We start from the raw sequence: 64,704 nt of genomic DNA, 5'->3' as shown, positions 1-64,704 counted from the left end.
TGTGCAGAGTACGAGTATAGAGCCAATGAAATGCAGTTTTACGCATATCCCAGCTTGCTAGGAAGCTGGGGTCAGAGCGCAGAGTCAGAAATGATACAGAGTCCCTGAAGCAGATGTGGTTAAGGGCCTTGTTCAAGTGCCCAACAGCAGCAGCTTGACAGTGCTGCTGAACCCCCGACCTTCCGATCAGTAACCCAGAGCCTTAACCGTTCAGCTACCACTACAAATTTCATAAGTTAATTGACCTGGTTTATTTTATACAGACATGTATGCCAAAGACCCTATAGAATAAATGTCATATGTTCAAGCTTTTGTAGCTCTAACAACAGCTAGCTTACAATGTAGCCATGCAATAATAAGAGAATACACATTTATGATTTTATTGCAGTGAATGTGCATTTTTCTGGAGACAGCTCTCTTATTACTAATAACTGTATCAATTATTCAAATTCAACTTTGGGCTGTCAGGAAAAGCCTGGTATGTAAAGAAGAAATTGTGCTTGTGCATAGTGCATAGTGCAGGGTAATGCATAGTGTTGTGCTGAAGCCATGAAATCCACAGAGAGAATATCAGGACCTAAGCAATTAAAAACATTTGAAAAAATTTGGTCTAAGCAATGCTGTTTTCCATTTGCATATAAAAGCTGATCATCAAAAAAGGTCAGGAAAGAAGACGTTGGGTTATAAAGAGAAAGGTGCATCCATTTATTTGTTCATCAGTAACCACTTTATCCTTATTCGTGTTGGATTGTGTTGGATCTTCCTATTCCAGGAGCATTGGTTGTGAGGTGGGAATACACCAGTCCATCGCAGGGCGCCATGCACACACATATTCACACAGTCATTCAAACTAGGAACTATTTTAGCCAATACTATGTAAAAAAAAAATGGCTATAATTCCTAAAGAGTCAAGGCAATATTTTTGTAAAACCCCTTGAATTAAAGCTGAAAGTCTACATTTCAAACACATCTTGATTGCTTCATGTCAAATCCATTGTGGTGGTGTACAGAGGCAAAATTACAAAAATTGTGTCACTGTCCAAATTCTTATGGACCTGTCTGTAAAGCAGTGGTCAGATCAAACAAGAATAAAAGTCATCTGGCAGTAAAGCCAATTCACTGAAGGGGAACGGACACTGGACCTGAAAGGCAAGCATTTGCTTCGGGTAGTGGCTACTTTCACTTCAAACCAGCTTTGTCTAGCTGAACTTGGATCTGTGAAATCATACATCGGTCTTGTGGACAATAGAAAATAAGTGGTCACTTTGGTCTGTTTAAAAAATGGAGATGCTACTAATTATTAAATAGCAGTCACATCGTTTAAGTGCTGTGCTATTTTCTTACTGTTGATTGCCATGTGGGGGAAATGAAACAAATTAGCCAGCTATTGTTACCTCTACAACTCTCCAAAAACATGCTAGAATCAATCTACTGTTCAAAGGAACCTATTAGACTCAGCTGGTTGCTAAAGCCAAACATTTCTGGACATTGCAGTTAAATATCAGTTGTCCCACTACATGCTCTACATGTTTTGTCATTCCTATTGTTAGCATGGAGCTGTCTTGTCCCGTGTCCCACTGAGGTGATTTTGTGGTGAAATTCAGTTTTTTTTCTCCTTGGTTGCTAAGGTTTTTTGTTAGAAAATCCTATTTTCAAAGATAAACACAATCCAGCACCAACAACCAACAACTTTCACTCCAGAAAACAAGCATCTTTAATGAAAGAAATTCCAGCAGACCAAAAGAGCAGTCATTGGAGACATTATCAGGTCAAACCACATGTCCAATTTGGAGCAAATTAACCTCATCTACATGAACACCAGCTCTCAGTCCTCAGCCAAGGCTTTTGAATCAATACAGGTAGTGGGTAGTGGATTAACTACAAGGAAATGGAGTATGTCAATAAAGAGTATTTGGATCAATTCATGGTGTGCTTAATGATTTCACAGACCTCCTCTACTGATTATGGCTTTAGGTTTTTACAAAGGTTTGTCTTTTTTTTTTACTCAGTTATATGTGGTCCCATCATTTGGGCCATGTTCCATATGCATGAATCCTAAAGTGTGATGGGGCTCATTAAACTGTGATCACACATGCCTTAATACCACATGCTGTGATAATCCATGGTTGATGAATTACATTAGTAATTAGCAGCAAACATTACTGGCTGTCAGTGACAGCAAATGCCAAGTCATGCTAGATGTAGATCAGTGGTCCAAAAATCTGCTTCCATGGCAAGTGCATTGAGACATCATGCTGATCTGTTGAGGCTAATGAAATGTATGTGTGTATATTGTATATACTTATCTCAAGCAGAAGGCCTGGGCGTGAGCTGCCACTGGACTGAGAAATTGCATGAAATTAGATTAGTCACATTATATGCTTGCCAAGGAAGCCATGTGCTAACAAATAAATGACAGATGAGATGCAACTGTAATCGACCGGAGAGAAAAATATGCATTAAATGGTATACCACATTACTAATGGATATGAGCATTTCAGCAGCCATTAAAATCAAATTATATTATTGTTTTAACAACTAGATTGGATTGGATAATTAGCTTAACTGAATGAGTCACCTGCCTATTTATTTGTTGGCTCATTTCTCTGAACTGCATTGTTCTGTCAGTTTAAGTGCATTGTTCATCACAGGTTTAATCACATATGTCTAAAATGTGTAGTTGTATTGTAATTGCATGCCAACCGTTTTTATGTGTTCTCTTTTTTTAGCACATTCTAAAAATAGCTGGGTTATTAAGAACCTAATTTGCTCAATTACCCAATTTGGAAATCCAGCACTGCATCCAACCCAGCATGGGTTGTTTTAGCCAGGTTGGTTTAGGATATTGAACCAGCATGCTGAGTTGATTTTTTAACCCAGATTTTGGATAAAAATGACAACATTGCTGGATACAAAAGTTGTTATGGTTACAGTGTGCATGTCACATGAGCAGCTTTTCAGCACAAAAAGCTTCAGACAGCACTTTTTCACTACAGAATATATATAGTGTAAAAACATCCTTACTCAACTAAAACATGATAACCTAATATCATATCATGTACATTTAGAAATAATCAGTGACAAATATCTTATGTGGGAAATCAGGTAATGTATCATTAACTGTAAATATAAATATATAAGAATATTTAAGGTAACACTTTCTCTGAAGCCTGTGCTCATAATGAATTATTGCCCCATTTATAATTATTTATAAGCAAGTATTACTGTTCAGTAATAACAATTATAACAATAATAAAAGTTATAGTTACATTTATATCATTATTATAATTACTTATAAATGATGCACTTGCTTTTTTCAATGCTCATGCTCATAATGCATTATACACCGATTTATAAGTATTAAATAGTCAGTCTTATGGTTTCATGAATGTATTTATGATTTAAATTTAAATTCTTTAAATTTAATCTAATCTTTAAAATTTTCCTACAAAAAAATGCTCATTTGTCTTATTTATTCATTTGTTTATTTGTTTGTTTGGTTGTTTGTTAAGAAGCAAACTTCAGCCATATTTTCCCCATGAATAACATTAATCAAGCCAAATAGTAAAAACACATTTAAAAATATAGTGCATTAACAATAATAAATGTCTAGTTAATACAAAATATCATTTTTAATATATATTTTATAAAAAATAACCCAAACTTTTTAAATTGTAATAATTTGAATCTTTGTATTTGACCAAAACCATATATTATGACAAACTGAACACAAAAACCTTTCCATATTATTTGTAAATGTTTTGGTGTTGTTTTTTTGTTCTCTTGTGCTAGAAGTAGCAGCCATCCAATCAGTTGATGCACGAGGCATGATGACTGAAAAGGCATGTAATCCCACAGTGTAATCCCTCAACCCCCACGGATAACCAGTCACTGGAAATTAGCGATACGTGACCCTTCTCTCTTCATCAACCAGGCACAAAAGCAACGTTGTTTTTCCATTGTGGCTTCAAGGCACGTTCACGGTCAATTTCAGCCCACCTCCAAGGTGCTCCAATGTCATCTCTCTGTCAAATCCAAGTATGAGCTTTGCCCTCTTCACTAACAAGCTTTTATTGGCTTTGTCGTTAGCTAACTGTATTGAATTCACTCTGTCATTTCACCAAACAGCTCGGAGGTCATAGCAAATCGCTCAAAGAAACAGTTCTGGTTTGTGGCCAACCCACCGTTCCTGCCATAAAAGGTTGTTAAGCTTGGATGGATGAATGTTGCAGGCGTGTGGGTGTGTTTCAGTGGAGCGTGACATGGCAAGACTCCATTTCACAGGGACAAAGTCAACCTAGAGGCCAGATGGCCGGCATCCTGTTACTGGCAGCTTGGCGGTGTAATTAATGATGGACGAATGACCTGGACCCAAAAAATAAGTAAGCGTTTCACACTTTGAACCTTTTTAAATTCAACTCAAACACATGGCCAATTCAGTGTTCACCAGGTATTTTCCAATCCAGTACAAGTTCTCTGTAGGAGGTTTTCGGAGCACACAATGCTATATATCTTTATTACAGGCATAGATTATGAGGTAAATCCTGTGTATTATGTTAATATATTATTTCGATGGCTTGCTTAGCTGTTTCATGCAGGTTCACTGGAGAAAGGAAGAGAACGCTGCTAATATTTCAGCAGGAAAGTGGATTATGGCCTTTATTTTTCTTTTTTATCCCCCTTTAATCTTGCATTTATAACAGCAGGAATCTCTTCATTTCCATTTTGTCTGAACACAAGGGGAAATGGCTGATGTGCTAGAGGCAAAGACTATTATTCTACTACTATCATCTCCTTGGTTCTTCCTCAGAAGAGGTTCCTCCTTATAAGCCCAAAGGAATATCCTGCCTCTCTTTCTCAGCAGGAGAGAGAGATTGAGTCATGCAAAAAAAAATCACACTGCTAGGAGGACTCCATGCGATTTCCATTTAGTCGTGTAAATATTCATGCGAACATTCATGTGTATATGGATTGAAGTGCTTATGTGTAGTGACAGCTGATATTAGATGAAAGGGCTAAAATTTAATATCTATCAATAGTGCAATGTTGAAAGTATTAGTGTTGAGCAAGGTCTCAGTGGCGTAATTTCAAATTATTTTACGTCCAAAATGGCATACTTGTTTCATGCCATGTTTCCTCCACATAGCAAAGATAGTAAACAGAAATGCTATAACCTTAACTAAAGTTACAGTTCTGAATGAATCTACAGCCTGACCTAGAAAGAAATCAGCCCCATCCTTGCATTCTGTGTATTTTTCATATGACCGTTGACTGCACTTCTACAAAAATCCAAAATAATCTGACATTTGTTAACAGCAATTTGTTAACCTGAGGTGGACACCAAAAAAGAAAACTTATATTGATGCATTCTTAACTTTGAAAGACAACGGGACTCATCCCTGCTAGTACATATAGGTATGTTTGAGTCCGTTCCCTATTATCCTGTCTCCTAAAACAAATATGTAATTACATGATGTGTATGTGCTTTTCTAGCAAATGTAAGCATGCTGACACATAGAATGAGGCTTCTTCATAATGCAAAGTAAATTGGGAGTGCTTGTTGCATGGTGTCCCCCGAGCAGCAAAGGAGACCTAACCTTTCATTTTTAGACGATCAATTCAGCATCAAGGCATCTGGTAGTCAATGATGTGCTGTCAGGTCCTGTTATGAGAGTAAAAGGTCAGTAGTCATAGCATGTTGGGATTTTAACCACAGACCATAAATAGCTTTTGGTTTCTAAACCTAATTCCAGTAGGTGCAATTAATTCTGATTTGGAAATAACTAGCAATTGACAGTAAGAGTGCAACCTGGCATGAAACTATTAATATGGTGGAATGGTTTTCCTTTTTCACACAATTGTACTATGCTGTCCATTTCTTGCCAGAACCATATATCTACTAGAACCTGTAAAGTCACCAGAGAATTCCATCACAACCAGCTATGAGGAGCCAACTGGAGAGTAATCGCCTCGCAGCTAATCACCCAGGAGCTAGAATTGGCTAGTTCTCCAGTGCAATGCATATCACACTGCTATGCACTCAAATATAACTTTCCTGAAAGCTGAGAGCCCCAAAATTCCAGCCTCCTCTATTTTGCACTCTTGTCAATTAATCTGTCATTTATCACTACAGAAGGCAATTGCCACAGACTTTCGCTTGTTGAAGATTGGTGTATTTTTTTAAACCATTATATTCAGAAAAGTGGGAGAATTTTAAATTGATTGTCCCAAATTCAACCTATATGAGCTGGCTTAAATCATGTTTCTGTTACGTAGATTTTGTTCAGAAATTTTTCAGCGTAAAAGAAGTGTTGATAGGATTTTTTCCATAAAATTTTAAAAGATGGCTTGAACAAATTGTATGTCCATTGGTAAGTAGTAAGCACAACACGGAGGTTAAACATTACAGCTGTGTGTAGGTAGGCCACGTTTACACCTCATTATTTTTTAATAAAATACCACGCACGTTTCCTCAACAGTGCAGTCATACTCAAGCAGATCTATGCAGCAAAACACACCCTTTGTGTAATTAGCATGCTTCTGCTATAGCCTTGATCCATAGGAGTCATTTTGACAGACTATTTACATCTGAACGTATTCATGTTGTTCATGTTGGTCCAACAAAAGCTTTTACATAACTTCACAGCAGAATAATGTAGAATCCAAATACATTTACTAATTCTTAAGTAAATAATAAAACAAAACAGGGTGTGAATGATATGGTACTTGGATACTTTTAGCCGCAGAACCTGCATACTAAAAAGTAGCTAGTTAACTTAGCTAATGTCAGTGATAGCCCATGTCTATCTGTGACAAATTTAAGCTAGATTACTAGCAGTTAACAGCTAATCATAGATCCTATTATTAGAGAATATTCTAGCCAATTTTAGTATTTTCTTGTGTTGTAAAGAAAAAAACCCAGCATATTACACAATTTATTATTAATTTATTAATTTATTATTATGCAAGGATTAAAGTGAGATCCTCAGGAGTATTTATAGACCTACATCTGATGATGGGCAAGACGTTTCGTAGAAATGAAATAAAAACTGTCTAATTCTAGCTCTTTGCTTCACCTGTGGGGATGAAGGAATTCTGTAGGCGTATGTGCTTCAGTGGAGTGTGTCAAAGAAGTCAACCACAGGCCAGATGGCTGGCAACCTATTACTGGTGGCTCTGTGGCATAATTAACAATGAACAAGTGGCCTGGAACCAAAAAAAATGAATAGGCCTTTGTTATAGAAATACTGGAGATTATGGAATACTCAAGGGCATTAAGTGGCTGTATCATTTTGAGTTGGGAATAATGGTGCCCTTTTGTTATCCCAGCCACCTACCATTCAAATATCAATAACTTGACAGGGCTCCCAATGATGCTGCACAACCAATTAAAAATATCAAAAAAAAAAATAATAGCAATGGCAGGTTTTCTGTGCTTTGGAAGAGACATTAGTTGGTGTGGTGTCCTTCTCTATCTCAGACTGCAAACACCACTGGGAGCTGTAAATACGCTTGAAAAAGAACATTAAATGAATTACAAAACTCAAGATAATTGAACAAAAAGTGTACAAGAATATCTTTATTTGAAGAAGCCAATTTGAAGCTCTAAAATATGTATCATCTGACAATACTTCAGGAAGCGCACCAATAATTCAATAAAAATAATAATAATAATCAGTGACAAACGTTTGTCAGAAGTTACTTTAAAATCTGTCATCCCTCTATATCAAAACCAGGAAAAATTACTCGTGGGAAAATCTTGCCCTCCAGTGGGGAAGGGGATGTACAGCTGGTGGCCTGTATGTATCCACTCTACTATGGAGCTAGAATTAGGTGTATTGCATGACGCTGATGAAGATGAAGCTGTAGAAAGCAGTAGAAGTGACATCAGGAAAGTTAATTGTGCTATAAAGTGAGAGGTAGCAGTTCTGAGCTATTCAGCCCGCTGTGTGTAATGATGACTGTCTGTGGGTTGGCTGTTTTTCCATCAACCTCAGGAGTGATGGTGCTCAGAGATAAGGTCTCTGTAAATTAACTACAGTGCAGCTACAGCAGCAAGACACAAAGACTAATCATGCAATGAATAATGATGTTTTTCTCTTGCTAATAAGTTTATCTCCTATCAAAAATTTGAGATCTCTAAGGCACTAAGATTTAGGAGGGTGAGTGTCTGTCAAATCCAATTAATCTCACGTATATTGTCTTGGCATCTGCTCATTATTTACTTAATCCAAAAGATAGCACTGTTCTTTAATGACTTTGACAGCTTTAATTTCAGCTCGTGGTTCTTGAAGATTAATGCAGTCTATAATGACGTTATCTAGCCGAGCTGCCAGCTTGGAGTGAATCAGAGCTCATCCAATACCTCATTTGGGAATATTACATGCTAACTTCAGTCACCAGTATCCTCTGGATAACACCTGAATGTTGGAATTTTTCCCACTGAATTGTCAATTTAGGCTGAAATTAGGTTCTTGGAAAATAATGCAGAATGAAAATCACAAGAGATGTTGGCCATGCTAATCTGTTTAATAAGTAATGAATAAAACAAAATGGGATCTGGTGCTGTATAGGAAAATAATCAACAAGGGGCTGGTTTGATGTGTTTCCATCCCGAAGTTGTTTGTAATCCAATAACAGCAAATCCAGGCCTATTTTTTTATCCATTTGTAGTTATGTTTAATGGTGGGGAACGTCCACAATCACTTATGTTTTAGCAGCTATAAACAGTAGTTCCCTCACCAGCCTCTGTTTTTTTCTCCTTTTGAAATTAATAAGACAAAAAAAACGAAAACTTTCTCATTTCTAAAAACCTATAGCTTTAAGCTGAGACTGGAGACTCCTTCCATAAATCTTAAACAAGCATGTCCTCACAGGAAGCTTCACAATATTGTCACGTATTTCCCCTTCAGGCTACGGCGCATTCTTCCCCTGTCTTGTCATTGGTTGTCCCCCAAGTGTGTTTTGATTACTCTCACCTGTTTTCATTTTGCCCTTTGATTAATCTGTGTATTTAAGCCCTCGTGTTTCTTTGTTCGTTGCAAAGTATACACTCTGTGTTCTTTTGATCCAGTCATTACCAAACCTTGATATTCTGATAGCTATCCTGGTTCTCCATATTGTTTCTGGTTTTCTCGACTTGCTCTTGCCTGCCCTTGTCTATGTTGTTTGTTGATCTCCTGACCATTGCCTGCACCTTGACTCTGTTCCTGGATTACGTCTATGTTTTGATTGCCACGTTTAATAAAGCCTTATATACCTGCACACGCGTCTGTACCCGTCTGCCTGACAGATATCCATAATTACATGCTTTTTAAAATCCATTTATGTGGAGTGTCTGCCATACAAGTCACTATGTATGTTGTTACTATAGCAAAAAATAATGTATTAGTACAAGTGTATTAATATAAACCTGTATAAACTACTTTCTAAATTCTTCTTATGGAAAATTAATCAACACCATCTGACCAATCACAATGTAAAATAAAAAAAACGCTCATTATCAGAGTGCTACTCATTTCAAGTAATATTCTGTGTGTGTGTGTGTGTGTGTGTGTGTATGCTATGACTTCTTTGCCCTTTCACTTTCTACAAAGTGAAAGTTAGACTGCAATATATATGGAGGCACAAGCTGAAGTGAAATCTGTGTGTCAGCAGGGTCTTCCCAGACAAAAGGCGTTAGATGGACTGAGAGAGAGAGAAGGAAAGAGAGAGAAAGAGGGAGAGGTACTTACACACCCTGGTCATGTGAAACAGTCACTGTGAATTTTTAATTTACATATAAGGACATAAATTGGCTGTATCCCTTATTAAATCCCTTATTTCTCATTATATTTCTTATTATAACTGTCTATCCAAGGGCACCCCTATATCCCCAGAGCAAATTCCCCTATGCTTAATGAATTTATGAGTCATATTATAGCAAGCCCATTAAGGAGCATGATTCAGTGAGAATAACCCCAGATCAAATTATGATACACATCCCTCCTGTCAGGGCAGGATCCAGAAACTAAAACTAACGGCCAGATTTGAACTGGACTGTGGTTCTGTATGTGATGGTTTTATAATAAGCTCATTAGCACAGAGAAAATATATGATAAATAGTGAAATCAATAGTGTTTGAGCCATATTTAAGTTTGACAACAGATCACATGGACATGACGGACTTGATGCTGAGAATGATAGTGCTCACTTTTGTGCTCAGAGGTAAGTCTTTGTTTTTTTTTTTTTTTTGCACAGCATAGTACAAATTTGACACACTGAATTTTGTTTGTCTTTAGCTTGTTAACTAAAAAAGAGATGCTGGTGAATTTGTAGCTATTATAATGCAAGGGATAGCAGGAACTAACTTGGATGTTCCAAAATATAACTTTAAATAGATTTTTAAAAATTCTGAAATGTTGTTATGTACTAAATAGAAAATCTTAAAGCTGATAAATTGCAGTAATTTAAATTGGTGATGCTGTTTTACTGTAATTCTACTACTACTACTACTACTAATAATAATAATAATAATAATAATAATAATAATAATAACAATAATAATAATAATTTCTTACCTTGTTTTACCTTGTCCCTAGTCACACTGTGTAAGACTCATCAGAAGTTAAACTACAACAACAACAGCAATAACAGTAACAACATTAATAATTATTGTTGTTGTTGTTGTTGGTGGTGGTGGTGGTGGTGTTACAACAGCAATAATTATTGTTGATGTTGATAATGTTGATGTTTGCTGTTGCTGTTGATGTTATTGTTGTTGATATTGATGTTGAGATTTGATGTTATTGTTGATGTTGCTTCTGTTGTTGTTCTTGATGTTGTTATTGTTGCTGCTGTTGTTGTTAGCGTTGTTATTGTTGCTATTGTTGTTCTTGATGTTATTGTTGCTGCTGTTGTTGTTAGCGTTGTTATTGTTGTTGTTGCTATTGCTGTTGCTGATGTTGTTGATATTGATGTCATGGCTGTTCTTGTCATTTAACTTCTGATGAGCCCTACACAATATGACTGGGGACAATGTAAAAAGTTTTACCATTACCTGTTCAAATTAATCCTAAAAAATAGATGTCAGGTTCTAGTGTTTGTCAGGTTCTAGTGTTTAACTGTCGTCATGCTCATGTTTAACTGTCACAGTGACAGCCCTTCAGCTTCGTTCTCCACTCAGGCAGACAGTCAGTATGCCCTGTGAGTATGACTATGAGGCACATGGGGCCATCGAGCAGCTCTCTCTGCAGTGGAGGAGCCCCAAAAGCCAGCTGCTCTGCCATTTCATCAAGCATAAGGACTACAGGAACTGCACGCAGGGCTACTCAGCACTTTACACACCAGGAAACATCACTCTCATCATCCACAAGGTGAAGGAGGAGGACTTTGGGAAGCATGTGTGCTCTGTGAGCAAGCGTCATGCTTTCTTGGATTATATCATCGAGCTTGTACAGGTGACAGGTATGTAACATGGACATAACAATACATTCATTCATTCATTCATTCATTCATACAGTGGAGTGCATAAGTTTGTCCCCTTCAGACCAAACAAAGAAGAGATTTTGAGCTCCCGAGTGGCATAACAGTAGAGCATTTGTGCTGTCATCTGAAAATTGGCCATACTCTCAGGGTGTCGGAATCTTTCTTCTCTGCCAATCACAGTGACACTAGCCAATCATGGGCATCTGTCAGCTCATGTATGCAGAAGAGGGCAGTTGCATACTCTGAGTATGTTACACTACACTGTGATGCAGCTTTACAGATGGATTTTGCAGATATTTCTTGATCATGGTAATATGTTGGGATGGAAAAAAAATCCAAATATAAGCTCAAAAGTTTCCATCTCCAACCTTTATCATATCCTCTGAACAACTTTTGGATCCTGTCAGTGTCATATTTTCCCCCATTCATCTAGACATATCTAGACATGTATCCCAGTCAGACACTGCCTGATTGAGTCATCTCACAACATCGTTTTAAGCTGACTGATTGTGCCTTAAGTTTGGGGATTGCCATCTTGTTTCAGAATAGAGCCGCACTTCATACTCACCATTGGTGATTTTTTTTTTTTTGTAAATAAATTGAAAAATTCTTCCCATTTTAAACATTATGTGGGCACAAACTTTTGCACAAAAATCTGAATGTACTACCAAAAACGTTGAAAATGAAAAATGTTTTCATTTTATTGCTTATGAAAAAATGAAATCTTTAGTAATTAGGAGTCAAAAAAAAGTCTATTGATATTATATCAATAAGTAAGGAATAAAATATGATGGAGAGTTACATGAAACTTAATCAATAATGAGATGGAGTGATGCTGTTACCACTCTGAATTTGATTATTTTATTATTATTTTTCTCTCATATTATATAGATTAGTGAACTAAGAGATGACAGTTTCCATTACCATTGGAATAACATATACTGTGTCATTATATTAACAAAAGTAGGTAAATGATCTATAGGCATACACGGATTTCCTCAGCAAGGATTAAATGATTAAAAACATTATTCCGTAGTGTACTCAGACATCCCATCTTTATTTTTCCAGAATTTTCTTGCAGGACAAAGCCATATTTCTGTAATCAAAATTCTATTTATCATCTTCTTATGACAATACCTGAGCTATAGTTAATAAATCATATTTATATTCCGTTCAGAGTCTTCCACACCTCTGCCAACAGACAAAGAAGAGCACTCAGGTATGTTTCTATGTTGAGAGACTATCCATTTTTCTAATTCTCATATCATTTGGACATAAAGCAGTGTTTGGTCAGGTATTTTGTGCATGAAATAAGCCATATTGATGGATATATGTAAGAATAGTTTATTTATAAAACGCAAGCTCAAGATCATCTTCTAATGAGCTTTTCAGACATTAAACTGCTTTAGAGCCTTGATGATGACGAGGTAAAATTCCCCAAAATGCCAGTGAGGGGGGGGATGATGCTTCAGCAGATCTTTTCACGACGAACAGTCCACCAGAGTAGTGAGCCAGTCCACCAAAGAGGATAACAGTGAGCATATTGTACACTGTAAACTTTAGGACTGATGTCAAAGTAATGGTCTGGAGGTACATTAAACTACAACCATCTTAAGCTTTGGTCCTGATTTTAAACATATGGTGAAACCAAAATGGAGTCCTTCATGGTCTCATTTCATATCGCTATGATAAATTCATTTCTCTACCATATGTAACGTAAACAATGAGATACATGACGTGCAAAGGGAATTTTGAAAGTGATTTTTATTTTCATTTTATTTTTCCTGAGGCTATGCTCAAGACCATCTTCTCCTTCTTGGATGCAGTCTCTTTGTGTCTCTGTTTGGCTGCTGAGAGGACAAAACACTCTACACCATAAATGAAGCTTAATGAAACTGGTGAACATTTTGAGCCTTGTGCAATATTTCTGATAGAGGTCTTTAAATATTATACTTGGTTTAGGAGCACTTTCTGACCTACTGAAACACTAAATAATTTATTTTGTTGTGAATTTATGTAGTCTAAATCATTTTCATGTCACTGTACTGATGAACACTGAACACTAGATGGTAGCAAATCCATTAACTTGTGTGGTGTGTGTGTGTGTGTGTGTGTGGGTGTGTGTGTGTGTGGGTGTGTGAGCAACAATAATAATAATAATAATAATAATAATAATAATAATAATAATGATGGCTTGAAAGCATAATAAAATTTCATTCTGATGGTTCATTGTGTGTGTTTTTTACCTGTATTTTTCAGAGGGAACTAGATGATAATCCCCACAATGATAGTGTTACAAAATTACAAATACTAAAAGAGCTGAATGCTTACTGATGATATAGTTAGGGTTAGATTTAGGTGTAGGCTCTGCATTAATTAACCGCATTAATTATTATGTCATTATAATCTCTTTGTAGTGACCAAATGTCCTCATAATTATAGGACTATATGGCTTGCAGGGATGTTTGATTGCTCACTATTAAGAAAAATTGTTTTGTTTAGTTGTTTAAAGCAACTTTATATGAAAAATGAAAAAAGAACCTTCCAGTCTGTTTTTCTTACTCTTTGGCTGCTAAACAATTTTGAACAGTTTGATTGCTACACAATGTTTCTGACTGATAGAAATCTTCAAACATAGACTTGGTTTAGGAACACTTTCTAAGCTACTGAAAAAGTATTATTTTAATATTTAATTTAATAAAATTTTATTAGGAATCTTTTTAAGCTATTACTATACTTATAAGTATTGGACAGTATATTGGAAAGAAACATTTTCCTTAAAATATAACTTGATGTTAAGGTTACACTTAGAGTTACAGTCAAGTGTATGTATTGCATTATTTAATTACATTAATACACAAGTGAATGAAATACTAAAGATGTGTGCGTGTGGTATAATGGTATACTATAATAATAATTAGTAGTAGTAGTAGTAGTAGTGGTAGTAGTAGTATTCAAAACAAAATGAAAAAATAATATTTTTTCTACATCATTTAAATACTTGGTAACTAGGATCCTCTTAAAAACTATTCTAGCAGTTGCCCTAAAAAAAAAAAAAAACGACAATACAGTGTATATACACTGCAAATCATGGTATGGGGTGTAAGGTTATGATAGCGTAAATGTTTCATCCTGTTCCACTTCAACCCACATGCAGGCCTTAGGGATTGCTGGCCTATAAACAAAGCAAGTGAAGCCTCTGGAAGAGAATAGCTATGGAAACAAGAGTGTATCCTAGATTTCTGTCCTTTGTTCCTCTAATTATCTCCCATTCTCCACTATTTACCTGGTGTAAATGCTACACACCAGATGAGGACAAGACAGAAGGTGGGAGAAGAAACAAGAAGGTAACAAGATGCAAAGTTGTGGCCATCATTTAAAGCTACTGTGGTAATGACATCGCTGAACGAGGACGCACTCGTAACCTAGATGTTCTCTATGGGATGTAATAAAGTTTTGTTTTTTTAATAAAAGATATTAATATAATGTTGCAGGGAGTATAATTAGGCTGAACTAAAAGTATTAACGTTAAATAAAAGTCTGAATACATAGATCAGAAACTTTATATACATTACAATCACATTATGTATATCTATAATCACTCTTCTTAACCAATGACTGAAATTATACTGTAAAAATATTTCATATATTCATTTAAATTATGTATGGTATGTAATCACCTGTAGACTGTCTGAAGTGTTTGAATTCTTGTTCGTTCACATGGCTTAAAGAGAATTTTGTCAGTAAAGAAATAAATTCTGCACATTTCAGCATTTTAGATTTGTGAAATGCCTTCTTTTACAGTAAGACACTTGTTAAGATGTGTGTGGGAGTCACCTAAGGACACAGTTCTCTTCTACAAAGGATGCACTTGAGTATCCGTCATCACACCCCCGCTGAATGACACGACTGAGGAAAATTTTAGCTTCCTCCACAGCTCTCCTTCTGAAATCTCGGGACCTATCAGCAGGCCAGACTTCCATTCCTCACCCTCATAACTATACTTTTCAAAACAGAAAGCAACCAAATGGGACAGAAAAAAATTCTTTGCCAACCAAGTCAGTTTTTAGGGTCACATGTCTAAAGAGAGACATCTATTCAGCATTTATGGAAAAAGTCTCAAGTGTCAGCATTTTGTAACATACAGTTTGTCTGATAGAGGAAACTATCTTGTCTTATTAACTTCAACAGAAAATAAAAAGAGAAGCTGTTTGTAGCTGTTATAAGTGATTGTAGATGTTGCACAACAATAAAATGTAGCTATAAACGAATAAAAGTATGATGTGGAATGCTTTAATACATAAAAAATTGTTTTAGCGTTAGCAAATTGCTGTGGTATAAGAGGAATAAAACATTGGGACGTGCTGTTTTTGGGAAATAGGGATAGTAACTGATGGTAATTGATCATACCACCCTGTCATTGATTATTTTCCTATAACAGCATACCAAGAATGTGTATGATGAATGAAGTACTTTCACTATACTAGGTAGAAGTATTGATTTCAAATTTGTGGTATTGTGACAACCCTACTGTGACAACAGTCAGGATTTAGTCAGCAAAACATCAACTGAGGGAATATCTTTTGGAAGAATGGTTTTCCATCTCTCCACCACAGTTCCAGAAACTTCTACAATCTATGCCAAGGCACATAGCAGTTGTTTTAGCGGCTCTTTATGTCCAAACACATTGTTAACACGCTTTCTGTTGTTGTTGACTTCAATTTGTCGCGTCTGTATTTACAGAAACAGCCTCTTAGTTAAAAGGTAAGCAATGGGAAAGATGTTATCAGGCTATTATCCTTCGAGATGCTGATTGGTTGCTACCTGAGCTGTCGCGGAAGCCGATTGGCTGATCAGGTGGCATCTCGTCCACGCGCATAATCTGATTGGTCGGCGAGGTTGCCGCGCGGGAGGTGGGATGGAGCGCGAGACGCTATAGATCAGAGAGGAAGCCGCGCAAACAGGAGGCTTCAGCAAGACACTCTTACCTGAGTGCAACTTTATCATTAACGCTCATAAATATCACAAAAAAACTCTCTTTTCTTCGCCATGGACTGTCGAAAAGTAAGTAGAGCTCTTTTTTTGACGAATTTGAGTTTCACGAATAAACTATTTAAAGTCAGTTTCTTTTTTTCTTTTTCTTTTTTTGCAGTTTTTTGTGACACAGCTCCAAGAAGGTTTCCAAAATGTCTCCTAGAGAATGTTAATGGCAGTGTAAATGTAAATGGATAATAATTGACGCCTGCACCTGCTGAGTGGTTACATAAGAATCAGCTGCCTAGTGTGTGTAGGATGTGGATTATTGGCTTGACTGTGACTTTGATCATCTTTAAACACACCCAAAATCTACATCTCAGAGACTTTATTCTTCTTTTACATCCTTCCTCATAGACTATAGTGTGACAGTAGAGCTATAGGAGATGTGGCATCATGTGTAGGTTTGCGTATGCAAAAATTGGGTATGCAAAAATGGCTTTGTGATACTAATGAATCCAAGAAACTCAACTCAGCATGCAATCTGCAAAGAGCAATGAACAATGTAACAAATCAGTCATTTTTTTTCCCATCCCACTTGAGTTCACAGTTCACAGTTTATGTGGGCGTTTTAAAGAGCCATGGCTTCAACACATACTTCATCACACATACACAATTTTGGTCTTATGTATCACATTATGGGTGTGTTTATGATCATTTAGAAACAAGGTGCAATGGTTGTATGCAATTTCGTTTGTGTTCTTGCATCTTGAACTATGATCGATGTGTTTAACATAATACATGATTTAAAATTCTTCAGATTAGGGTTGGGGGTTCGATTCCTGTCTCCGCCCTGTGTGCGTGAAGGTTGCATGCTCTCCCCGTGCTTCGGGGGCTTCCTTCGGGTACTCTGGTTTCCTCCCCCAGTCCAAAGACATGCATTATAGGCAGATTGGCATTTCTAAATTGTCCATTAGTGTGTGAATGGGTGTGTGTGTCCTGTGATGGGTTGGCATGCCATCCAAGGTGTCCCCCACCATGTGCCCGAAGTCCCCTGGGACAGGCTCCAGGCTCCCCGCGACCCTGTGTAGGATAAGCGGTACAGAAAATGGATGGATGAATGGATGGATAAAATCTTATGTGCCACATCATGGGTGTGTTTATGAGTTTTTGATCATTTAGAAACAAGGTGCAATTGTGATATGCAAACTTGTTCATGTTCTTGCATCTTGAAGTATGATCGATGTGTTTAAGTGATCGATAACAATTCTTGATTTAAAATTCTTCAGATTAGGGGTAGGTGTTATGACAAAAATATCATGATTCTCGAAGGCATTTCTACGATGCACACTATGTATCACGATATATAGCCTAGATTTGCTAACAAACTGCCAGCATTAGAGGAGTGTCGCATAAAAAAAAATTGTTACTCATATCATTCCCACTAACTAAATGTATTTAGATCACTACGCTATTGAATTCTAGGTTCTGATTGGTCAGAAGGCTTTGATTAATTTTCTACAACAGCAGCTCGGACAGAAGTGCCAGCTGGAATTCAAATCACCGGTTTATATTAATGCACTCACTCTAAAAGAGTAATAACTAACACAGGGGTTTTTATGAGGGGCGCTCCACATAATCTGATAATAGTCAGATTTTTTAAAATTGTTATTTAACAAAGAGAAACATTCAGTATATCACTGATATGATGACGTTACTGTAAAGAGATATTATTTTAAATATTTATATAAGGAATAGGAGTTCCCAGTGACCATGCTTTGTAGCAGACAGTAAGTAGAAAGAAGTGTTTTTTTTTAAAGGTACTATAACCTAGGATTTGCGTGTGTATACTGTGTGTGTGTGTGTGTGTTTGTGTGTGTTGGATAAAAGGATGAGTAGGTTCAGAGTGAGTCTGCTATGTAAGTAGTAATTAAACAGCCGCATGGGTTGCCGAGGCATGGTGGAAATTGCACTTTTCAGCTGAAGCGCCTTTGCTGAAATGCTGTTGTCTCATTATCTGTCACAATGTTTGCTGGAAACAATGTTCAACATTTTTGACATTTCTGATACCGATTTCTGTAGTCAAAGCCCGCCAACACAAATAATCATCAACACAAGCAGTGAAGGACATTGCATAAGCGTGGGTTCTGACTTGAGGGCTGAGAACTTTCTGGAAACACTAACACTAACTGCATTATCTGAGCAGAATCCAAAGATCGGGCTTGTGAATGATGAGACAGATGGTCATTTGCATGTTCCAAACTGATGGGCCGCTGTTCTAGAAATACGCACTTGCAAGTGCACTTTCACGCAAGATGTTTCTGTGTCGATTGGGCTCTGTAGGCATGCCTAGATTGGTTGCTATGCACATTTTTTATCCAATTCTATTATGAATAAGCACCATTAATATTCAAAGGTGTATGCAAGCCAAAAAAGCATAAAGTCCTGTGCAGGGTCTCAGCTTTGGTTTCTTTGAAAGGCCTTTGAGCAGAAAGAGCAAGGCAGGCCTCTGAGGCCTCGTTTGTCGTACAATAGTTTGCATGTTTATCCCTCCGTAATAGCAGAGCAGCCCCTAAGGAACATCACGCTTCCTTTCTGCTCAACATGGTTCCTTGCAAAGTTCCTTAGTGGATCCGCGAGTCATCGGTCTCTGCAGAGCAACGAACCCCCAGCAGACAAGCTAAATTAGATGCGATGTCGGAAACTCAGGCCTCGATGGGCAATGATGACAAGCACTAGCCATGTGGGAACAATGAAAAAAAGCACTCACAGAAACCCACAGGGAAGGAAGCATGTCTTCAACTACAGCCTGGTTCATTAGAGATAAAGCCAAAGGGAATTGGTGGAATTTCATGGCCCGAGGAAATGCCGTGCTGATTAGTTGGTTGTGCTATAATGATATTAAGTTATGCCAACTTGCTATAACTTGCTGTAATGAGTCTAGGAAGGGTGTTGCATAATTTTGGTGTATAACAGATCATTAGAGTCTCCTGGCCAAATGCAGCTGATGTCATCCCACCTGTTGAATTTGTGCCTAAAAACTGAAAGGAATAACAAATTATGGGGAGAAGAAGGGCTAAGTAACAACTGTTTATAGTTTACAATTTAGACTTTCTGAATAGAGGAAATATTGTTAATACTCTAAGAGTATTGCACTGCCTTCTAAATAATACTGGGTTTGTTTTATTTAGTTTATTTATTTATTTATGTATTCCTTTTGGCTTGTAGCCTATAGCCTTTTTTATTACATCAGCTCTTACAAATATCTACATATCATTAATTTCATTTACTCATAACCAACATGGCTGCCCTCACACTGTTTTCTGCCTGGTAGGAGGTCTGCGGTCAGCCACAAGATGAGGACATCATGGATATTCCACTAGACGACCCTACCGCTAACAAGGCTGCCACTAAGATCCAGGCCGGCTTCCGGGGTCACATGACTAGGAAGAAGATGAAGGATGACAAACCAAGAGAAGAGGTGAGCAAAAACACACTAAATGAAGTTCTGGATACTTGGAAAACAACGTTCCCTCCAAAACAAGATTGCATTCACACTTCGAGCTCACAAACAAGAACCTGAATGTTCTTTTCCTCATGGGTTTATCACATAGGGATTTATCACACCTCTGCCTCAGATGCTGTCCTTTAAATGGAACTTTTCATGGTTAATTGGAGGTTTATCTGTTACCATTTGAGCTAACTTCCTCAAAGTGCTACCCTACCCAGAACAGCTGTATGTTGTTGTTCAGCAACATCTAGTTATGTTCTAGTGGGAATCAGGTGTCTACTGCTTATTGACTCACAAACACCTGTGTCCCCAAAGCCCATGATAGTTATGTTTTTGTCTTGACTTACTGATTAGGATAGGGTAAGGTTTAGACTAAGCAACTGAAATAAGAAATGGGTAGATAATATGACACAATGGCATTTTTTTTTTTCACATCAGTGATACATAGTAAATTATTAGTAGCAGCCTGAAGGGGATTTGCATAACCATGTTTCTGGAAACATTTTCAAACCGATAAGATCACAAAACAGACTCACACCTTCAAACATCTCTTTTCATTCTGCCAGATTTTGTTTCAAAATGACTCAGACTAAAATCCTTTCTGTTCTCAAAAGCAAACAGTATCAGTATAAGCATTATAACATTACTAATCACTATATGACTAATAATTATAACATTACTAATCACTGTAACATTACTAATTAGTATAATAAACTAATTAGTATAATAATAATAACAATAATTCAGTTCAATTCAATTTTATTTGCACAGCACCTCTAACAAATGGACATTTTCAGCTTTACCGAAATAAATACATTCAGGATATAAAATGTAAATGTATGAATATATCCCGAATGGGCAAGCCAGAGGCGACAGTGGCAAGGAAAAACTCCCTGAGACAAGATGAGGAAGAAACCTTGAGAGGAACCAGACTCATCTGCGTGACAACGGATAGTGCAGTTATAAATAAATCTCTTCTATAACTGTGTACTACATGGACAAATAGTGCAATTGATTACAGTTGTCACTTGAAGTCTGTTTTGTTGACCCTATCCACTGTCCACTGATGGGGACCTGAGTGCAAAACTGCTTGCGGCAACAGCATCCCCAAACCATCACAGTACAACTCAGTCCAAAGCCATCTCCATCATACAGATTAGTAAGGTTACACTAATCAATGCAAAACTAATCAGTATAACATCGCTAATCAATCTAACATCACTAATCAGTGTAATATTGCTAATCAGTATAAAATTGCTAATCAGTGTACCATTAGTAATCAGTGTAACATCGCTAATCAGTGTAACATTACTAATCAATGTATGCAACATGTCTAATCAGAGTAACATCACTAATCAGTGTAACATTACTAATCAATGTATGCAACATGTCTAATCAGAGTAACATCACTAATCAGTGTAACATTACTAATCAATGTATGCAACATGTCTAATCAGAGTAACATTACTAATCAATGTAACATCACTAATCGGAATAAAGTGTGTTAGTAAGCTGTCAGAACACCTTCAATCTGCCTTAGCATAAATTCTTCAAATCTCTGGAACGGTACTGGAGTGATGAACCAATTCCAAAAAAAATATTCCCACAGCTGGTGGTTGATTATTGGTGATGGTGGTATCTAACAGAATCTCAGATAGGTGTTCAACTGGGTTGAGATCTGGCGATCTATGATTTATATCATTTTATTCCTCGTCACTGAGCCCCTGTGGCCTGTGCCTATGGGCACGGCCATCCTGGAAGAGACCATACCCATCAGGACAGAAATGTTTCAGCAGAGAATAAAGCTGATCAGTCAGAAGAACCTGTTGATTTGTAGTGCCTCTTCCCTCTAAGGGGACAAGTGGAGCCAAACCATTGCAGCAAAATAAATAAATGCCCCCAGTGCATAAATCACAGGTTTACCCTGTAATGTGTCATTCGTTTGTTTGTATACGGTATATCTGTATATCTGTTTTTGAAATGGATGATGAAAACACAGATCAAACTACTGAATGTACTCTTGTACTCTTGTCACAGCAGGTACGTGATGAGAGAAGCTCTCAGGCATGCATATTATATCTGAACATAGACTCTTTTATAATAGCATTCTGATGCCTATGGTTTTTAGCAAAAACAACATAAAATGGCAAGAAGTGGAAATTAGAACATTATATTCTATTGAGAGCTCCATAGTTTTATGGAGAAAACACACCCTCATGATACTCCATTCTTTTTAATATATAAATCAGTATATTGCACATTGATTCTAAATGTATTCTACATTCTAGATTGTAAAAGTATTGATTTTAGTTTGTACCCAAAACAAAAGGATGCATTACAGGCAAGTTAGGAAAATTTGCACAGAATTTTATTGATGTTCGTAAGCAATCCTCGAGCAATCCTAGGAATCTGTGTTGGCAGAATTGGTGTGGCATAAATGGACAAAATATAAAAAATAATAGAAGCACTATAAATAATACAGTACCACAGTGCAAATGCAAACAATTCAAAATAATAGCAGAAATAAAGATATATAAATAATACAATAAATCCAAAGACAATAAAAGCAATATGTGTGTAAAAAAAAAGGCTAATTTTGCATACGTATTTGCAATTACTCTAATTGTTTTTGATGTTGTCTTTGGATTTATTATTTTAAACTGTATGCATTTCCTAATTTGCTCCATTCATTAAAAATGTTGACAACTGTCTGTGAGAAATTAGGAGAGGGGAAGAAAATGTATGATTTCCTGACAAAATTTCAGTGCAGAATACATCTGATGCGCTTTACATTGTGTAATAAAGTGCTTCATATCTGACATACACACTGCAGTCTCCTGTCACTGCATCATTCCTATAATGAAACCATCCACAAGTTTGTTTATGTTGTCTACCTGATATCTAATAGAGCAGCATTTCAAACCCAACTCCACAGAGCATGTTGTGTCTGGGATTTATATTCTCCCCATAGACCTCCTCGTGGCTGAAACGGTTTCCTAGCAATGCTGCCTTAATTACTTGTTGCTAGGCGATAATACAGATGGCATGGGAGTATAGATCACAGGAGTGTCCGCACTCTTGGTTGTTTTATTTATGCACAGGAAGTGCTTTTAATGTGCTTTAAAGCACTGAATTTTCTGCACACATCATTGTAGTACTGATAAACTTTGTAACTAATAAACTGGCAAATCAGTATTTATTTCTCAAATTTATAAAATAAAAAAAAAATCTAAGAAACTCAACAAACTCAATAATTGTGTTATGGATGATAATCAGCTAGTTCCAGTGGCAAGACTACAAAATATATATATAAAAGAGATTAGGGGAAAAATGTTGATAAATGATAAATGAGCCTCTGACATTTTTTTTAAATAAATGGAGAGTTTAAGTAAAAAAAAATTACAGAATTTTTAAAATTTGAAAACAAAGAAATGTTCAATATCTTGAATATTCAGTATTCAAGATTCTGTACTATTTGTAGGTCACTGTTTAAATGTAAGCAAATTTGTCATATTGACCAACTCCTTTCTACGGAAGGTCGGATTTACCTAGAGTCACATGTTCAAACGACATTATGATGGATTTGATCTAATGTGTACGTAAATTATTTAGCTGAAAGCAGAAACAGAGCAGAAACTAGCTGTAAGGCTAGAAATAGGGAATTTTTCACAGGTATTCTTGACTTTCGTTTCTTTTCCCTTACGCAAGCATGCGTTTATTCTTCTCTCTTCTATCTCATCAGTAGTAACAGGAATCGCTAGTCAGTGGTTACGCATTAAACGCTAACTGTAACAGTCATGTTAGTCGATCATCCGTTGATCATAGTTTGTAACTAAGCATTACGGCATGTTTAAACTCTAATAACTAAATGGTAGTCTATTTATCATTCACACACAACACTGCTGCTTAAATTAAACTCTACCGCGCTGTAGTGTGAGTATTTATTCATTTGGAGTTGTTTGTTTTGTTCTATGTTGCATGATTTTGTATGTGCAGCCACAAGCTGACAGTCTCGTCTCTGTTCCAGAAACAAAGGGATAAGAAGTAGCGTGAGAGGACATCCACTGCCGCCCTGACACTTTTCCACACATCACCGCAATAACCAGAGGTCGAAGAGAAACTTTCGGTGTATAATATATACAAGTGTAAACTTAGAAACTAAGCCTGGATCAGTGACCTTTCACTCCTCCTCTGCTTCTAATAGAGTTTGGACAGTAGTCTGTGGTGCACGATAGCCCCTCAGCATGTTACATAGCTTCAGTGATTAACATTTTGGTAAAGGTACTCTGTTGCTTCTAATAAGACAAGCAAAAATGTGAACTGATTTTTTTTTTTCTTTTTTTCTTTTTTTTTTGGTGCTCCCCCCTCCTCCTGCCTGTATTCTTACAGTATAGAAGTATGCATTTATTACATTGCCTTTTCTAGTGTGGCTTTGTTTCTGCCTGTTTAATAAAGCAAAAAATGATTCGGATTCAGTGCTGTCAAGGTGTTCATTGTACAAGATTTCCTTAGACTATTAAGAAATTTCCTTTTTTTTTTTTTTAAATTTATGTTTTTCACATTGTTGTAACACTTTTGAAAACTTCAATCAAAAACTCATTAATCAGGAAAAAAATTGTCCTGCATTAAAAATGGATTATTTTGCTTTCCTGTCAGCCTTGGCACCATAATTGCCATTTACACTGCTTCCATTTTTGATATAATTAAACCTCCCTGCCTCTTTATCTTATCTGAATTTTGAAGAACTGCATTAATATCCTACTTCAAATGTACATCTGTCTTTGTAAATGTTTTTCCCTTAATTGAGCAAATCTACAATCCACTTGCCAATTATCTTGAATTTCCTCTTTATTCTCCTTCTCTGTGTGTGTGTGTGTGTGTGTGTGTGATTTTTTTTAATCAGGCTGCAGGAGTGCCAGAGCTCATGTTTTTAATTACAGTACACAAATCACAATGGACAGAAGAAAGTAGAGCATGTGGTAATTATCGCTTCCCCTACTGCTTTTCCCCTGGAAAGACTTTGAACACAATCGCTTGCTTTTTCCCCCCACAGTCATAGGAAACCATACAAGGCAAAGAAACAGTAAATGCTGCCAGACTAAGGTCATGGTTTCTTCAAGGTATAAAAAAAGATGACTAAGTTCTTCAAGGTGTAATTTCACCTTGAAGTTACTGTCTTGCCCTCATCGAATCCCAGTGGCCATGTTAAAAGCCAATACTTCCAATACTTTTTCTGCTTAAGTGTCTACATGGCTTTAAGAATTATAGGAGCATTTTTTGAAAGCTGATCTCGTTAAAAAAAATGCAGTGTGGTTAGATTTCATGCGTTTTAGTATGAATGAAGTCAGAAAAGATACAAACCCTTCTCCTAACCCTGACTTTAACTTTAGATATGGAGTTGTATGGAATCACTCTGAATTTACACGATCACGTTGGGGGAAAATGGAGGACAAAGTCGTTTCATTGATACATTCATTTATTTTCAGTAAGCACATTAACATGGTCAGGGTCGTGGTGGATCTGGAATCTATCCCGGGAACTTTCTGAGCAATTTTTCAGACTGGGAACGAGTTTGAGTACATGTTTTTGGGTACTCATTGATTCCGCTAGTCAATCAGTGGGGTGTCAAGGAACATTTTATTTAGCTCTGTTCATGTTGCCCTGGTTTACATTCACAGTGGCCATGAAAAGCGTGCCTAAATGTCTGATCATGCGCTTAAGCTTCTAGGCTTATTCTTTCTAACATTAGCTAGTTGATTTTAAATGAAGTGCATTAGCTAGCTCCATTGATTATGTTGGATTGAGTAGGGTAGCAGTAGAGAAGAGCAGGTTTTGTTTTACACCAAGGTTGATCTTCAAGAACAACATACTGGGTAAGAGCTGTTATTTTCCCTCTCCTAGTTTTATGTTTAAGACGTTTTTTCTTGAAACTTGTATCGTAGTTTATCCTCTTCATATTCTCGCAGAGCACAGATTGCAGTCTGTTTTGATTTGATTGCCATTATTAATCATGAAATACATCCATATGGCTGTCATTTTGTTTGTTCTGCTCTTTAGCATGATAGTGTACTTTGTCTCCTAAAATTAGACTCTATCTAAATGATGACAATACAGGGACGTTTACTTTGACATCAACATCATCAACATACATAAATTGATCATGATGGTAATGAAGCAAGTTTTGCTTAAAAGCCAATTTTATCAGAATAGACCTACATCTGCCTGAACACAATAAAAATAGAACACAACCCTTCTCAATACGACAGATATTTTCTTGTTGGCATCTAATGTATTATGAATCCATGGCCCCAAATTAATTTGTTCTACATAAGTAAGACACATTTCCAAGCAGTGAAGGGCAATGTGTGTTGAGCACAGTATTCAGATCAGCGGTTCTCAGTTCTAATCCTGCTGACCTGCTACACCTTGCAGTTTCAGGTTTTTCTTCTCCACCACACCTGATCCACCTCCACAGCTCATTACCAAGCCCTTCATGATCTGGGTTAGGCGTGCTAGGTCAGGGAGAATGTGAAACTGCGCTGAGCCGTGGCTGCTCAGGCCTAGAGGTTGAGAACCCCTCACCCATGTGATATTACTTTCACTCATTTCCATTTTCCCCTCACGTGTGCATGGGCCAGGGATGTTTATTTGAGTAAAATCCTTGAAAAAATCTTTTCTCCAAAGACTCAAATAAAAAAAAAAAAGCTGAGAATCAGAATTTATTGATTCATTTTCTATTATAACAGCAGCTCTGACAGTATGTAATTCCCGATGCTTCCTGAAGTTTTATATTAATTAATATTTAACTCATTCTAATACGTTATCATTTTTAAAAAGTAACAACGTACAAAGGGACTTGTAGGATGGATGCTCAACATAAACAGATTAAATTGTGTAATTGCCGATATGGTACCGTTTTCTGTGAGGAGACATTCATTTAACATTTTTGGAAGGAGTCTCCAGTATCAGCATTTTGTGACAGTCAGAGGAAAGGCTACAACTTTACATTTTCCGTCACAGAGATTCTGGCTGTTGCTGCCATAACGTAAGTAATAACAGGAACAAACTTGTTTCACGGACTTTCCACAGAATTAAAAGTAACTATAAATGGATAAAAAGTAAACCATGTTCTTTAATAAATAAAAAATTGCAATCTATGGTAAATCGCTATGGTATAAGATAAATAGACACTTTGGGACATGATGTTATTTGAAAAATAATCAACTTTGGGGTGGTAACATTAACTCCGCTTCATTAAACCATCCCGTTGTTTATTATTTTCCTATAATAGCATGCACCAATGTGTTTCAGTCACTTTTGCTATACTTATAACCAAACACTATGTTTTATTGTATGCTATGGTGATGTATGTTAAACAATTCCAGATTCTATAAGAGTTTTAATGAATCACAATCTGTAACCATGTTATATCAAGGGGTTTTATGCAGTTTTACATACTACAGTGCATACAGCTATTACACTGTCACCACAGTCAAAATATGATATTTTATCAATTTTTTTTACCCAGTCCTAGTTGTAATTTTGTGTGTCTATGTGCAATAAGCTGAACAAGACTGTCGAATGAGGGCCTGTACCCACTCAGTGCCCACGCATCCCAGCTCCCACACAGCCAGCAACACGGCCGGGGGCGGGGGAGTTATGAAATATGAATTTTCACTCAGTTTCCCATAGCAACACGAACGGCAGCGGTGCTTCTCCACAGCTTCACCATCTCTCTGTGCTTCGGCTGTTCGAGTTACATCTCCCATGCTTCTCGTGGGTGAACGAGGCTGGAATGTGCATGGTTTACACATGGAAATGAGACATAAATTAATTTTGCCAGATTCAACACTTTTCCTTCCAAATAGACCATGTAACAGGAGGGTGGTACTTTTATTGATTAGTGTATAATATATCTAGAATTTCTATCGCACTATTTTTTTGGCAAAGTTCTATTAAAGGCTTGATTACCGGGATGAAAATCTTCCAGTCTGGCAACACTGTATATGAAGGGTCGCCACGAGCATGCTGCAACACCTACACTGACTTTTCTGTGACGGAGTGATGAAATTACTGTATACAGTGACAACCTCCACATTTCACTCTCCTCTCTGTCTCTCTCTCTCTCTCTCTCTTTCCCTTACACACAAAATACTCTGATCAGGCATACTTGTGGATCTGAACTGCTCTGAGAAATCCTGGAAAATATATTACACTGGCCTGAAATGCTAAATGTTGCAGACATGCCGTGAACATGTGAGGGAGACCGACATGGACGTCGTTTTGCATGTGAACACTGGATGCAAATTGCCTTAGAGCATGCACTCTTCTATACAAGCTGCAGCGAAGCTTGTAGACAGCAGGTTGTTGTTTGTATGGAAGTGAATGTTGAGGATCAAATTTGCCAATGACATCCAGTCATTTAATATGTAAAGACACAGCAACACTTCTAAATAAACATCAGTATCATATACAAAAAAGAAAGAAAATCTGAATGTGCAATTTTCAAAACACTTTCATATACCAAAGTCCAAACTCACTTTAAACTATAAAATACTACGCAAGGAATAAAACACTTTGTGCTGTTATGGGAAAATAATCAACAACAGGGTAGTGTGTTGAGACCCAGCATGAAGTGGGGTTACTTTTACCACCTCAAAGTTGATTCTTTTCCTACAACAGCACATGAGCTGTTTTGTTCCTCTTATACCACATCAATTTGCTAACATTTTTTATTATTTAAAGTGTGATTTTTGGCCTGGTGGTGGTGCTACAAGAACAAGAAACCTATGTGTAGCACTTCTATCAGCCTGCCTTGGGAATGCTCCAATGTTATGGTGAAAGAAGAAGAAAAATTCAGATACATACCAGCATCACCTTTGGTCATTGGGTCGCTGATTAGCTGGAGTCTTTGCAGGACAATATTGTACAACAAGTGGGACAGTGGTTAAAGTTTTTGTTCTAGTGACCAAAAGGCGGTAAGTTAAATTCCCAGAGACTGCCACTACTGCACCCTTGAGCAAGCCTAATAACCTTTAAAGGAAAAATCCACCCTGAATAACTTGCATATTAATCTTTATAATTAAAATGTGATATTCAGTGGCATCCAAGATTTATTTTGTAATTTATCTTACTTCAAAAACATATTTCATCAGCGGTCTGTTTTCACATTGGTTAACCGTTTCCTGTATTACCCATAATGCTGTTCAACTAGGAGATTTATGCTGCGTTTGAGATGAAGTTGCATCTTGCAAATCCCCGCCAACAACCGATATAAACCACCAACAACTTGAAATTTCAAGTCGTCAGCTTGAGGTAGTCGTCTCAACTATCAAGTCCTTCCCCATTTACGGAGTGACGTCAGATCAACATGGCCACTCACACTGTGAAAAGTGTAAAGTTCTCTACTTTTAACTTAATTTATAGCAGTATTTGCTTTAGGTCTTTAGGTACTTGGTTAAATCCATAACATTGACCATAGTAATCACTGGTTTGAGAAGGTAATCATCAACTTTAGATGTTTTATGTGTTTTATGTGCAACATTTTATGTGCTCTGATGGAACAAACAAAAGACACGCTTTCGTGAAGGCTTCCATGTTATTTTTTTCTCACTTCACTTACGCTGAACGTCCCATGGTGGGAAATGATATTATTACTACCTGCAAATTACCATTTAAAAAGGCACCACGAAGGCAGCATTCGCCCCCGCTTCATCTTTCCCTAAAGAGAGGGATGCAGCAGCACTTTAGTCCTTTAGTCTGTCCAGCTCTCTCACCTCATCTGTACACTCTGCTTTTATACTAATAAACATATAATAATAACACTGCTTTCATGCTAAGAACACCATTGTGCTCATCATCTGGTAGATCACAAAATTAGCCGAGCCAGGTCTCTGCCGTGTTTGCGTAGGCTCTGCGTAGATGCTAACTGGGCAAAACTGACTGTTATGGCTTACATTTGAGATCTTTGATTTTTTTTTTTCTTCTATTACACACCATTGGAACTGTGCTAACAATGACAACAGCGTGACAATCTTTAACTTCTCCCTGGAGAGTGTTCAATGGACAGGGGACAGAAGTTCTGCGAGGAACGACAGATGAGGAGCTGTTTGAAGAACATCAGAGGAAATATTGTGTAAGTAGTAATGTGGCCTTGACCGCAATCCAAAAAGCGACCCAAAAAAACAAGCATTTCCTTTATCTCTGTTAATGAAATTATCCTTCACAAGTAATCCATTATTTACACACATTACACACAAACCCTTTTATAAAACTCGAAGACTATTTGGAGTATGTTGAAAGTTCATTTCCTTCGTCCTCTTTTGCATGACTAGCTTGTCATTCTGAATGAATTCTCTTAGCTCAAATTTTATTAGTCCATTCAGTGTGTCTCACATCAACAAAAGAGTGTAGAAACTGTCATAAAACTGTCTTTAAACACTGTTTCAAGTCCAGTTTGGTTATGGCAAGACACTGTAAGTGAATACTATAGGTAACTGATTCAATATATAATTAAATATATATAAATGTACATGCTTAATAAAACAAAAAGCACTTTTTTTATGTTATTTCACTGTCAAGATGCTGTCAAGAGAAAGACTTTTCACTGGAAATTCATGTCTGTATTGTTTAAGCAAGTAAATATTTTATGCCAATTTTCAATGCATAAATCCAATAATAATTATATATATATATATATATATATATAATAATTTTCCAAAATATCCTTCCAATTAGGGATAGAAATGAGCATATACAATTTCATGAATGCAGGTTATCTATAAACAGAAATCTTTGATTCTGAACATAGAAAAAAAGTGATTTTGAGAGAAAAAGTTTTAAAAATACAATGTGGTTTAATATATTTCCACTGTAGTTATTGTGATTTATAAGGTTTATGAAGGAAATTGACATGTTTATCTGGTAACAAGCTTTTTCTGGGATGTAAGACATGACCTGATTGTGAAGTGGGCAGAGTTTAAAGCCTTCTGCAAAGTTGCTAGGAGGTTGTGTGTTGACAAAAACAGTGAAATAAACTTTTTTCTTCATGTTTTGATGTTTTTTAATTGCTACAGTTTAAGAGAAGACATTTTATAGATGCAATTAATCCATGACCAAAATTGTTGTTTCTACTTGTCGTGTCTTGCCTTAACTTAATAGATGGCATCTTCTCATGCTCTATTTGGCCTGGTCTGCCTCTCCCTCCTGCTGAACCTGTGAATGATGGGATAGCAGGGGGTTAGCTTACTCAACAATGTCCTGGGTTCAAGATTGTTTACACATGGTCCATGGACAGGAAGGAAAATAGCTGCAACCTAAAAAGGGGACGCTTTCACTTCTGGTACTAAAATACTTGTTTTGGTTTTAATCCCATCTCAGAAATAAAGGTACCAAACTGTACTTTTCCTTGTGGCTGGGGTGGAACCATCAAGGGTACATCTTTTGTATCTTTAGTATGTATCATTTACCTTTCAAAATAATTTCAGGTCCCTAGGTGGACCTCAAGGTCCACTGATGTACATTTAAAGCTAATTAAATGTACACAACATGTACCCTCCCAGGTAAAAGATAAATACTAAAGGTACAAAAGATGTACCATTAATGGTACTCCAGTTACTCCAATTTCCACTCCAGTGACAAGGAAAAGTGCAGATTGGTACTCCTTTGGTACTGAGAGTGTATCTTCTCTCAAGTGTACAATTTCAATGTGTTAGTAAACAGGAAAAGTGGTGCATTATGGTGCATTATTATTTACTATAATCATTCATATAACATGTCCAATGCACATTTTCTTGCAACTTCATTAAACAAATGCTGGGGTCTTATTTGTTAGTGTACTGATGCAAATGTACCCTACAGTATGTCCCATGTTGAACATTCAGTACTTTAAGTCCCGGTCAACGCCCCCTACACACAGAAACAGCACACAAACACACAGTACAATGGCACACACACACACGTCGCACACTGGGGTATATAAGACCAGACTACACATATACACAAAAAAACGTACAATGCTTCACACATTCCATCACTGCATGCATGCGCATGTGTGCATTTGTGTGTGTGTGTGTGTGTGTGTAGCCTTGGCATAGTCCAGCCTCAGTAAGAACAGCGGTGCTCATTTAGGAGGACGTGCTTGGAGTGGACAAATCATGCGAATGGTTTGGGGAAGAGAACGAGCGTTAGACCCAAGATGAAGGAAGGGAGGATGAATCACTGCAGAACATTTGCCCTCTGTTGCATCCTTTCCCTCTTTCAATCAGGTAAGAGAAGCAAAACTCATTCTTTCCAACACTACTTATTTCCAGATTTTTGAGTGGTTTGGAGCAGATACTGCTGAGAAGTTTGGGTTTCCAGATCTATTACATGATTTTAGTGACAATATTCATGGAAATATCCAGTTTTAGGTGGACAAAGTTTGTTTGAAGGTGGTTTGATATACATTATATATAAAAGGATGTTTCTTGTTATCTATATGACACCTGAACTTATTTCTGTGTAGCTACAGAGAAAAAGAATATAAGAGAACCTTATGTTCATATTAATAAAGTAAATGCAAACATAATAAATCAAATGTGATATTCAAAATAAGCTCAAAAACTTTGGCAAAATGTATTGCTTTATTCTTAAAACGTCTTTAAACAGACTCAGTCCCAAGGAGTTTAGTCGGAAAACATATGTGGTTATGTTCAATTAGCCCTTCCTAAAGGAAGTAGTGTCACCTGTTTGATGGTGTCTATGGTTGGTGTACACAAGACTTAACCATAGGACAGTAAATCATTGAGATAAATAGAGACCTAACACAAATGGTCACTTCATATTTCCAGAGATACTGGCATGAAAGTGTCGTTGGGTGCCATGCTTCCCAAAGCTGTTTGTGTTGAATTGCTGTCCAATGTTGTCATCGGCAGAATCAGTGTAGCCCCTGTGCGCTTCTGTTCCTCCAACCGGCCCGATTGTGCTTTCTCTCTGAGACTGCTTTTCATAGAGGAAGCCAGGCCAAACAATCCCAGCTTTTGTCTCTTCAATCCCAGATCGTCCTCTCTCGCACCAAGTTTGCTTGCCAGGAACATTTTCAGTGGACATACTGACTTGATAGATTTTGCATATTTGACATTTTTCACAATTTCTTCTGCACTAAACCACTAATTGTGGCATTTAGTAATGAATAAGAGGGTTCCCCATTTGGTCTTTGGTCCTGTATGTCCTTCATTTCTTGCCAAATTTGAGAATTATCCTGGGGTAATCGGGAGACAGATTGGTGCTGCCTGGTCAACAGGTCCTTCAAAAAGTAATAGGAATTCTGCCAAGTTAGGTGATTTTGTTATATAAATTATATGAAGTCATACAATCATTGCCTAATCAAAGCCATCGGGATCTATTCAGGTGAATTAGTTTCTTCTACGAGATGTCGGTCTGGTTTGTTTTGACTGCTTCAATTTCATTTAATTATCGGGTATCTTACAAACACTCTTAGAATAATTGGTTTCTCAAGAGTTCTTTGGATAGCTAACAATTCTTAGCATCCTAAAGTGTTTCTATTTGCAGCTCTTTCTGTCAGTGAAACACTCTGTTGTACCTTTGAGGGGTTTCTCCATAAGGATGCTGCATTTCTAAGAGTATAAGTAGGAGTGTGCACATTAGGCCTCATTTATCAAGCTGGATATGAACAGATTCTTAAAAATGTTGACACAAATTTAATGAAAATGTTGTGAAACTTGTTTTTTTTTCATATTAATGGCTTAAAGGAAACCTGACACACTGCAGTGGTTGAGCTTCATTACTGGAAGTTTTAGTGCATTTCGAACAATTTAGTCGATTTTGCCTATTACAGAGTTTTGTGGAATTTATCCTAATGTGTTTTGCTCTGGCTTAATAAGTGTATCAGGATGCAGTGCAAGGAGGAAGCAGCTGGGCACATGCAGAGGCGAGAAGAAGCTTTGACAGAATCAGCAGCATGCTTATTACAGTAAAGTACTATCTTCACACAGTGTAGGAGGTAGCTGAGAAGAGTAAATGAGAAGGGCATGATGGGAGAAATACCTTGGTGCACTGAATAACAACTACTCTTTACCTTCTTACTTATTGTTGATGAGATCAGGGTTGGTCAAATCAGCAAATGAGGCCACACTGAAATTGACCATCTTTTGTACAGGAGGCGTTGCAGGCGTAAACATCACCAGTTTTGGGAATCTGATCCGAGGCACAGTAGGTGGGGAAGCCCTGCTTTCTGTCCGGTACTCCAGCACCAGTCTGGATCCACCAGTTATCAAATGGCAGCTCAAGAGGGAGAAACCGATCACGGTGGTCCAGTCGATTGGCACTGAGATCATCGGAAACCTGCGGCCGGAATACCGAGACCGTATCCTTGTGTTTGAGAATGGCACTCTCTTACTGCATAACTTAAAGCTCTCTGATGAGGGAATATATGAGGTGGAGATCTCCATCACTGATGACACCTTCACAGGGGAAGACAGCATCGAGCTCACCGTGGATGGTACGCTCTTATGTCAAGTTGGACTCAAATTTTAACATGGGTAGCATGATATGTTAAAATAAAAGTGAGAAGATGTGAAGTTGTACTGATTATTGGAATATTAACCAATACTTTTTGACTTTTTGCCAAACTGAAGCCCATGTATGTTGTGTCCAAACAACAAGGAGATCCCAAAGATCATTGTTATATGGAAGAGTGAGCATTACATTGAACACTGTCTCATTCAGTTACGATCCTAACTCTACAATGCTTTGGGAAAACTGGGCTACACATCACGGGTGATGTCCTTGATTGTAAATATGTCTGTCCAAGTAAGCTTAATGAAGTTAAACCACCCCCACACCCACCCTCCAAACATTTTAGTTTCTTTCCGGATTTTCTTTGGTTTTCTTGGAAAAACAAACCCCAGTTCTTCAATGAATTGATGTGTCAATTTGCCTTTGACATGGGCAATATATTAATTTTTATATTATTTTGATGCTATTTATTCTTCCAATATTAGCTTAATTACATTGACACATTAAACTGATGACCAAAATAAATATTTCCTTCCTTACTATTATGAATCTACTGTTAAAACTACTATTTTAACATTTTGGTTTAAATATCATAATTTTTTTTGTATCACTTATCATCTTGTATCGCTTATGTAATCAACAGTCGTTCTCTCACTTTTCCTTTATTTTTTTCTCTCTCTTGAAATCAATAAGACAAAAAAAGCACAGCTTGTTTTCTAGAAACTGGAAAGTTTTCTAGAAGACTTTAATGTGGCGGAAAACTTACTGACCCTGGAGACACCTTTTATAAATGTCAAATAAACATTGCTGTATAGAAAGCATTACCTTGATATGAAATTATACATTTTTCTCTGTTAAATATCCAAATATTTTTAATTAGTTTATTATCAGTCTTACATTATGTGGCAAGTCCGCCATACAAGTCCCTGTGCATCACTCAACTGAGTATTTTTCACAGAGCCAATATCAACACCCTATGTGGATGTAACTACCACGACTGTTCTGGAACTGACTGAACATTTCACTCTGAACTGTTCTCACGACACGGGAACCAAGACCACGTACACCTGGATGAAAGGCGGAAAGCCGCTGGTTAACCACACTCGCCTGCTGCTGTCTCCTGACCAGAAGGTTCTGACCCTCACACGAGTGCTTCTGGTGGATGATGATGTCTACAGCTGTCTGGTGGAGAACCCTATTGGCAGTATGAAGAGCTTGCCCCTGAAACTCACCGTTTATAGTAAGTAGTTGTGTTATCTGTAGAAATCTGTAACCTTTATTTCATAATATATCAGAGTATCAGGATAGAAAATGCTAAGTTGCTCATTCTATGTTTACAGAAAGAAGCTCCCTTTACATCATCCTTTCCACAGGAGGCATCTTTGTCCTGATCACTCTGGTAGCAGTGTGCGCCTGCTGGAAGCCGTCGAAAAGGCAAGAAATCATAGTACCGCCCAGCGTTTTACTCCACTCAGCCAGTAAGAGTCATTTCCAAAATCTTAGCGTATCCTATATTGCAGAAGGAAAAGACAGAAAGTGAAGACAAATACACCAAGATCCAGCCCTGAAAGCCACCATATTATACATGAGGACAAACCAGAAGGTAAACAAGTACACACTTGGAAAACTGTTGATAGTAGAATTGCTTAACCCTTGAAGGTGCTATGTAGAACCTTAAAATAAAGGTTTTCCCATAGTTACATGGAAAAAAAAGACATTTTTCTAGGAGTGTAAATCTTGGCATGCTAAAGTTATGCTATCCATCTTCTAAAGAGGATAACAATGTAGCCTGTTCGTGCTGTATATGCTATAGAGCTTGTATTTATTAGCATATATCCTGGGGGAAGTAGTATGTTAATAATCATGTCTTCTGTAATATTCCTATATTTCTTTAAGACAATCATTTAGCACAATTTCATCATCATATGCTAATAGTTCCTCCTTGCTTAGAACAGCATGAACTCCATGGTTTATCCTGGTAGTTTTTTTTTTTCTTCTTTTTGGTGAACTAGCATCCATAAAGCAGTTAGCAGACCAAATGCGAATCATATTTGAGTACTGAAAAAGCCAATGAATTTCATCTTTGAGTTCGTAAACCTGTCAAATTCTTATCAGAGGATAAGATGTTCATACGAATAAAAGCAAATACACAAAAGATGGTGACATGATTAGTAGTAGTAAGTGGCTAATGATGGACTATCCTTGCAAGCTTTCATTTATTATTATTATTATTATTATTATCATATCAAGATTGTATCAAGCAATCTACTACCCAGGTAGCAAACTTACGTTGGGCCAGCGTTGGGCCAGCGTCAGCCATTTCATTGGGCCAACATAATTTTGACCTGTGAGCCAGTGTTGGGCCACCAGGGCCAACAGACTTTCATCCACCTGTAAATCCACCTTGCCAATGTTGTTGGCCAATGTTAGCAGGGCTGTTATGAAAAGTGCATCTTTGCAAACATTGCATAACGTTGTATAGGAACAGCCAAAACAGACACTGGGCCAACATCAGTTTGCTACCAGGGTAGTAAATATAGAAAAATTAATTTCATTTCCAAATGCTAACTATCTCCTACTAGCTTCCATTAATTATTAACTTTATCTTTTGCTATTAACAATTCTGAAGTGTCACTCAGTAACAATTATGAAGAAGTATTTCAAACATACAGTATGCAGTCATTTTCAGTACATTCTTTGCTACAACTTTAGGCTATACATGTGTCAGACTAATTTATACACTGGTGTGTGCTTATGTTTTTAGATAATGTCGTCCCGCTAATGACAGATCACGAGCGCAGGAATCCAGTCTCACTTTACATCCTGAAGGAGAAGGTACAACCACGTCACCATCAACATAATTAAATTCAACGCCTCTTGGCTTAGCACACTCATGTCCAGAAATAGCCATTCAAGTGGATAAGTGGCACATTACTTCAGTGTGATTCACAACTGATGTTTCAGTCAGCGGTGGTTTACAAAATATTTCACAGATGAGATTAGACTCACATTCTGCTGTAAGGCTAATGTGGAGGAGTCACTGTGTGGAAATTTACAGAAGGATTTAGAAGTCTGAGTGTTCTTGCATGAATGGTGGAACAATAATGCTTATTACTGCATTTGAATGAGATCTTAGTCACCTGCTTTTGTGAGAATATTCCACAATATTCCACAATATGGCCATGAAAGTCTAGTAAGCGTTTTTTAATAGTATTTTTAATGTACACCTCCAAAACCCTAACAATGCATATCATCTGTGCTGTGTGTCACTGAGACCCTTCTTCAGTGAGTTTTATCAGGAATTTCAGAGCAATATTGCTTCATTTAGTATTTATTTATTTAGTATTTTAGTAATTCATTTAATTTTTATTTAATAATTCTTTAATCTGACTGCAAACGTGGCATCTGTTTGATACAAAACACAAAATCACACAAAATATCTGGAAAATGTCGATGTCCAGAGAAAGTAAGAGAGGAAAAACATGCCTAGCTGCAGCTCCTTTCGCCACTGTAGGCACAAAATTCATGCTCATATAAAACTATATTTTAATTCTATTTTATTGAGAAATCTACACAAAAAGAGTGTTTCAGTTAATGTTGGGTGTTGGTGTGATTAACATGAATGTTAGCTAAAAGTTTGTTAGTAAAACAAATATACATATATATGGGCCTTATTATATATTGTCATTTAATCCACAACATCCAGAGTTTTCTTTATTTGTTGAGAAAATAAGAAAAATCCCAAATCATTCCCTATCTGGACCACATTTATACCTAATATTGTGCCAAACTGCAACAAAAGAAGTAAGTAGTATTGATCCACTTCTTCTTCTCCAATCATTCTACAGTGTAACATGGGACTTTTGTTTATTTTGTTGTTGTTGTTGTTGTTGTTGCTGTTTACGTTGTGCACGTATGCACAAATGCAGCATAAGGCAATATAAACCAGGCCTAATGTTAGGTCAGTGGAGAGGTGTCGCAGATTCTGTAAATTCAAACAATAATTTTTTTTATTAGAATTCGTATGCATGTTGGACTGGATTGAGTTGACCACACTAGAATATGTATGTTTGGCCCTGCAGGACCCCCCAAGCGAAGAACCTGCATCAGTGTGCAAAACGTGCACGAGCAATGGCGGCAGTCCCTCCAGTAACAGGAGATCTGCCCCACCTCGTACACACTCACCTGAAACTCCAGCACGTGCGTCCCGGCGTTACCCGCGCACACCCACCAACTCCCCTCCTGTGCGCCACAGCCGGAGGCGGGGCCACAGCCGGAGCCCACCCGCTCGTGCGCCCTCTCCACCACGCACCCGCACCTCCAGTAGCTCCTCCCCTCCAAACCGGTGGCCTGTGGATTCACCTCTCACTGAACCAGCTAAAAGCTTCATCCAGCCTGTAATGCTGCTCCGAGAGATAGAAGAAGGACTTCCTGTCAACTAATTTGACGGGCACGTTTATGGGACTGAGATAAATGTGTAAATATGTAAATATATATATATTTTTTTCTCTTTTTAAATTCCACATGCCAATGTCTTTATTTTCAGAATCAGGATCTTTACTCACCAAGGATTATGAGGAAATTCTCTTGCTGCACAGTAGAAAGAATATTATTATATAGAACAAAAAAATCTACACTCTCACAAAAAAAAGCTTGCCTCTTGGGTGGTACCCTCAAATGTACATCTTTTGTACCTTTAGTATGTTTTTTTTTTGTTTTGTTTTTTTGCCTAGAAATGTGTGCATAATGTACATTCTAAGCTTTACTCTCAGTATTCAGAGTGTTTCCACAATTGGGGTGCCATTTACGTACAAATATGTATGTAAAGCAAATGTAAAAAAAAAAAAAAAAAATTAAAACACAAAGTGTTCTTCACAACAACCTACGTGCATGTTTTAGATGTACATAGGTTGTTGCTACATGTCCTAGCCCACTATAACGCCACTTATATATTAATTTTAGGGCTAAATCATGGCCCTAAAATTTTAGGGCTAAATCATGGAATCACTCTTCAACCAGGACTGTAGACGAATATTGTCTTAGGTCTTTTGGTTGATTGTGATGATTGTGTAATATAATACAAGATACATCCATGTACTTTCTCTATTTTTTCACCCGGAAATAACAGAATATGCAACATTTAGCATTCAACTGTAGCTCCACTACATTAAATCACCATGTTCAAGATAACAGCTGACTCTTTTAGTGCTCTTTATGAATGTACAGGAATGATGTTAGATAAACATGATTTTTAGGCCAAGTTCAGGATTAATAATCACTTAGGAATCCATTTCAAGCTACAGAAATTACATGGGTCATATGGCTTTTCAGTAACTATAAATAATTAAATGGACATAAGTATACAAATCAAACATCTGTACAGTATCAAATAAAAAAATGCTACATGCACTTGTTTCCTTTTGCTCGAACATGAACGTGAGTAGCACAATGTTTTTTCTTTTCTGTTCTGTTTTTCTGACTTTAGAACATGTTTTAGATTTTTGTCTCATTTCATGACTGATTAGTGGAGAGTTTGCATAAAATACGAGGGCATATGAAAGGAAATGGAGAAATAAAACACAAATGTACTGTATATGATGTTATTTTCCATTGTGATCCATGACACCATATTGAGCGTTATGTAACTTTGCAGGGTAAATACAGTTCATGCTGTTCTCTCTCTCTCTCTCTCTCTCTCTCTCTCTCTCTCTCTCTCTCTCTCTCTCTCTGAGAGAATGTGCTTGCTGAATCACACAAAAGAGACAGTGGGCTCCTTGTTGGGAGTGGACACAGCGGCTGAGAGCGAGCATTGTCTGAAGATTCTTGTGTTGATTCATGTCTATGCTTCGACGTATACGCCAGAGGCAGCAAGACAAATGGCTGGAGGACAGAATGATGAATTGTTGTTTTCTTTTGGAATTATAAAACAGAAAGAAGTTAATATTGTAGTTAATATGCAAGGCATATTAATGTATTGGGAAATTACAATGAATAGGAATGATTAAAGAGCAATAAGTAACGATTATCTAAAGTCTTTTTTTTTTTTTTTTTTTAAGTTGATATCAATTTTATGCAATTATGGAAATATTGAAAAAAAATGTCTATGACATGGTATAATATATACATCCTCTGATCACCTTCTACATTTCGTTTTTTAGCATAAAAATGATCAGACTTGTCAAAGAATGTGTCTAAAGATTTATTTATGCAAAAAAAAAAAAGTGTGTGTGAATTAGGGGGCTACATGCTGCTTCAGTGATACTGTTATAGGACATTAATCAACGACAGGGTGCTGTGTTACTGTTACCACCCCGAAGCTGATTATTTTCCTATAACAACATGTCTCAATGTGTTATTACTCTTATGCCACCTATTACAATTTTTCATTTATTAAAGAACAACACTTCATACTTCCTGTCCATTTGTACTTTCTTTTAATATTGTAGTTAATTCCTGTTATCACTAATCAGCAGCCAGGTCTTACTAATGAAATTCACAAATTTAGTTAATCATCAATAAGTGTGACTACCTCAATAAAAGCAGAACTTTTGGCAGTTTGGTTTTTTTGGAGCACTCAGTTGTGTGTCTGCATCATGCTAAGAAGAAAGGAAATCAACCATGACCTCAGAGAAGCAACTGTTGCTCCTCATCAATCTGGGAAGGGTTATAAGGCCATCTCCAAACAATTTGAAATTCACCACTTATATGTTGCAGCAGCTATAAACAGTTGTTCCCTCACCAGCCTCTCTTTTTCGTCTTTCCCTGTGAGTTAATAACTCAAAAATGCAGTCAAACCACAAAGTTCAAATTTTGTTTTGTAAAGTTTGTATGTCAGTAAAGAAAGCAACATTTATATAACAGACCACCTTCCAGACAAAAAACATAATGAAGGCTGCTGGGTTTTGTGGCAATAAATAAATAAAAAAATGGAAGTGCAACAGTCAAAGTCTCCAGAGGAACTGCTGCAGATTCTCCAAGATGCTCAGTAAAAGTTACCAGCCAATTTCCTTATAAAACTGCAAAAATTGTTCCTGAGACAACTAATTTATTTTAAAGCAAAGGGTCATCACACCAAATATTATATTATATATTACTGTTTACTGCTGTTTATAGTTTTTTATGAAACATTTTATTATTTTTGAAAGTATCTTTGCTTTACAGCATTTCTATATATGTGCCTAAGACTTTTGCAAAGTACTGTATATATAATGTAATATAATGTTGAAGGAAAATAATAAATTCCTTACTTAAATAATACATAGGAACTAATGTGTCGCGGCTAATGTTTACACCAGGGACCAAATATGGGGAGCAAAATAGGCGTAGCGCAAACCAACCGTCTATTTGAAAGACGACCAATCAGATTTCTGATTCTCTAGTTCCAACCAATAGGATTTACAGAAAGGCGGGAAAAGCGGTTGCGAAGGTGCCGGCGTCACCTGTAAACAAGGTTTGAATCGGAGAAGCAGCTAGTGCTTAATGATAACACTAGTACAAAGATATTTAAAAACAAAACAAACAAACAAAAAAAAAATCTGTATAAATTTAGAGAGCCAGGGATGGACGAGTAAGTAGCTAGTTAGCTGATGTTAAACAGGTTATTTATTAGGGGTTTTAAGCTAGTAACCCACAAATGAGTCAACCGAGGAATGGTAAGAAGAGCGAAGCAAGGCAGAGAGGTCGAATAAAAGATGGAGGACAGATGTTAAGCACAAGAACATGGAGAAAGCGGAGAGATATGTGGGTTTTAGCCGAGAGGAACCCGGCGGTGGTGCCGGTCGGCGCATGGGTCGAGACTGGAGAGGAAGAACAGGAGCATCCAGCGGTAAGTAACTAAAAACACGTGTTGACTTCCATACAGTGCACTACTTAGGGCATAGAAGCCATTGTTTCATATCCTAGCTAGTGCGCCATAAGAGGGAATATGAGGTTTGGGATTCAGCCTGTTTCCTTTAAAGGCGCAGTAGTCGATTTTGTTTTATTCCTTACTTGTACAAATAACATGCAAGATTTACAGAACATCATTTTAAAAAATGGGTTAAGTCGTGGGCTCAGCAAAAATGTATTAAGTCGCTGAGAAAACCCGTTTGGGAAAATGATTTCCGGTCCGGAAAGCTTGTTTGTGTTTGGATGAGCTTCCTGTCAGTCATTTTTCTGACACTACATGGGCCACCCAAGATCCTGGGGGCGGAGCTTCGTGAACATGGGCGGGAATCATTCAAATAGTAGTGTAGTGTAGTGTAGTGTAGTGAGATTTGAATTAAACCTTAGTCAATTCAAGTGACCAGTCAATTAATCATGTTGCTATAAAACTTATTGTTACTGTGGTGAACTTTTCTCTGAGGAGACATTTATATGTTAACTTTGTTGGAAGGAGTCTCCAGTGTCAGAGCGGGACACGGAAAAGTCTTTAGGACCGAGGGCTTTGTACTTTTCGGTTTCTTGGTAACATGACAAGCTGCGTTTTGTTGTCTTTTTAACTTCAAAATGAAATGAATGAAAAAAATAGGCTGGTAAAAGGGAATGACTGTTTATAGTTATGTGTAACATTGAATTACTGAAAGTCCCTGAAACAAGTTCTTATCACTTACTTTATAGCAGCTATAAACAGTTATTAAAAGTATGACATGTCATCTATTAACCAATTAAAAATAGTAATCTTTAGGAAATTGCTGTGGTGTAAATGTAAAGAGGAATAAAAAACTTCAGGACATTCTGTTATAGGAAAACAATCATCTTTGGGGTAACAGTAACTCTGCCTCACCTCACACCACCCCTTCATTGATTATTTTCCTATAACGGCATGACCCCATGTGTTTTATTTCTCATTAATAGTAAGTATCACTATCAATACCTAAGGGTCCGTCTGTCTATGCATCACAGGCCTCCGTGCTTGGACCCCACTTTCAGAACTTTATACTAGTGATGATTTGTTCAACTCGTTCAAAATTGATACCTGGGTTTCACATCTGATCGTGTTTCACCAAAAATTATTAGGACAAAATGTTTTGCGATTTTTTTCAGCATCACTTGTGTCTTTTTGCCAGGTACGAGCGTTGCACACAGAGGAGCTGCTTGAAGAAACCCGCAGGGTGAAGGAGGAGAACCTGCGCCAGTTTCAGGACACGGTGCGCAGACGGGTATCCGAGCAGGCCCGAATACGTAAACAACAGCAGCTACAGATGTTTTACAAAACAGTAAGCAAAGAGAGACAGAAAAAAATCTGTCCTGTTTCAGTTAACAATTATACCAGTTACTCTCTCTTCACAGTATCATTCTGCAGATAGACAGATACTGTCTAAGGCATAGGTGACATATTATGGTCCTATGGTTAAAGTGGTTGTCCTTTATTTAACATTTATGGAGTCTCCATTGTCAGCGCTTTATCACAGTCAGTTTCCTACCATCTTCAGGATGGAGGAGTTTGCACTTTCTGGTTTCTCTATGACATGACAAACTGCATTTTTCAGTCTTCAAAAAAGTGAAGCTGGTGAAGTTTCTAGCTGCTATAATGTAAGCGATAACAGGAACTTGTTTCATGGATAATCCACAACATTAAACATAACTATAAACAGATAAAAAAATATGACAGGTTGTTCTTCAATAAATAGAAAACTATAATCGCTGACAAATTGGTGTGGTGTAGGAGAAATAAAACACTTCAGGATATGCTGTTAGTGGAAAATAATCAACTTTGCGGTGGTAAGACTTTATTAAGAGTGTTTTATTCCTTACATATTCTTTACACTATATGGATATATACACATATGTATCCATAGCATGAATTTATTTATAATGTATATAAAAGTAGTCGCAGCTATTTTGTTAAATATTTCTGTTTATTGACATTTAAGCCATTGTTAAATAATTATTAATAAAATACTTTACTTTTGGAGAAATACAGGCTTGTGGGGTATTTTTTTCTTTAACCGTACAACACAGTTATTATGTTTTAATAATTATTTATGTTTCTATTCATCAATCCATTACCTTCAATGATAAATTTATCAGAGTTATCAATTAGTCTTAAGACAAGAGTCTTAAAGATGAATCCTTTAGCTATCTAGAATGTTCTACATACATACGTGCTGAACACGTCCCAACACCTTTAATTATTCCATTTCATCATGGTAAGCTTAGTTGACCTTTTTCTGCTGACTTTTTGGAAATTGGTGTGTGGATGGAAAATACGTAAATACCAAAGCAGTCATGTGTTTAATGTGAACTTGTTTATGAACTAAGTGATAAAGAAAGAGTGATAACAGACACTTGGTATGTCATTTATGTTGTTGTTGTTTTTTTTTTTTTGTCCCTAGGCTGAAAGGGATTGTCGAGTATTCCAGCAGAGCAGTGACTCCGCCCAGCGCCTCACACCTCAGAAGAATCTATTTCCATCCTGCCCACAAGGGGAGATCGCTATCTGCAGCCCGAGTGCACGCTGGGTCACGGCTCAAGAGCTCAAGGTGGCCAGCAGTGATGATGCTAACCAGTACAGACATCAGGTAACATCTAGAACGGGATGGAAACGAACGAGTTTCTTTTACGTTCATTCATTAGATCTGCTTATCATAAGCATAACAATAATCATTAGTGGGGTTTTTTTGCTGCCAAAATATAACAGTGTTTTTTTTTTTTTTTTTAATTCTATTTGCTTTCCATTGGATATCTCTATCTTTGGTTTTCCAGCTTAGCAAGATCATGAAGCAGGTGAGACACAGACTGGCTGCGTGCCAAACCGTCCGAGAGGGCGAAGACCTATCAGAGCTTCCAGGAGGAATATGGGAAGTGTCTCCAACTAGAGATGTAAGTCTCACTCTCTTAATCACTGACATGTCTGTGTGACATTTTTCTTCCATGCAGTCATGCATTGTTAAGACCGGTTGTGATGTTTCATTGTAGAAGACTGTCGGGAGAATAATGGAGGATGGCAGCGAAGAGGAGGAGGAGGAGGAGGAGGAAAATGAAGATGGGCTTGGGGAGGAAGAAGAGGTTTCGTTGGCGGGGCAGCACGATCGGCCGCTCTGTTCACAGAATAGCAAGATGGTGACTTTCCAGAATGATGTGGTACGAATGTTTGGAATTTCTTTGCATTATATGTAATAGGACTGAGTGATATGGAATAAAACACAACCTGGTGTACAATTGTAGACAAATAATCCTGACATGAATTGAAGTTACATTGATCACGTTCCAATAACAGCACGTTCCGAAGTGTTTTATTCCTCTTACACCACAGCAATTTACCAACAGAACTTACAGAACTTTTTATCTGCTTATAGTTACATTTATACTGTTATCACTTATGTCTCTTCTGCTCCCTCATCAGTCTTTTTTCCCTGCTCTTTTTTCTTTTGTTTACACTGAAGACTCATTCCAAAAAAAGTTAAATAAACATCTCTTTGCATAAAATATCACACTGTGATCCATATATCACAGTATATAAGTTTGCTAAACAGCAAAACAATTCAATGATACTTTTATTTCATTGCTACAGAAAAGGAGGAATCTGAAAAAAAGTTTGATGATTTATAGAATTTCTTATTGGTATAAAATCCTAGCGATCACTGGAATAGCTCCAAAAAAGTGCATCACAATATCGATATAATATTATTATATCGCCCTGCCCATGAATAACAATAATAAACGTTTGAAAATCAGGTTTTTCATACAGAAAAGGAGATGTGAGAAAAGCTGATAAAAGCTGACATAGCAAGTTTTCCAGGAAGTATGTGACCGCGTGTGTCTGGCTGGCGCTTTTTGATTACGTCTTCATCTTGCTCTTCAGAACGTTCACACGACGTCCTGCTGAGTGGGAATTTTTCTGCAGACTTTTTGGAAATGTTTACATGGACGGAAAAATATATGTAGACATATTAAACTGCAGTGTATCAACATTAACAGTGGAAAGACACAAAGATTATGTTGTACTAAGACTACATTTTGCCCACCTCTAATCCCCTGAGTGTTTAAGGAGCATTTGATGGATTTCCTTAACCCTGTAGTTAATCTGTTTGGTTAGGTGCATGGAAGTGTGTCGAGAGAACCGCATCCCACAAGCCCGGACTACAGATCCACTCAGGTGCTGTGGACGAGAGAGGACCAAGAGGAGCAGAAGAGACAGGTCAAAACATATCCACAGTGTCCATCATTTAAAACAACACTTCATATTTAACTGTGTGATTCCTCTCTGGAATGGTTTCACTTGTTAAGAGCAACTCCAGCCTTTTTTCGCCATTGTGCAAACACCAGCTGGGTTTAACTGATAAAGCTCTAAAGTGTTTGCGCCCTCAGATAACCTCAATGGCAGCATGTTTTTTTTTATATATATATATAACACAGCCTGTTGTCTCTCTGTGTTTAAAATGCAAAGTGACAGAGTGCTGTAATAAAGTTAAAAGAAGTTAAAAACTTTTATTCCCAATGCATGGTGATACAGTTAAAATGTATGTTTATAATAATCTGCTAATACAGTACAGATCATTTGCATGATGTATTTACTTGCTCAAAGTGAGAAAGCACAGAAATGAAGCTCCACTGAGCGAATGATGATTGAGAGAACCTCAGTGTGAACTGAAAAGCTTGAACTGCACAATCAATCAATCAAACAATAAATAGATTAAATACATAAAGGAATAAAACACAGCTCCATTTCTGGATGAATTTTCATTGTTTGGCGCTGGACTTCACGTTGACGTTAAATGTGTTCGAAGGATGTTTACTCAACACTCGATGCTGAAGCATCCCTCAGCGTTTGGGAAAACTGAATAAACTTGTACCAAATGATAGAAGCAAAAGGAAAACCAATGAAACGGCCTTAAGAGGTTTGGAAACCACATGGAGGTCACATGAAAGACATTTGAAAATAGTTATGCATTAAGACAAATACACAAGCTGCTTTTGTAGTTTTTTACAACTGCATTAGAAACAAGATTCGAAAATTGTACAATTTCTCATTTACGAACTAGCAGTGAACCTCCCACCACTAAAGGTATGCATTTACAATCAAGGCCTGATTTTCTGAAATCTTTCTCTAGTGCGTATGTTTCGAACGCGTGAAAAAGAAATAGGACCACAACCCCTATTACTTTTGTTTCACATTTTTTCAAGAAATTTGCATTTAAAACTTTGAAGTTTGGTCTTTAAAACTTAAATAATCACATGTTTGTTCTTTAGACACCAACAAACAGAGCTCCAGAACTCACTCTCCAAACACCATCTTGGACCCTCTGTGAGATTTAGTTTATTTATAAGTGACCCAAGAAATGACGCTTTCTTCACGTCCTTATGACATTTATACATGATAAAGTGGACTGTGGTTATTTCAATGTTTCCTATCCCTAATACCCTGTGTAAATTTTAACTATGTTTCTGAACCTGTAATAACCCTATAATATCAAGAAAAGCCGTGATCCGCAATATTGCCACACAGTGGATTTGTCTACTTTTGCTCTTTCACGCTTCTGTTTACATTTTTCTGGCCCAGAAATGAACTCTGTTCCTCAGAGCCGGTGAGCTCTGATTCTTATACATAGTTTCTACAAAGAGGAGAAGGCTTGTGAATGTTTTTTAATGTTTGTCTCTTGAGTAACTTTAAAAATGACAAACTGGCACTTGAAGCTTTTGTTTATTCGTACAGAGACGCTCTCAGTTCCTGATGTATCGGCGTCTTTTCATGGACATCGAGCGGGAGCAGGTGAAGGAGCACCAGAGACACAAGAACCATCTGAGGAGAATCGCCAGGTGTGTGCTCAACACTCTCTCACACACACACACACACATACACTCACAAAATGGTTTTGTCACCAGCTATTTACTGTTGTCATGGTGACTGTTCACAGTTCACAACTTGGCGGAAAAGGCGCTAGAACTATAACTGCGGGTTTATTCGGCAAGTTCATTAGTCCAGGAAAACGCACTATAACATTCTCCTCAGAAGCTTTTCAGTTGTCTGTTCTGCAGTGCCACATTCAGACACTACCGTTCAGAAACTGTGGTAGAAGTGTGTGTCTGGTGGCTTGTCACATTAGTAAGGATGAGCGTTTGTCATACAGTTAATCATTTATCCCTCTTCTCTTTATATTGTTATAATAATATTTCCCCTTAGGTGTTATATTGCTCAGTGTGAGAGGAAGATCTGATTCATATGTTTCCAGTACGCTGTGTTTGGAACAAACTCTTTCCGAAAGAGCAATAATTTGTGCAAACATAATAGATACCAAAAAAAAATAAATAATTAACCGATATTATAGTTAGACAGATTAAAGCTGCTTTTATGTTTGTTTGTTTTTTTTTTTTCCACAAAAAAAAAAAAAATGATTCATGCTCAGTGTAACAATACCACTATTACCAGCCGTAGCTAATGTCAGCTAACTAACTAGCCTAGTCTAAATTACACTTATTAAAAATTGGTGATTGTTTTTTTTGTTTGTTTTTTTGTTTTTTTTTTAACTTTAACAAAAATCGGCAGCAGCAGCAGCAGCAGTTCCATAGGACAACATGTAAAAACCTAAATTGTGCTAAATTGTGCTTGGTTATTGATCATCAGTGCTAATTAGTATTTTCCACATCAAATCCATCCTTCTTTACTACTCATAATTTGAATGATCAAGTGAGTATTAACCAGAGCAATTATTTGAAGGAGTGCTCATGGTGCAGATGTTGCCTGATCTTTAGAATTAAGGCAGAGAAGGAGCAGCAGAGGGAGGAGGAGGAGAGGAGGATGGAGCGTGCTCGACAGCAGGAGGAGAGCAGGAGGGAGCTGGCCGAGAGGGAGCGCGTCATTCTGGAGCGGCTCAGGCTGGAGGAAGAGGAGCAGGAGGAGGAGAAGAGAAGAGCGCGAGCAAAGAAATCCAAAGAGACCACAAGGTTGAGTTGATAAGAAACTGCATGTTTCCTGTTTGTCGTGTCCTGTTCTAAGAAACATGATTCAACTCATTTTTTTTAAAAAAAACAGAGATTAACGATTAACTGATGAGTGTATTCAGGGAAAACAAACCTGCTAATATACAGAGGATGTAGTACACAGTTACAAAGTGTTCAGTGAGGTTTCTTACTAGCAATGTAATCGAATATATTTCTCCGAATGAAGGAGGGCAAATAGGAGGCGGACTACTCATCTATTCATCCTTAGTAACTGCCTGGTCAAGGTCATGGTGGTTTAAATTAGGCTATGAATTTGTTTACAAACATCTCTGAGTGATGTAGCAGAGGTTGAGGAACTGTCAGAGCCAGAATACACACACACACACACACACACACACACACACACACACACACACACACACAGAGCTTCCATGTCTGCCAAATTTTCTGAGGACATAGTGGTAATGTTCATCTTTAACTTGAACCAACTTTCTAGTTTAGGCCATGCCCTCTTCAGGTTTAAATTCGTATACAGCTCTTTGAAACACTAAACAGATCCAGTGTGTTGCACCCCTAACTGATGCCATCTTTTGTTTTTGTTTTGGCTGTAGGTACGTCGAGGCCTTGCGAGCCCAGATAAAGGAGAAGCTGGAGCAGGAGAAAGTCGAGCTTCCTCCACTCTGCTGCTGTGGCGAGGGTTTTTGGGATTCGCACCCTGACACTTGCGCCAACAACTGTGTCTTCTACAACAATCCTAAAGGTAAGCAGTAGGCACGACCGTGATGGCTCATTCATCACTCATGTACCTTCTTAGTCTTGAAAACAATAATGTATTAAAACCTGTGATTTGCAGCTGCACTACTGAGAGAGAGCTGCTGTTAAAAATTATTAAACACCTTCTGACCAATCAGATTCAAGAATTCGACATTTTAAAGTGGATTTAACAGGATATTACACTGGTTTAAGACCTATCTGCAGCTAATCCAGCTGCTTTCACTGCTGTGCTTGCCAGTGAAAAAGTTATGGTTATTTGAGGTCGCCGTTGTGTTTCCGATTCATGCCACAAGCACACTCTTGGCAGCTGGCCCGTTTATGACCTCTGTTAGACGTCAACTAAACATAACACCACGAGTATTCACAGTGTCCTGTGAGGTCGAAGTGGTTAAAACTGCTCTGATTTACTGTATATGCATACAGGTTCTTGAACTCTGTACACCATAAAACCTTGATCCTAACAAAGATTTGTGAAATATCTGATGTGATGTTCCCTGCAGCTTATGCTCAGGCTCTGCACTCAGTCCTATTGAGCTGCGAGCTGAACGAAGGCGGTGCTGGACTCGGGGGCTTCACGCGGAAAATCATGCGCACACTGACACACCACAGCTAACCTTTCTTTTATTTCTTTTAATGTGAGGATGACACAGTTTGCCATTTCCTAATACCTCAACATGGAATATTGAAGAAATAGAGTTTGATGTTGATTTTTATATTTGTAGCCATTTTTATAGTGAATTTTCTTGTCATTATCTTCAAGAATTATCTCGTATGAAGGTTTGTAAGGAATCAAATAAAAGTGTGAAAAGTTGCTTCACCTCAGCTTCTGTACTGTTTTATTGATTCTGTTTGTCATTGATAGTCGTCCACACACAGACACTGTCCTTATCACTGCACTCATTATGTTTATTCCCTGTCTTCACCCACTTATCAGAATGTCCAAGTAACCTTTGGTCACCTGTGTGAGCAGCCTACAAGTGCATGCTTGAACACTACAAGTGCATGCTCGACCCTCCACTGTCTCCATGATAGCCACCTGCCGAATTGCTGCCTGGGTCAATACAGTGTCAGACTAAAGTCCACATGGAACTTCTCTATTAGAGCCAGTGTCCAGACTGACAATCAGGAACTTGCCCTTTCCCCTAGATTTTTTTCCAGTCATGAATTCAATCTCATATGGTTTAGGCTGTAGGTATGATCATGACTGGTTAGAGCTTATTTCCTCATTTGAAATAATAGAAATTATAAACGGTGGTTATTGGTGGTCCATGCTTTATCTTCTCTTAAAGGTTGTGTGTAGAAGCCCGTAATGAAGGTTTCGCTTTCACCAAAGGTTCCACGGACGACAAAGAGAAGCTGATAAAATGACAAACATGATTTAGGAATGATAAAAGAATAAACAGGTTTTTCAGAATGTTAAAAGGTATTTAAGAAGTGTTCTAGGGAAGCTATAGAAATACATACAAATAGAATAGGCATTTTTTTGCTAGTTTATTGTATTTTAGGACCTTTTTTCTGTAAAATGGTAACAATAAAGCTAAAAATGAACTTAGAAATGAATGAATCATATTAAAATCATAATAAAAACCTGATTAAAGGTTAAAAAAAATAATGGAGCTCCTTTTAAAGAGATATATTAGTTTTGACATTTGACCTCATGATACTATTATTGTGTATTAGTTTTGGGAGTTTTCCACTGGCAGCCGTTGAGTTTCTTAGCTGTTTCCGAAATCCCATAAATAAATAAATAAATATATATATATATATATATATATATATATATATATATATATATATATATGTGTGTGTGTGTGTGTGTGTGTGTGTGTGTGTGTGTGTGTGTTCGTGTTCTAAAAGCTTCTTTTATGTTTATTTCCAATTTTAAATTAATATATACATTCCCAGATTTTCAATGTGGTCTCATACTTTTGGACCCCACTATACACATACATAGTATGTATGTAAGTGTGTGTGTGTGTGTGTGTGTGTGTGTGTGTGTGTGTGTTATATATATACATATAATATATGCATATACACAGTGGGGTCCAAAATCCAAAAATCTGAGACCACAGTGAAAATCTGGGATTTTTTTTAAACAGAATGTGTGTGTGTGTGTTTGCGTGTGTGTGTGTGTGTGTGTGTATATATATATATATACTATGTATGTGTGTGTGTGTGTGTGAGTGTATATATACATCATGAGACTCTACACATATAAGATATGTGTGTATATATATATATATATATATATATATATATATATATATATATATATATATATATATAAGGAACTCTAAAGGGTTAATCGATCGAGCGGTGACGTCACGGCAGCCGACTGCACGTGCGCGCTCGTCACCCGGTGCGGCTCGGCTCAGCTCGGGAAACGTCGGACGTGGATGGGGGGGGGACGGATTTTTTTTGTTGTTGTTTTGTTTTTTCCACACATTTATATCGATTTTATTTTCGGCTCTCCTGCGAACACGGGCAGATTTACCACTCATGTGATGCGTTAAGGACGGAGTGACCGAGCGGGTATTAATAGCGGCAGTGTTTTACTGGGTGCAGACAGTAAACATGGAAATCTTCCGACATTCCGAGTGTTTACTGCAGTTTCCGCGTCGGGAAATACAAGAACACATATCCCGACTTCTTTAGATCCCGGCTTTTAAAAAGAGATTGTAGCTGCAGGTTAATGATCGCCGGCTTTTTTTCTTTCAATCTGACCCCGTTTTTTAACGCGTTTGTTTTTTTTATATATATATAGCCTATTTTTAGATATTTTATACTCCGTGCATATTTATATTAAGGGTGTGTTTTTATTTATTTCTCCATTTTTACTGAAGATGTCCGGAAAGCACTAGTTAACCTTTTTTTAATCAGTGAATCAAAACGAAAGAGCTGCAAACATGAAATCTTCTCTGGCTCCTGGCATCAGATTTCTCACATCTTTCTCCAGAGACAGCTGGTGAGTGGCTCCCCCTCTTCTTTTGGTTTTTGGCTTTTCCTCTCTTTTCTTTTGTGTAGCCTTCTACATTGTGTCTTAAGCAGCAGGACACTGAGGACAAGTTCTGTCCTAGCAGAAACTCTAACAATCATCTAAATCTAACAATGCTCAACCTTTTTGGACCATTCCTCTGTAATATCTTTTTTTTAAATTAGGGATAGGAATGAACATGTGAAGATTTATGGATGCAAGTCAGGCTAGAAACTGAGATTTTGTGGTTCGGAGGGTAGAAAAAAATGATATGGGGAAAACAAAAATCATTGTAATAACTCATTAGTGTTTCTACTTTAGTGTTTCTAATGTACATACTGGACATTGATATGTATATCATACTGGCAAAAATTGAAATGTATAAATCAGGATACAAGCTTTTCAGGAATATGTTGTGCCAAGTAGGCGGAGCTTAAAACCAAACCAAGTTGCTACATTTCAGAAAATGAAGTAGTCTTGAGTGGACAAAAACAGCGAAATAAACACTTTTCTGTTGTGGGTTTTTTATAACTACAAATCAAGAGAAAACATATTATAGATTCAGTTTATTGAAAAATCTACATAATAATAATAATTATTGTTTCTGCCTGAGGTATCTTGCATTAAGTAATAATAAAGTCTCATGATTTAATGATACACAGAGTGTCTAGCCTACAGAAATGGCTTTATAAAGAGCAGAGGAATGTTAATGTAAGCTATTTGGTGTAAGAAAGGCTGCTTTTACAGTACACACAGAGTACATACTGTGTGAGAGGCTCTGGGTCGCTCCCTGTCAGGAAATGTAAACAGGTGAGCGCAGATACTGAAGCGTGTTAGCGGTTAGCTGATTTCCTGTACTGAAGGCAACATTCATAACTGCATACTAATGCAGAAAAAAGTGTGTTAAAATAGTACAGCATTTGCGAAGGCTATTTTCACACCTACCGTAACTAAATACTCAAAAGGCACACGTTTCCACTGACTAACTGTAAGTAGAAACAGAGCTACAGTTGGAAACTCTGCATCTACTCTTACTTGTACTGTAAATGTACATGATAAAATGGCCAAGCAATGTAAACACAAGCAGAGGTGGTAAAAGAACCCAAATTCTTTTGCTCAAGTAAAAGTGCAATTACACTTCTAAATAAATCCAATGGGGAAGGTTCTGATAAATTCTTCACTCAAATTTTAAACTTACTCAACTCCCCTGTCAGGTCCGTCTCAAAATGGGCCATTTTGAGAGTAAACTTAAAAGCAATGTCATTCATTCATCCATCCATCCATCCATCCATCCATATCTATCCTGGCACAGGTGGCAGTGGCTCCAGATCCTATCCTGGGAATACACCCTGGACTGGATGCAAGTCCATTGCAGGACACCACACACTCTTTCCCACCTCAGGGCAATTTAGTGTCAGCATTTTTAAAATTTATTTTATTATTTTATTTTCGAAGGTCGGAGGAAACTAATCCCCAAACATATGATGCCCTATTTCCATGAATACCGTTTGTGTTGTGTGTATCGCACAATGGTTATAAGATAAAATGAGTATTTTCGAATAATTTCTCCATTTTTATTGCTGTTAAACCAGAATAGATGATTTGGGAACGAACTAGTGTGGGGAAAACATTAGCAAAGGCAAACTATCAACAGCTTTATTCCTAATCTCTCAAATGTTAGCTAGCAAGATAATAATTCTGGTGATACAAACTAACTGAATGCTAATGAGAGGTTGGGAAACAAACTGTTGCTATGTATTGTAGCAGCTAGCTATTAGGATTCAACTAGTTTGCATCAGAGTTATCATGCTAGCTAACAACAGCTGTATATCTGTTAAAGAAGCTAATGCTAATAGCTTTCTGTCACAATACAGACTGCCTCAATAAACACAAAGTGTATATAGCAGCAGTATAGAAGTGATACAGCAGTAAAGTGAGAGATATGAGTACAGAGAAAAACCTCAAGTAAAGTACAGATGCTTAAAAAATGCTTGTGGTGTTTAGCATCCAACTGAAAGCTACTTTCAAAACAGAATTCTAGCATACTGCTAAGTTTGCTAATGTTATATCATTTATTCAACTGCAGTTACTCACTTCCTTTTCGTTCAACCTCACAAGCTGCAGTTTTACCAAAACAGTTCACTTTGCCCTTTGAAGAGGAAATACAATGTGTTTTCTTTAACACGCTTCGCCTTACACATGCACTTTATGGTTTTCTCTTCAGGTACAGAGGCTTCATCCTCCTCCTCACGTTCCTGTTCTACACAGCGTACCATCTCTCACGCAAACCTATTAGTATTGTCAAGGTAAAGAGCGATAGATAGAGGTTTCTATTGTATCAGAAAGGTGTGTGTGGTTGTAAGTTGTTTTTTTTTTTGCAACACTTTCTTAGAGTCAGCTTCATAGAAACTGCTCCTATATCGTTCGACCTGCTGACCTCAATGTCACGGACAATTCCACCTGGTGTGACTGGGCTCCTTTTGGTGTGTATTGACCTTCAGACATTTTCATAAAGAGATTATCAATGGCTGTTTTGCATTAAAAAAATAGTAGTAATAATAACATGTTAATTAATAAGCACATTTCAGGATACCCAAGGACACTATAGAGATGCATCTTAGAACATTTAATAATGATTCTATTCTAGTAATAAAATTTAAATAAAGGAAAATGAATAACAACAATAATGAAATTAAAAGAAAGAAGAATAAAAAAAGAATATGTTAGCATTTTTAATTTACATTGTTGGAACGCACATGACTTGAAATATCATTTGCATTAAAGTCTGAAGGATGAGGTGCACACTTGGGTAAAGCTCTAGCTGCATCATTCCCACTTATGAATTAACCCTTTAGTAGTTACTAACGTATATATGCTTTTGAATATGGGGAAAAACCTTCATTCAGTAGGGAAAGGAGTTTTGCAATGTTTGTTTTCAGAAGCCATAAGTGCAGTTCTTTCTAACTAATGCTTAAATTATTCAATTCCCTCTGGGCCTTCTTTCCTGCTCTTTAGACCAAGACAATTACCAAAACCTGTTTGGATGGCTGGACAACTGCTTTCTCGTGGCCTACGCCATCGGCATGTTCTTCAGGTATAACAGTCTAATGTGCTTCTTTTTCTGTTTAACTTCTGTTTAGTGATTATAGATACCTTAATCTTGCTTTCACATTGACAGTGGCATTTTCGGCGAGCGGTTGCCCCTGCGTTACTACCTCACCACTGGGATGCTACTCAGCGGCCTTTTCACAGCTCTCTTTGGCCTGGGCTACTACTGGAACATTCATTCGATGTGGTACTACTGTTTAGTGCAGGTGAAACCAACCTCTGCAATATTTTTCCTATCTATATGAAATCAGTACTGCAAAGCCAATTTGATATGTAGCATTTATAATTCTTAGAGCAGTCTTCAATGAAAACAGTGTCAGCTGTTTCTTTCCTGTTTTTCCATCCATCCATCCATCCATCCACACACTTCTTCTCAAAACTATGCATGTCTTGTGAGTTACTGTTAATGGAAAAAAGATAGCTTTGTTCTGACTGGTATGTAAAATGTAAACAGGAGCCTCAAATGAAGCAACAAGCCACTGTAAAGAAATAATAAGAAGTCTATTGCATGGGAATAATAACAGGCACATTGCATGGGAATAATAGCAAGTTCATTGCATGGGAATTACAACAAGTCCATTACATGGGAATAATAACAAGTTCATTGCATGGAAATTATAACAAGTCCATTGGATGGGAATAATACAATCATAGTTTTTCCAACAAGTTTTTAAAATTATAGAATTATTTTCAGTCTAGAAACACTTTTTAAACATTACATATTGCACCTTTAATTACAAGACTGTTTTAGCAACAAGGAACCCAGTAAACAACGACTGACAATTTCAAAAATATGGAAGTGATACTTGTCACTCATTGTATTTCTCTTTTTCAGACTATTGAAAACTGAGCAAGAGCATGTTTCTTACTTTCAATTAGAAAGTAACTTGCATCTGCTCTCTGTTAGTTTAACAAAAGATGGATTCAGGCCTAATAGCATGCATTATGCTAATCTAACAAAAGTGTGTCACATGCCTAGTGACTGGAATCAAGGAGATTACAGTACAGCTTGTTCTTCCTACAAGGCTGTGTGACCATGTTTACTTTCTCTTTCTCTATTAAATATTGTCTCTCACTCTCTCTCTCTCTCTCTCTCCCTCCCTCTCCCTCTCTCTCTCTCTCTCTCTCTCTCTCTCTTTCAGGTTGTAAATGGGCTGGTACAGACGACAGGCTGGCCAGCAGTGGTGGCTTGTGTTGGCAACTGGTTTGGAAAGGGGAAGTGAGTGCCGGTCACGTTCTTTGCTGCTGACTCAGCGCCAGCACGTGTTTCATTAAGTAACTTAGAGTATCTGAAAATCTGCTTGGCTCTTTCACAGCTAATCAAGTGGTTGAGATAACACTCAAACACTTAAAGTTCTTTCAGTGTTAGATTGACGTTTTTTGCAAATCCTCATAATTCCTCTTTTGCAAAAACTTTTCCATAACTCCCATGTGCTTCGAAACTTTGTGTTAAACACTGACCACTGTTAGCTAGATATGAAATGTCTGTTGCTATGTAAAAGTCATGGAAGAAATTCTATAAAGCGAAGGTACGTTGGAAAATAATGAAGTGTAGCTACAGCTATTAGAAATATCAAATCATTAACATTAACATTTACATTTAAAGTAATTATCAAATTAATATTTGGTGGTGTGACCATTATTTGTCTGTTAAATAGCATTAATTCACTTCACACTCAAAAATCTTAGATTTTTAAAGGAAATTTGCTGGTAGGTTTTTTCCGATTCTTGAAGAAACTGTCACTCAAGACATCGGCTCTTTCTTGCTTTTGTTTCTGCAGGTTCCAATCAGGTTTCATAATGTTTTTTTTTTAGTGTGTATTGTTTTAGAACATTTCAAATTTGCCAGTTTCGACTGACACATTACCCCAGCTCCTCATGTAACTAACCCCATCTAAACAGGGCTCAAACAAAATCTTGACCATGCACAATGCTGTAGTTTTTCTATATACAGTCAGTTGATGGAAAAAGAGAACTAATCAGATTCATGTGTGGTATGGTGTGAAATGTACAGGTTAAATAAGAAGTTGTAAATGTCTTTTTATTGGCTGTTGCTGTAGGCGAGGGTTCATCATGGGTGTGTGGAACTCGCACACCTCTGTGGGGAACATCCTGGGCTCGTTCATCGCCGGGGCGTTTGTCTCAACAGCCTGGGGCATGTCCTTCATCGTGCCTGGCATTATCATTGCCATTATGGGGGTCTTCTGCTTCTTCTTCCTGGTTGAGCGTGAGTTTAGTGTTGCTGTGTAATGAGGAAAACTGAGTGGTTTCTGCTGAAAATCATAAGGCATAAAGAAAAGTCACATTTGGCCATGTATATGGTATAGATATATGTATAATTTATGGTGTAATATGATTCTAACCTATGATATGGGGCATCTTATTCCGTGCAGATCCAGAAGACGTGAACTGCAGCCCACCGCAGCACCATGTAAGACCCGCCACGCACACGGTGTAGGCTATAATCTGTATCTATAGTAAGCGTTATGTGTTTTACAAACTGTGTATATGTGTGCATAGGAGAGTTCAGAGCGAGAACCTTTGCTAAGGAACTCATTGAATAGCGAGGAGATCTTCAACAATCACACGACTGCAGTGGTGGAAGCTGGTGATGAGGAAGCAGAGGCCATCAGTTTCTTTGCCGCTCTCAGGATACCGGTGAGCGTACACTTTTCCTAAACTAATATCTGTCAATACGGTGTATGGCAGTGTTAGCATGCTCAAATCCCACTGTGAACCATTAAAGGAGCCATTAGTAATTTTCATAGCCCTCTGCTGCCTCTGAAGAGAAAGCAATCGCCAGGAAAAAATTGAAAAACCTTTCCCTTATGCCTAACTCAAAAAATATATAGAGGTTTTAAACATCTACATTTTCACTGTAGTCTATAGATATGGCTATAAGGAAATGGCCAGAAAACTATGCTTTCATGCTTTCTCAGCTAAAGCACCTAATGCAAATAAAATTAACCTGTCAACATACACTAGGATTTTCTTGTTATCAAAGTTGCCACTGCTGCTAATGAGTTGACTTTTTAAGAAGAAGAAGCTAAGCAGCTCTGTTTCAGTGTGGGAATGTGGGCAGGGGTTATTTCTGGGCCAGAAAAATGTAAAATGTAAGAAAATAGTGAGAGCCACTGCAATGCATTATTGCCAATCACTGTTTTTCCTGAGTTATGTTTTAGAATTAGGATTGAATTAGGACTAGAAACAATTTTAAATGTTACACACCGCTCCTTTAAGCTTTTTAGGGCAATAACCTTCAGCTTTATTCTGTATGCAATGAATAAATAATTGTGAAACTGTGGTGTAGATTTTTGTCAGCAATTTGCAGAATGGTGGTCAGCAATTTTCAGAATGGTCGTTTTGTTTTTCTGTGCTCAGGTCTTTTCTAAAGCTAAAAATGCATTCTTAGATGAGTTACTGTTTTAACAAGAGACTGGTTTGTCTTGGTCTCCAGGGCGTGGTGGAGTTCTCCCTCTGTTTACTTTTCGCTAAGCTGGTTAGCTACACATTCCTCTACTGGTTACCGCTGTACATTTCTAATGTCGGTAAGAGACTCTCTTTTCTCTTTCCTCATGTGTCACTACAACATGTTTCATATCTATTTGTACATTGCATCACTTTTTGATATAAATCTTTTCTCCAGCCCATTTTGATCCTAAAGCAGCAGGGGACATGTCTACACTCTTTGACTTTGGGGGAATTCTGGGTAAGCAGTGTTTAGTTGTAACTTTGCCTGAAGGGTTTGGGAAATTTATAATGACACATGTATATACTTGCATGCATTCCCCCAAATACAGAAGGTGATTAATGTGTGTGTTAATGTTCTTCATTTTAGGTGGCATCCTAGCTGGGCTTGTTTCAGACTACACCGGCGGGAGGGCGTCCACCTGCTGTGTCATGCTAATTGTTGCTGCTCCTATGGTGAGTGTGTCAGTGATTGCATAGGTGAGAATTACTCAACTTACACAACATGCTCATCATTGACTCTAGTATTGATTGCATTTGCCTTCTCTAACTATAGCCGATTCTATAACACAAAGCCTGGCTTTCTAAATCAGTGTGAAGCAAGAGTTGTAGAACTACATAAATATCAGTAAGAAATACATAAAATATCACTGAGATCTTAAGCTATCAGTCATTAAACCTCTGTTCTTAGATGTTCTTTTCTAACAGAAAAGGGGAAAACACATTCGTTCCTAAATAAATGACATTCGGCCCTACAGTGTCCATGTCATCTGTAAATTACAAAATGCAATGCTTGCATAACACTGGAAATACAAAGCCAGCATAGAGCTGGAAATTACAAAATACAAAGCTAATATTGAGATGTACAAAATACAAAGCTAGCATGGAGCTGTACAATATACAAAGCCAGCATGGAGCTGTACTAAATACACAGCTAGCATGGAGCTATACTAAACACAAAGCTAGCATGGAGCTATACTAAATACAAAGCTAGCATGGAGCTTTACTAAATACAAAGCTAGCATGGAGCTATACTAAACACAAAGCTAGCATGGAGCTATACTAAACGCAAAGCTAGCATGGAGCTATACTAAATACAAAGCTAGCATGGAGCTGTACAAAACACAAAGCTAGCATGGAGCTGTACAAAACACAAAGCTAGTATAGTTGTACAAAATACAAAGCTAGTGTAATTGTACAAAATACAAAGCTAGCATGGAGTTGTACACAATACAAAACTAGAATAGCAGTGTGCATAATATAAAGCTCTTTGAGAGAGGCTAAAGTCTAATTTCCCTGTGGGAAAAATGTAAAAAGAACCAGGTTTTTGTTTTTTTGTTTTTTTTTTACTGTATCTTTAAAATGTTTAAAAAAAGGTAGTTGAGTCAAAAACATTAGCCTAGCAATATTTTGATTATATTAGGGTACTAATATTTATGGCAATTAAAAAACACACAGCTGTATTTTCTGTATACACTGAAGGTTTTAGTGATCCTAAAAAAAAGTTTGATAGTACATGAAGAAACACACTACTCCCTTGGTACTGCCTGAGATAGACTACTCATACGAGTGCTGTTCTCTTCACACATGCACAGGAAAACACACACATCCCACACCCTGCAGTTTGCTCACAGATTTTAGCACCCAGGCCATATCTCACGCCCACACCGCACCAGGGCGTGTGTGAGTTTACCCGCGAAACCTCTGAAAACAACTGAACAGATTTCTCTTCACTTTTTTTTCTTAATTCTCTTTTATTCTTTCCTCTTTCTGTCACTAGTTGTTCGTGTACCACCTTGTCGGACAGAACGGCGTGCCAACCACGATCGGTGAGTAGACACACCCGTGGTCTCATCTGTTTCCTGCAGATGCTTTGTGATCATTTATTTATTTGTAGAAGACTAAAAAGACACAGTAAAGCTTAATCCTTGCTTAGCAATTTTCTTCTGTTTTATTCTTTATTTCTCTCTCTCTCTTTTGAATCTTTTTTCTTCCAGGTATGCTGCTGGTTTGTGGTGCTCTTGTGAACGGACCCTACGCCCTCATCACCACGGCCGTGTCAGCTGACCTGGTACTGTTCAGCCTCTTTCTCTTACTATACCTTATGATTGTCACCAAAGTAATCACCCTAACACTGATCATATTACTGATATAACATAATAATTATATTACAGTTGACCTTGAAATTTTTTTTTTGTTTCTTTATTTTCTTTTATACCACCTTACTGTTGAATTTTCAATTCTGATTGGTCAGAAGGTGGTGATTCATTTTCTGTAACAGCAGCTCAGATACCAGTTTCAGCTACATGGTTTAGATTAAAGCTCCAATCTAATATGTCATCATTTCTTATGCATGGGCTTGTATACTGGACACTCAGCGTAAAGTGAGGATATTTTTTTATTAAGCGTTTTTGGAAGGAGTCTCCAGTGTCAGAACTTTGTAACAGTCCGAAATAAAGCTGTAACTTAAGATTTCCCACCCTGGGAAAGTTTTCATGATGGACAGCTTTCTGATTTCTCTGTAACATGGCAAACTAATTTTTTTGTCTTATTAACTTCAAGAGGCTGGGGAGGGAATGACTGTAACGTTATTTGAATGTTATTTGTAATGTTATTTGAGTGTTATTTATAGCTCTAATAATGTAAGTGACAGGAACTAACATTCCACAACGTTAACATAACTATAAATGAGTAAACATTATGACATGTCTTTCTTTAAATACTAAAAAAGGGCAAATTGCTGTGGTATAAGAGGAATACATTCGTACATATACGTAGAAAATGAATTGTTTGTCACTATGTCATTTGCTAGTGTTGCCACGGTTAGACATCAGCAGTGTAGGCTTAAGTTTCAACCATATAATTCTGATTTTGTCCTTCTCTGCACAGGGAACCCACGAGTGTCTGAGAGGAAACGCCAGGGCTCTGTCCACCGTAACAGCTATTATTGACGGTACAGGATCAATAGGTAAGGACAAAATGTCTTCTTTAAAATGAGATCGTGTATCTTGTTTTTTTTTCTTTAAATGAGTGTTTTTTTGTTGTTGTTTCACCTGCTGATCGTTACATTTTGTTGCCAGCAACAGAAAGCTGACTAGTTGTATTCTTCCACAGTTTACTGTAAACTGATTTGTTATGCATGGCAGATTGAGCCCTGTGTTGCATGTTCTCAGCTGTGATTTCTGTCCACTAGGTGCTGCTATTGGGCCTCTTCTGGCCGGATTGATCTCTCCCACCGGATGGAATAATGTTTTCTACATGCTCATCACTGCTGATATACTGGCTTGTCTGGTAAGCATTATAAAGTCCAAAAACAGCGTATAAACCTATAACAGTTTACATAAAGTATTCTGCTTAATCTTACCCATTTGCATTCTTTTTTTTTTCCTTCTTGCTTCTGTAGCTGCTGTCCAGGCTGGTGTTTAAGGAGATCCGAGGATGGTGTGGCCATTGTACAAGACAGAGAGGGTGAGAATTATGGACTAATACTCATGCAGTAAGCATTAACAGTTCAGGTTAGGGTCCTAACATGATATAAGCCTGACTCTTGCTAGATATTTATTAGAGATGAGTTTTGGAAGTTCCTTCATGATCTAATAAAGTATGAACCATGATGTGTATTTAATGATTTAACAAATTTGACCATTTCAATTAAAAAATATTTTAATATAATAGCAAAAATGAAGCACAAGAGTCTTTTCACAGTGTCAAAATCTTGACTTCCTGCTTTATTGCCTTTTTTACTTCTTTATTCCTTTAGTTACTACAGTGTAAGAAAAGTTGCATGTTACAGATGGAGTTTTTTAATCCAAAAAACTCTTTAAAGCCTGACATTAAAAAAAAACTTTTAAAAAATCTAATTTGTAGTGTAATTGTACTTCACTGAATACTCACTAGGAGCTGCTAACAAGTATACAACACAGTATAGGCAACCACACTAGCATAGATACTGAAGATAATGAAATAAAATTTTATACACATGACATTTTAGCGTTAAAGCAAAGCTAGTAACCTAATACACAATAAATAAAAAGGAGTTTTCAGAAAACAAATTTTGTATCTATGCAATAACCATATAGTCCTTAAGAAACAAACTCTTAAGTCAGATTTTTCAAAACTGAACTTATTCCTATAAGAGTATGAAAGAGGTGAAGGTGCGGGGGAAGCAGGTTTCTGTTGTGATGTCAGTGTAATTATCAGGGTAATTTAGAGAACCTTCTGTTATTACACTTTTGCATTAGAATTATTTTTTAGCACTTTTCAGTCAAAGCTACCACCTGACATGCAACCGAACCGCTTGTCTAATTAGTAGTTGATAATTTCCGGCTGTATTATAGCTCCTATTAAATCAGAAGAATCTAATGAATAATTGGGAAGCATTGAGTTTTTGTACCCTGGCTTGATCTGCCCGTTTCATTTCAGGTTCAAAGAGATCTGAGCTGCCTGCCGGACAAGTGAATATCACACCTGCAGTGGGAAAACGGCGGCAGCGACAAAGCAACAAAACCAAGACCCGATTTCCTGATCCATTGGACAAAGCTGTTTTTTTTTAATATATGGTTTTGAATACGGGACACTTTTATCTTTTACACGCAGAGAAAAGAAACAATAAGCGCAATGGTGTGATGAAATGAAATGAAATGATGGGGCGAAACAAGCCCCTTTTTGATGTACGGGGGAAAAGAAAAAAGAAGAACAAGAAAGAAAACAAGCGAGAGAATCAGAGCTCCTCGATTTGAACCCAGGCTGATTTTAACTGAACTGTGCCTGATTTTTTTTTGTTGTTGTTGTAATCATTAAAATGTGATAGCGGTGCATATTTCCTTTTATCCTATGTCTCTATGGTTATTCTAGACTCAGGACCAGACCCAACTGTCTCTCTCTGTCTCTCACACACAAACACACACACACACACACAAACACGCATATACACTGCTCCTTATTAATTCAGGTGCGAGTTCTTAAGCATGAGTATGCTCTCTAAAGTGGCTGCCACCCACGTGCAGCAGCACTGTATGACATTTACAGCTCGCTGTACACACACACGCAC

The 64,704-nt window shown here is 37.3% G+C and overlaps 4 protein-coding genes and 1 long non-coding RNA gene across 5 annotated transcripts; all 5 read left to right on the top strand.

The window, feature by feature from the left end:
- The first annotated feature begins 3,742 nt into the window (after positions 1–3,742).
- On the top strand, positions 3,743–10,354 carry LOC128317604 (uncharacterized). The gene is made up of 3 exons (XR_008301124.1): positions 3,743–4,038; positions 4,129–4,382; positions 9,658–10,354. It is a non-coding gene; the product is annotated as an uncharacterized LOC128317604 (long non-coding RNA).
- Positions 10,355–16,385: 6,031 nt separating this feature from the next.
- nrgna (neurogranin (protein kinase C substrate, RC3) a) lies at positions 16,386–24,422 on the top strand. The gene is made up of 3 exons (XM_026922391.3): positions 16,386–16,530; positions 19,775–19,921; positions 23,979–24,422. Exons 1-3 carry the CDS (start codon positions 16,516–16,518, stop codon positions 23,997–23,999), a joined length of 183 nt encoding a protein of 60 aa, XP_026778192.1. The 5' UTR covers positions 16,386–16,515; the 3' UTR covers positions 24,000–24,422.
- Positions 24,423–31,953: 7,531 nt separating this feature from the next.
- On the top strand, positions 31,954–40,493 carry hepacamb (hepatic and glial cell adhesion molecule b). The gene is made up of 7 exons (XM_026922305.3): positions 31,954–32,217; positions 34,110–34,451; positions 35,427–35,708; positions 35,809–35,902; positions 35,989–36,071; positions 37,233–37,303; positions 38,551–40,493. Exons 1-7 carry the CDS (start codon positions 32,148–32,150, stop codon positions 38,908–38,910), a joined length of 1,302 nt encoding a protein of 433 aa, XP_026778106.3. The 5' UTR covers positions 31,954–32,147; the 3' UTR covers positions 38,911–40,493.
- A 1,384-nt stretch (positions 40,494–41,877) lies between these two features.
- Positions 41,878–50,921, top strand: ccdc15 (coiled-coil domain containing 15). Its single transcript, XM_026921573.3, has 10 exons — positions 41,878–42,293; positions 43,516–43,665; positions 44,785–44,970; positions 45,155–45,271; positions 45,368–45,532; positions 46,488–46,589; positions 48,105–48,208; positions 49,142–49,333; positions 49,942–50,090; positions 50,605–50,921. The coding sequence occupies exons 1-10, from the start codon at positions 42,102–42,104 to the stop codon at positions 50,715–50,717; spliced, it is 1,470 nt and encodes a 489-aa protein (XP_026777374.3). The 5' UTR covers positions 41,878–42,101; the 3' UTR covers positions 50,718–50,921.
- Positions 50,922–52,463: 1,542 nt separating this feature from the next.
- On the top strand, positions 52,464–64,483 carry slc37a2 (solute carrier family 37 member 2). The gene is made up of 18 exons (XM_026922426.3): positions 52,464–53,069; positions 55,303–55,384; positions 55,471–55,561; positions 56,094–56,172; positions 56,257–56,392; positions 57,329–57,405; positions 58,247–58,413; positions 58,580–58,617; positions 58,707–58,844; positions 59,644–59,734; positions 59,833–59,895; positions 60,025–60,110; positions 61,435–61,483; positions 61,652–61,725; positions 62,544–62,622; positions 62,848–62,945; positions 63,058–63,122; positions 64,077–64,483. Exons 1-18 carry the CDS (start codon positions 53,011–53,013, stop codon positions 64,090–64,092), a joined length of 1,488 nt encoding a protein of 495 aa, XP_026778227.1. The 5' UTR covers positions 52,464–53,010; the 3' UTR covers positions 64,093–64,483.
- The last annotated feature ends 221 nt before the right edge of the window (positions 64,484–64,704 follow it).

Source organism: Pangasianodon hypophthalmus, chromosome 27 (genome assembly GCF_027358585.1).
Source record: "Pangasianodon hypophthalmus isolate fPanHyp1 chromosome 27, fPanHyp1.pri, whole genome shotgun sequence".
NCBI lineage: Eukaryota > Metazoa > Chordata > Actinopteri > Siluriformes > Pangasiidae > Pangasianodon > Pangasianodon hypophthalmus.
This window is presented reverse-complemented; position numbering and strand designations above follow the sequence as displayed.

What these genes read in the sequence shown, in the direction of transcription:
- nrgna (XM_026922391.3), top strand. An exon ending in ATGACAAACCAAGAGAAGAG is followed by an intron (nt 19,922 to 23,978) that starts GTGAGCAAAAAC and finishes TCTCTGTTCCAG; the next exon opens with AAACAAAGGGATAAGAAGTA.
- ccdc15 (XM_026921573.3), top strand. Translation starts at nt 42,102, where the DNA reads ATGAGTCAACCGAGGAATGGTAAGAAGAGCGAAGCAAGGCAGAGAGGT. An exon ending in TACAGATGTTTTACAAAACA is followed by an intron (nt 43,666 to 44,784) that starts GTAAGCAAAGAG and finishes TTTTGTCCCTAG; the next exon opens with GCTGAAAGGGATTGTCGAGT. An exon ending in TGACTTTCCAGAATGATGTG is followed by an intron (nt 45,533 to 46,487) that starts GTACGAATGTTT and finishes CTGTTTGGTTAG; the next exon opens with GTGCATGGAAGTGTGTCGAG.
- slc37a2 (XM_026922426.3), top strand. Translation starts at nt 53,011, where the DNA reads ATGAAATCTTCTCTGGCTCCTGGCATCAGATTTCTCACATCTTTCTCC. An exon ending in TTGCCGCTCTCAGGATACCG is followed by an intron (nt 58,845 to 59,643) that starts GTGAGCGTACAC and finishes CTTGGTCTCCAG; the next exon opens with GGCGTGGTGGAGTTCTCCCT. An exon ending in CGGCCGTGTCAGCTGACCTG is followed by an intron (nt 61,726 to 62,543) that starts GTACTGTTCAGC and finishes TTCTCTGCACAG; the next exon opens with GGAACCCACGAGTGTCTGAG.
- hepacamb (XM_026922305.3), top strand. Translation starts at nt 32,148, where the DNA reads ATGAAGGAAGGGAGGATGAATCACTGCAGAACATTTGCCCTCTGTTGC. An exon ending in CCTTTCCCTCTTTCAATCAG is followed by an intron (nt 32,218 to 34,109) that starts GTAAGAGAAGCA and finishes TCTTTTGTACAG; the next exon opens with GAGGCGTTGCAGGCGTAAAC. An exon ending in TGCTGGAAGCCGTCGAAAAG is followed by an intron (nt 35,903 to 35,988) that starts GCAAGAAATCAT and finishes CCTATATTGCAG; the next exon opens with AAGGAAAAGACAGAAAGTGA.